The 52,752-nt window shown below is 48.2% G+C and overlaps 1 protein-coding gene, 2 non-coding genes and 1 pseudogene across 4 annotated transcripts; 3 read left to right on the forward strand and 1 right to left on the reverse strand.

Annotated features, from left to right (window-relative positions):
* The first annotated feature begins 19,350 nt into the window (after window positions 1-19,350).
* On the forward strand, window positions 19,351-28,390 carry LOC4344759 (7-deoxyloganetin glucosyltransferase). Of its 2 annotated transcripts, none has more exons than XM_015793579.3 (2): window positions 19,351-19,950; window positions 27,205-28,390. In XM_015793579.3, the coding sequence occupies exons 1-2, from the start codon at window positions 19,434-19,436 to the stop codon at window positions 28,140-28,142; spliced, it is 1,455 nt and encodes a 484-aa protein (XP_015649065.1). In that variant the 5' UTR covers window positions 19,351-19,433; the 3' UTR covers window positions 28,143-28,390. The 2 variants fall into 2 exon arrangements, with proteins under 2 accessions (XP_015649065.1, XP_015649066.1); XM_015793580.3 differs by lacking the exon at window positions 19,351-19,950 and adding an exon at window positions 22,108-22,673.
* A 1,153-nt stretch (window positions 28,391-29,543) lies between these two features.
* Window positions 29,544-29,617, forward strand: TRNAE-UUC (transfer RNA glutamic acid (anticodon UUC)). Its single transcript has one exon. It is a non-coding gene; the product is annotated as a tRNA-Glu (tRNA).
* A 14,837-nt stretch (window positions 29,618-44,454) lies between these two features.
* LOC112936287 (small nucleolar RNA Z242) lies at window positions 44,455-44,652 on the reverse strand. Its single transcript, XR_003238414.1, has one exon. It is a non-coding gene; the product is annotated as a small nucleolar RNA Z242 (small nucleolar RNA).
* A 2,117-nt stretch (window positions 44,653-46,769) lies between these two features.
* On the forward strand, window positions 46,770-47,399 carry LOC107281851 (uncharacterized; annotated as a pseudogene).
* The last annotated feature ends 5,353 nt before the right edge of the window (window positions 47,400-52,752 follow it).

Raw genomic sequence — 52,752 nt, forward strand, 5'->3', positions numbered from 1 at the left:
CCTCCTCGTCCAGAGTGTCACCTCGACACGGACGTGAAGATCAGCCCTCCGTGCCCCCGGCCGGTGGTGTTGGCTGTAGAGCCTTTGTGGCGAGTCTTCGGAATGTCCGTTGGCCCCCAAGGTTCCGGCCCACCATCACCGAGAAGTACGATGGGAGCGTCAACCCCACCGAGTTTCTCCAGGTCTATACGACCGGGATCGAGGCCGCTGGGGGTGACGACAGGGTCATGGCGAACTTCTTTCCCATGGCCCTAAAAGGACAGGCGCGGGGTTGGCTAATGAACCTGCCACCCGCGTCGGTCCACTCCTGGGAAGATTTGTGCCAACAGTTCACCATGAACTTCCAAGGCACATATCCGCGCCCAGGCGAAGAAGCGGACTTGCATGCAGTACAGCGAGGCGATGATGAGTCGCTTCGCTCGTACATTCAGCGGTTTTGCCAAGTCCGCAATACTATACCATGCATCCCTGCACACGCGGTGATCTACGCGTTCAGGGGGGGTGTGCGGCACAACCGCATGCTCGAAAAGATTGCCTCCAAAGAGCCCCAGACTACCGCAGAGCTTTTTCAGCTCGCGGACCGAGTGGCTCGTAAGGAGGAGGCCTGGACCTGGAACTCCTCCGGTTCCGGAGTGGCAGCTTCGGCCGCCCCCGGATCCGCCGCTCAGACAGGGCGGCGTGACAGGAGGAGGAAGAAGAGGCCGGACCGTTCCGGCGACGAGGGTCATGTCCTCGCAGTCGAGGGCGCTCCGCGGGCCACTCGAAAGGGGAGGCCTGCGAGCGACAAAAAGAACGAGGCTGGTACACCCAGCAAGGAGCGCCTCGCCGGCAGGTGGTGCTCTGTCCACAACACCTCCCTCCACGATCTCGCGGACTGTCGTGCGGTCAAAAACCTGGCCGAGCGAACGAGGAAATGGGAGGAGGACAGGAGGCAGGAACGCCGTGAGGGCAAGTCCCCGGCGGTTCCTTCTGGCAAACGGCGAAGTGAGGCCAAGCAGAAGGCCCCCGCTGTTGACATTGATGATGGTGATGATGACCTAGGTTTCCAAGAACCTGGGGCCACCATTGCCACCGTCGATGGAGGAGCATGTGCTCACGTCTCTCGCCGGAGCTTCAAGGCTATGAAGCGAGAGCTTCTGGCCATGGCCCCTACCCATGAGGCGATGCGTCGGGCGCGGTGGTCGGAGGTTGCTCTCACTTTCGACCAGACCGACCACCCACCGTGCATTGCCCGGGGAGGGCAGGTTGCGATGGTGGTTTCCCCCACCATCTGCAACGTGAAGTTGGGTCGTGTCCTCATAGATGGAGGAGCGGCTCTCAACATCCTTTCCCCCGCGGCCTTTGATGCTATCAAGGCCTCGGGGATGGTGCTCCAGCCGTCTCAACCGATCATCGGTGTGACGCCGGGGCACACGTGGCCATTAGGTCACATCGACCTACCGGTCACCTTCGGTGGACCCGCCAACTTCCGCACGGAGCGGGTGAGCTTCGATGTGGCGGACCTCAGTCTGCCCTACAACGCGGTCCTAGGGAGACCCGCGTTGGTGAAGTTCATGGCGGCGGTCCACTACGCCTACCTCCAGATGAAGATGCCGGGCCCCGGTGGCCCCATCTCTGTCCGTGGCGACCTTAAAGTCGCGCTTGCTTGCATGGAGCAGCGCGCGGACCGCCTCGCTGCTGCGTCCAAGCCCGAGGGTGGTGACGAGAGGCTTGGCCCCTCTGCCCCCACCGCCCCGAGGCAGCGGATGGCCACATGCGACGAGGTCCCGGTCAAGGAGGTTGCCTTGGGCGACGGCCCATCCAAGACCACACGGATCGGTGGTCTTCTGGATGGCAAATAGGAAGACGCGCTCGTCTCCTTCCTGCGGGCAAACGCTGACGTCTTCGCATGGAGACCAGCGGACATGCCCGGGGTCCCCAGGGAGGTGATTGAGCACCGTCTCGCCGTGCGGCCGGGCGCAAGGCCGGTCCGGCAGAAAGTGCGGCGGCAAGCCCCGGAACGTCAAGCCTTCATCCGCGAGGAGGTGGCTAGACTTTTGGAGGCCGGGTTCATCCGTGAGGTCATCCATCCGGAGTGGTTGGCGAAACCGGTGGTCGTTCCCAAGGCGAACGGCAAGCTTCGGATGTGCATCGACTACACCGACCTTAACAAGGCATGTCCTAAGGATCCTTACCCCCTGCCTCGCATAGATCAGATCGTCGACTCCACTGCGGGGTGCGACCTTTTGTGTTTTCTAGATGCATACTCTGGTTACCATCAGATTCGCATGGCTAGGGAGGATGAGGAAAAAACTGCGTTCATTACCCCCGTAGGAACCTATTGTTATACATCAATGCCCTTCGGGTTAAAGAATGCAGGTCCTACTTTTCAGCGTACTACTCGAATTTCTTTGGGTAGCCAAATAGGACGTAATGTTGAGGCGTATGTCGATGACTTGGTTGTAAAAACGCGCAACCAAGAGACCTTACTCTCAGATCTAGCGGAAACTTTTGAGAACCTCCGCTCCGCCCGCATAAAACTGAACCCCGATAAGTGCGTGTTTGGTGTACCTGCGGGCAAGCTTCTCGGGTTTTTGGTCTCTGCCCGAGGCATTGAGGCCAACCCCGAGAAGATACGAGCTATAGAGCGGATCCGCCCCCCCAGCAAACTTAGGGATGTGCAGTGCGTCACTGGTTGCATGGCCGCCCTAAGTCGTTTCATATCAAGGCTGGGAGAGAAGGCGCTTCCCTTGTTTAAGCTCCTCAAGCGCTCGGGGCCGTTCGTTTGGACGGAGGAAGCTGAACATGCCCTTACTCAGTTAAAGGCATATCTCAGCTCTCCCCCGGTTCTAGTCGCCCTGGAGCCAAATGAGCCCCTGCTACTTTACTTAGCGGCGACCCCCCAAGTAGTTAGTGCAGCGTTGGCTGTGGAGCGCGATGAAGACAATCCTCATTCCGCGCACCCCCACCCTGTGCTGACTTGGCCCGGGAGCAAGCAGGGAGGAGAGGCCCCCGAGCCGAACGGTGGCCTAAGGCCCCTGACGACCGGAGTCGACCCTCTCCCCGCTCGTCAGACGGTGCTGGGCGCCCCCGACCCTCAGGAAGGCCCCGAGGCCACTGCGGGGAGGCCGCACCTATCGCCCTCTGACCCCGAGGCTAACCCTGTACCGATTCGACCCGGGAGAGAGCAGGGAGAAGAGGCCCCCGAGCCGAACGGTGGCCTAAGGCCCCTGACGACCGGAGTTGGCCCTTTGCCCGCTTGTCCGATGACGCCAGGAGCCCCCGACCCCCAGGACGGCCCCGAGGCCACTGTGGGAAAGCCGCTCCTGTCGTCCTCCGACCCCGAGGTCATCGGCACAGAAGACGAGTGCGCCCCGAGGGGCCACTCGGACGAAGAACGCCCCGGGGGTACGGACCCTAGCGAAGAGGATCGGCCCCGCCGAAAGGTGCAGCGGCCTGTCTACTTTGTTAGTGAGGCCCTCCGGGACGCCAAGACCCGATACCCACAGGCCCAGAAGATGCTTTACGCTATTCTGATGGCCTCGAGGAAACTGCGCCATTATTTCCAGGCGCATCGGGTCACTGTGGTTACGTCTTACCCCCTCGGTCAAATCTTGCATAATCGAGAGGGTACAGGACGAGTGGTAAAATGGGCAATCGAGCTTTCTGAGTTCGATCTGCACTTTGAACCACGCCACGCTATCAAGAGCCAGGCCCTTGCCGATTTTGTGGCAGAGTGGACCCCGGCTCCAGAGACTGTCTCAATACCCGAGGCCAGCACGAACCCCTCTCAGCTGCCACACACCGCCCACTGGGTGATGCAGTTCGACGGTTCTTTGTCTCTCCAGGGCGCCGGTGCAGGGGTCACGCTGACCTCTCCGAACGGAGACGTCCTCAGATACATGGTCCGTCTCGACTTTCGAGCGACCAATAATATGGCAGAGTACGAGGGACTCCTTGCCGGACTCAGAGTGGCGGCCGGGCTGGGGATCCGCCGCCTCCTGGTGTTAGGTGACTCTCAGCTGGTTGTTAACCAAGTCTGTAAGGAATACCGGTGCTCTGATCCGCAGATGGACGCCTACGTGCGCCAAGTACGGCGTATGGAGCGCCATTTTGACGGGATAGAGCTTCGGCATGTGCCCAGACGGGATAATATGATTGCCGATGAACTCTCAAGGCTCGCGTCCTCGCGAGCCCAGACCCCACCGGGCGCCTTTGAAGAAAGGCTTACTCAGCCGTCGGCGCGACCCGACCCCTTAGGGGAGACGGATGCGCCTGACCGGCCCCCGAGGCCCGTCGGAGTCCAGGCCTCGGGACCCGAAGGGAGCGCTCCAAGCTCCTTTAGATTGATTGCTTGGATCTCTGAGATCCAAACATACCTCGCAGATAAGACTCTACCTGAGGACCGCGAAGGGAGTGAACGCGTACAACGCATTTCCAAACGCTACGTGTTGGTAGAAGGGACCCTCTATCGGCGCGCGGCTAACGGAATCCTCCTGAAGTGCATTCCTCAGGAACAAGGCGTTGAGCTTCTTGCTGATATCCATGAGGGCGAGTGCGGAGCCCATTCCGCCTCGCGTACCCTGGTTGGCAAGGCCTTTCGTCAAGGATTTTATTGGCCGACAGCTCTCAATGACGCAGTCGATCTGGTCCGGCGATGCAGAGCGTGTTAGTTTCACGCCAAGCAAATCCATCAGCCGGCCCAGGCCCTGCAGATCATACCACTGTCATGGCCATTTGCTGTCTGGGGGCTTGATATCCTGGGACCGTTCAAACGGGCCCCGGGCGGGTTTGAGTATCTGTATGTTGCGATCGACAAGTTCACTAAGTGGCCCGAGGCTTATCCGGTTGTCAAGATCGATAAGCACTCTGCTCTTAAATTCATTAAGGGCATCACGGCCCGTTTTGGAGTGCCTAACCGTATTATTACGGATAATGGCACCCAATTCACTAGTGAACTCTTCGGCGACTACTGCGAAGACATGGGCATCAAGCTCTGCTTCGCCTCACCTGCCCACCCCAGAAGCAATGGCCAAGTGGAGCGCGCCAATGCAGAAATCCTTAAAGGCCTCAAAACCAAGACCTTCAACATTCTCAAGAAGCACGGCGATTCATGGATCGAGGAGTTGCCAGCGGTGCTCTGGGCGAACCGAACCACACCAAGCCGAGCGACCGGGGAAACGCCTTTCTTCCTCGTCTACGGCGCAGAAGCGGTTCTCCCATCTGAGCTCACCCTGAGGTCTCCTCGGGCCACCATGTACTGCGAGGCTGATCAAGATCAGCTTCGTAGAGATGACCTCGACTACTTGGAAGAACGAAGGCGGCGCGCGGCCCTCCGAGCTGCGCGCTACCAGCAGAGCCTGCGGCGCTACCATCAGCACCACGTCCGGGCCCGATCACTCTGCGTCGACGACCTCGTCCTACGCCGCGTCCAAACGCGTGCTGGATTGAGCAAGCTCTCACCAATGTGGGAGGGTCCGTATCGGGTGATCGGTGTCCCCCGGCCGGGCTCGGTACGGCTGGCCACGGGCGACGGCACGGAGCTGCCAAACCCGTGGAACATCGAACACCTTCGTCGCTTCTACCCCTGAAAGGGGGGGGGGGTCGGGTGTCAGGTTTTGGCTCGGGCCAACCCCGCACCCCCCTCGGGTGTGCAGGATTGGCCGGGGGCTACCACACATGCACATATATCCCTTTTTCCTTTATTTCAGCATTTCAATAAAAGCAGTTTCAATTTTCTAAAGGTTGTGTCTGTGCCGTTTTTTCCTTTTGAAGAATCTTGACTTGAAATAATGTCACTCGTGCTCAACCTTGCCCTCGGGGGTTCGGTTCGGTCAGCTAAAATCGCCAAACGGGGCCCAGAACCGAGCCGTGCCCCGGGGCGTGGTGAACTCCGGGGGGGAATCGGCAAAAACCCACAATCGGGTCACCCATAACCCTCGGTCACCACGTTCCCGGTCTGGCCAGTCTCGACATGCGGATCTCCCCAGGCATTAGCCTCGACCCGCGCTTTTCGAGGACTGGGACTTGGGCACGGGCCCTTATTTCAAGCTAAGACGCAAAAAGACCACGGCACAGATCATCCTCATCTCATATATAGCAAAATAAAGCTAACACAAAAATTTTTTCATCATTTCTCATTGCAGATTAAGTTAAATTGTACAAAAAAGAGGCATGAAGGCCTTAGAAGAAAGAACAAGAAAAAAGTTAAGATTGGCGGGGGCCTGGGGGCTCATTCAAATGCGCCCGGGTCGCCGGCCTCGTCGCCACCGTCGTCCTCGCCGCTGGCGTCGCCCTCCTCGTCGGAGCTGGGGGCGAACGCGAGCCGAGGGGCCGAGCCCTCGAAGCCGTTGACGATGTGGTCAGCAGCATCCCCGACGCGCGCGCGCGCGTCGTCCTCGGTCCCGGGAGGGAACTCCTCCAGCGCCATCCAGGGAGAGAAATTGGGGTCCCGGGCCTGGTAACTCGCTAGCACGAGTTCAACCGCCCCCCGGGCGAGGTCCCTCGAGGATGACTTGATGGTCTTCTCGAGCTCCTCGGGGAGTCGTTCGAGGACCCAGGCCATCCTGTTGAGGTGCGGAGCGAGGCCTTCCAGATTGGTGGGGGGCACCGTCGTCTGGCCTCTCCAGAGGCCTGCTTGCCGACCGGCGCGCTTCATGCGGGAGACCGCATCCCAAAGCATGTCGGGCCCAATCTCGCCCGCCAAGCGAAGGGCCTCGGCCTCCCCGGTGGAGGAGTCCAGCGCTCGCTGCATTTCCGCGACGGTGTGTTCGGCAGCTGCGAGGCGGGCGGCTAAGTCGTTTTCGCCCGCGGCCGCCCCGCCGATAGGCGCCCTAGCGTCCAGCTCCTTTTCCCGCGCCTCGAGGTCAGCAGCCCGCTGCTCCAGTGCGGCTCTCTCGGCGCGGACGCATTCGAGATTGCGGCGCGCCTGCTCCTCCTGTGCCGCCTCGCGAAGGGACAGGCTGTCCGCCAGCCGTTTGGTCGTGGCCTCAGCCTCCTCGAGAGCTCGCTCCCGCTCAGCGAGTGCGTCCTCGCGGAGGCGGAGCGCGCACTCCTCCTCGGCGCAGGCGGCCTCATGTGCCGCCAGCGTCGCCTCTCGGAGACCAGCGGCGGCCTCGCGGTCCGTCAAGCCCCTCTCCACGGCGCCGGCGTGTTCTTCCAGCGCCATGGCACGGGCCTCAAGGGCCTCCTCGCGCCGCCGAAACGCCGCTTCAGTCTCCGTTACCCGCCGCTCTCGGGCAGCGGCGGAGTCAAGGACCCCTTGGGCGGCGTCGAGCTTTTTCTTCAGCTCCGCCTCCCAGCTTGCGTGCTGAAGGCGGAGAGTGTCTTGCGCCTCGATCATCGCGGTGGTAGAGATGAGGGCGGCCGCCCGCTCCTCCTCCACCTCACGGGCGATCTCCGCCAGCGCCGCTTTCCGGGCTTCAAGCTCCGAGACATGACGGCGGTGAGCCTTACGGCCCACCTCCACCATGGCGTCCACCGAGCGCCGCCCCTCCTCAACACGCGCCCATGCGGCCTCGAGCTCCGCTCGTTCTGCACGCAGGGCCTCCACTTGGGTGTTGAACCCATCCAGCACTGCGGTGTTTGCAGCGGCCAGGGCCTGCAGAAGGGGCTCGGCGCTCAGCGGGGCGACACAAGATGAGGAGAAGAGCCGCCTTGGAGAAAAGGCGACGCGGCTTGGCCCCCCGGAGGATGCGCTGGGCTCGGGGATGTCCCCCGGGCCCGTTTGGTCCTGGGCGTCGCCCGGTGAGGTAGGCCCAGGCGATGCGCCCGCGGCCTCGTCGCGAGCCGCCTCGGAGGATGTCGCCTGAGGGCCGCCCGAGGGAGTAGGCCCAAGTGACGCGCCAGCAGCAGCTGTCGCCTCAGCCTGGCGAGCCCGGGCGGCCTCCTCCCGGGCAGCTTCTTCGGCTTGGCGAGCCCGGGCGGCCTCCTCCCGAGCAGCTTCCTCCGCTTGGCGAACCCGGGCGGCCTCCCGGGCGGCCTCTTCAGCTTCCCGAAGGCGGGCTGCGGCTTCACGCCGGTCAGACTCTCGCCTCCGCTCCTCTGCGGCCGCTGGATCTTCGGCCTCGGACTGGCCGGATTTGGGGTGGCGGGAGGAATGCGACGGGACATCGCTGAAGCAGAAGAAAAAACCAAAAGACGAACAAAATGAGTAAGAAAAAACTTCTCTTTGGGAGAAAGGTGGTTGCAATGAGAGTGAGACGAACCTGCGAGGGGGTCGGTTGAATGACCACCTTGGAGGAGAAATCAGGTTCCCCCGGCATGGTTCCGTCTCCCCCGTCTTGCGGAGCCGTTTCTTCTTGCGCTCCCCCTCGGGCTGCGACGTCAGCGCAGCCCCCTCCGGGCGCCGACTGCTGGCACGCGCCGCCCCGCCCCCTCGGGGAGGAGATGGGGGAGGTGTTCCTCCCAGCTTCCTCTTCCCCTGGGCGTCGGCAGGGCGGCTGCTCCCCGAGCCCCCGGCGCGGGGCCCAGAAGCACGACCCCCTCCTGGGGCAGATTGTTCCCCTCGGCGGCGCTCGCCCGCGCCGTCGTGGCCCTTAGGGGCTCTCTCCTCTGAAGCCCCGACCCCCATCATAATGGTTAGAATGGAGGCGCGGTCGGGATCGCTGCAGAGGGGGAGGATCTCCTGAGGAATGCGAGACGCCTCCGCGGAGCTAAGATTCAGCACCCTTTGGACCACGATCTTGAAGTCCTCGGGAGCCCAATCCCATCTGGCTCCCTGGTGGGTCCGCATGTAGTCTTTAGGCCCAGTGTACTCCCAGGCGCTCCGGGCGCGCCGTTGGAGCGGCGCAATCCGGCGACGGAGGTAATCGCCGTACACCATGGCCCCGGTGAGCCCCTGGGATCGCAGGCCCGCCAGGCGGTCGAGGACGGCGTCGTAGTCCTCCCCCAGATCTACCGGTGCCCGCCAGCTGGAGACCTGCGCCGGGGGCTGGCTTGGAAGTCGGAGGCGCGCTTCGTTGGCGAGGGGGGTGTAGAACCAGTCGCTCTTCCAGTCGTCCCACTTCTTGCGAAGGACGCAGGGGATGTAGCGGTTCAACACCGGCCCCCGCGGCTGGAAGTAGCAGCCGCCAACCACCGACGGCGGTGACACCGACTGCACGGTGAAGAACCACCGGAACAGCTGAAGAGAGGGGCGCACCCCGATGAACATCTCGCACAGATGCGCGAAGATGGCCAATGTCATCACCGCATTGGGGGTGAGGTGCGCCATCTGGAGGTCATAGAACTCCAGGACATCCATGAAGAAATGAGAAAATGGCGGGACCAGCCCAGCCATCGCGAAGGGGAGGAAGAAGATGGACCGCCCCGGGTAGTCTGGTGCCGGGCGCCCCTCGCCCAGCATCACTATCTCCCGACCGGTGGCGGACTCCGGCATGAAGCGGCGCGGCAGTCCGGCGTGCCTCTCATTCACGATGCGGGAAGGCGGTAGTACACTGCCGTCGAGCAGAGCAGAGCCCCGTGCCATGGCGGCGGAGGAAGAGATGATTGAGAACGAGCGCGTGTGGCGAAAGTAGGGCGTAGCAGAGAAAGAGTTAGAGCTCAGGTGGCGAAGGCAAGAGAAACAATGGCGAAAGGAAGGAAGCAAATCCTTTTCTCGATGCTTTTATACCCTTGCCATCGCTGGGCCTGACTCCTCGTTTCTCGCGCCCACTACCTCGCTCCCTCGTATCTCGCTATCTCGCTCCCTCGTTTCCCGTGCCCACGCTTCCACTAATCCCATTCGCCCGCTTACGGCGCATTGAGTGGATATGCGGTTGTGGCAATCGAAATGGATTGTATCGTGCGCGCGTTAATTACGCTCGCCGACCGAAGCGGCGTTACCATATCTCCGGGCGAGACAAATCTGCTCACCCAGATTCGCGCGCTGCTCAAGTGGTGTGGCAGTCTTGAATAGACCGCCCATTATGGACAACCAAAGTTACCAATACCAATGTGCATGGATTGAGACCGTTGGGTATTTTGCCCAACTACGGAGACCGGTCCCACCTGTCACAGGGTGGCGTCACACCTGACCGCTTCCCTTGGGAAGGGAAATTGCTCTGGCATAACGCCGGGGGCTACTGTCGGTGATATGGGACCGGGAGTATCATGACTAGAGGCTTGAGGCAGACACAATCGCCCACGTGGCCTGGCACCTTCGGGGACGTCGGGCCCGAGGGTGAGGTGTCCGCCCTCCTCCTGATTACCCCCGAGGGGGGGTCGGGTTGCGCTTGCCCCGGCCCCGAGGGCCGAGGCACCCCGACCCCCTTAAGGAAGTCTGCGCCACATATATGGGATAAGTGAGCACAGCTGTGCTCACCTAACAGCATTTATTGCAGTCTGGTCAAGCGTGTCACGCTGCATACAGCGCAGTACGGCGCGTTCCTTTATCCGGTCTGTGACCAGTCACAGACCGGTCAGATCACGGGTTAGGTGGCGACTGGAGGTCTGACGCACGCCTTACCCCATCCCGTCAAGGTGTGAGCTTCTAAACACTCGTCCCCAGCTGGAGCTAGCGTGTTACATCCCAGAGATGGCACGTTAACCCCGATCGATATATACCAGGCTTCATCCTAACCATTACAGGCAAGGTGTTACACAAGGAAGGGCAAACATGCATGTTGTTAAACTGACGCGTGGTGAACAAGAATGACCGGTCTGGCACTGGTCGCGTCAGCAACGGGCAGCCACGATCCCACGTTGCGCCTGTCTCCGCCGGGAGTGGAGGTAGGTGTGGGCTGTCCCATCGGAGTGTCATTCGGACAGCAACCATACCAATCTCCGTCCATAAAGAGAAGAAAAGTCCAGTTTGGAAAGGGGAGGGTGCATGTGGTATCCCCTTGAAGTATAAAAGGAGGACCTTGCCCATAGAGAGGGGGTTCTTCTTTTTTCTTTTGGATTCTTTTCCAGATTTAGAGCTGAGAACGGGGGAGAAGTTGGCTGACACTTGGTAGCTCACTCATACACAAATCCACAAAAACACAGGAGTAGGGTATTACGCTTGGCAGCGGCCCGAACCTGTATACATCGCCGTGTCTCGTGTGTTTTGCGGGCAGACGATCTTTCCAGATACAGAGGGAGAGCGAGAGCTTGAGATTTCACCCTAAGCCCCCGGCCGAACCGGCAAAGGGGGGCCTGCGCGGTCTCCCGGTGAAGAGCCACGAGCTCCGTCAGCTACCATTAAATATAATCATGAATAATAATGTAGTATATATGATTCATCCCATTAATGAGCTAATGTTTCTAAGCATGGCTAAGCAACTGTAAATAACATTTAGCTGAACCAAACCAATATATAAGATTCAAGCTAATCAATTTATTACCCAAGGTATCAAGGAATAGGGCATTCAATGCAAATTGGCCATAACAAAGGAATAGGTTCACACCACCCGGTGACATTTGAAAATAAATGCACAGTTGAAATAAATAGAGAATTTAAATATAGGATCAACATGCTCAAAGGATTGTGTTTAGGATCAGTGTGACTTGCCTTGCAATAATCGGTCTTCAATTAATCTTCGTGAATACTTCCGACGCACTCACGAACCTTCGCAACGACGGAAACGACAAGCTAACACGCAAAACGAAGAAAAAGACTAATAAAAACCAAATAAACAGTACATATAAAGTAAACAAACATGTAGATCATGATTTTAGATGAATTTAGAGACTTGAACGGCCTCATTCCGACTTCATATGAATTAGTTATGAATTTTACAAGATTAAACTGATTTTAAGATTTATTTTTAGAAGGGAAAAGGGCTTTATGACATCACGATGACGTCATCACCGGCGGGACATCACGGACATTACGGTCACCGGCGATCTAGGTCACGGCGGCGAGAACAGAGGGCACCAACGCGACGAGCACGACGCGGGGAACTCACTGAGGGGCGGCACGACGACGAACGACGACGGGAGACGGCCGGCGACGAGCTCCGAACGGCGGCGAAGTCGGGACGACGACGGCGGTGGCTTTCCGGCGACGAGCAGCGGCAACGGAGGGGTGGACGGGCTTCTTCTCGGTGCTGCTATGCCGAGGGAGGTGGCGGCACAGGTCGGGGACGACCGAGGCGACGGCACGGCGCGGATGGAAACTCGACGACGACGGCGGCGCTAGGGTGGAAGCGGCTAGGGCGCTACGGGCGACGGCGAGCTCGGGCGAGGGTGGAAAACGAAAGAGGAGAGGGAGGGGACTCTATTTATAGGCATGGGAGAGAGAGATCGGGCTTGGAACGCAAGGAATCGCGCCGGGAAAACCTAGGGTTTGGTTTAGAGAGATAAACACGAATCGAGCTCGATTCCGCGTTGATTTCTTCGGGATAAAGTCCGATTCTTGGGGGAAAAGATAGAGGAGGATAAGAGGAATATTTCCCCTCATCTAATTTTGAAATAACACGAGAGAGGAGACCGGATTTGGAGGGGAAATCGAGGGCAATGGCGGCATCGGGCTCTGTCTCCAGCCGGCTGGAGGTTGAAGATGCCACTGTAGCGACAGGGACGAGAAGTAGACTTCTGGCTGGGCTTCTACTTCTTGGCCCGATTGAAAGAGGGACACAAAGCAGACTTCAGAAAAGAGAGGGAGAGGGCTGCAGACTGAGAGGAGACTGGGCCGAGAGTGAGAGGACTTTTCCAAATTCGGCCCGAAAAGGAAAAGGTGAATTTAATTACTTTTCCAATTAAATTAATCACTGAAATGATCTTTGAATTGTTAAAAATACTTCCAATGCTCAAATAATTTCAAGAAAAATCCTGAAAATACTTGAAAACTATAAATATTTAAAACAATTATAATCAGACCATTTAATGATTAATTTAATATGTGAATAATTACTGAAATGTTGTTTGTATTATTAAAATTAAAAATTGAGCTCCGAAAAATCCAAGAAAATTCCAGAGAGTATAATTAACCATGGATAATTTAATAAAAATTAAATCCATCCATGCTTTATATTTAGGAAATTTTATTTCCAACATTTAACTTCACTTGTAAATTAATGAACATTTAATATAAATTCTAATAATAATTTATTAAATAATTTATAAATCCTGAAACGAAAATCAGGATGTGACAGTTTGATCATCTATAATGGCTCTAATCCCAATATAGATCTGTTATATATGTCAAGAAATCTATAACGGATCTAAATAATTGACCTACTACAAATGACTTGATAACATCTATATACAATTTAGACCTTTTAATGATGTCCTCATCTTTCCGCCTACCCATTTAAGTCTCTTGAAGTCTCGATTCATCTATCTAATAAACATAATAAAGTCCGTGAATCCCTCATCTTCTTCGCATCCTCCTCTGCTTCCATCACATTATTGTCGGACACCATTGCCTACCCTACATGTAAATGACACCTCTCCCACAACTCTAACTAGTAGTGGCTAAGCCACTCATCGACACGTATCCAAGCGGTTGAGATGGTGGCAGGTTGCGATTTGTAGGGCAACGATGACGATGACAGTGAGGCAGCCATATTGACAAAGCTATGGCCTCACCATGTTCACCTGGCTAATCCTCTCCTCCACCTCCCAAGCTCCGCTCCTATTGCTTCTTCCGCTTTCCATGGCCACCGTGACCTTGGTGCACTTGATCCGGGCACCAGATCCGACCGCCCTGATGTTGGGGGGCACCAGATCCAGTTTCCCCCAACATTGGGCTGGATTGATTTGGTGATATCCAGTAACTGTTCTAAGGTTGGGGCCAGGCAGGCTGGGTCCTGGGGCAGGGCCAGCAGGGCGACCGCCCTGAGCCCCCAAGAGTTAAGGGGCCCCATCGTCAGTCCATATACATATATGTAGTATAAACTGCATGCTTATTTCTTAGTGAATTTAGCTCAGGAACTCAGCTGGTAGTTATCGTCAATGAGCTAGGAGAAGCCCACGAGTCACTAAATTGTTGTCGTTTCCACAACTGGTGTTGATGCCGCCTCGGTATACCTCACATTCCAAAATAAACACGGGTGCAAATACTGTTGCTTCACTTTCGCACAACAGATTCCAATTTCAAGAATTTTAACCCAATTAACTAACCTTCAAATTTGCAAGATAAACACCAAATATTTCATCCTTGCATGGTTGAATAAAACATCATGGTTCAATTGATACCAAATATTAGATCAGTGCTTTCTTGCTTATTTTATTTTCCGGAGTTGACTAATCTTCCTTGTAGCTTTACACTAATTTTCTAAAAAAGGTAATCTGCCCTTTTTCTTTGTTTTTTTTTATTTTCAGTACTTCTCATAGTACAAGCAAAGTCTTCTATATATTCTCCTCTGTTCTAGAGTTTCTATACAATCATCAAATCTAGTTGTTGTTCCTTTCTTAGTCCTAAAAATCCTATATTATTATTGGCAAATTATTTAAGTTTTTTTCCTGATAATGTGTTGTATTTTTCTTGTACATCCAGATAATATTGATAAGCAATTGGATTGTCATGATTAATATGTAATTGGTGTTTCATGGTGATTAAACATTACTTTTGGAAGTGCAATAAAGAAACTCATTTAGGTATATAGGCCATCCGATTTTATCTCACCCTAGGCCCGCGAAAGTTCAGGACCGGCCCTGGGGCGAGGTTCACTGGTTCAATTAACATCTGAGACCCATACAGCAGGCTATGGCAGAGCTGTGTTCAACCAAGACACCATTTTTTTTCTAGTTATTGTTGGAAGATAGATTGAACAGTAGAAATTTTTGTTAAGAAGAAGACATAATTTTGAGTGACCTGACTAAGCTGTGTTCTCATGTACTGCAAGCTATGAAACTCTTCAGCATGATCATTTTTGCTTGTCCTTTTGCTCAAGACTTGTGGATCTATATATAGGGACAATTGCTTATTTGACCCTATTTTGAAGCCTAACTACCAATATGACCCTACTTTTTCTAGTTTGTTTATTTGACCCTACTTTTTTAACACGAACGCTCCGTTTGGCTCTGTTTTTTTTAGCACTGTTAAGTTTTCATTCAAAAAAGAAAAAAATATAATTACTTTTCATAATGACTAAAATACCCTCGACCAAACCCTATCCATATATATTCCCTTCTCTCCCTCGTATCCCGTCTCTCTCTCTCGCCGAGTGCTTGCGGCGGCGGCAGCGACGGGTGGAGGGAGGGAGCGGCCGTGAGCGGCGGCCGCGAGGCGGGGAGGGAGGGATCCGCGCGGTGCTGGCTCGCTGAGGGAGGGAGCAGCGACGCCGGCTTGTGGAGGGAGGGAGCGACGGCGGCGGCCTAAGAGGAACTTCCTCCCGCCGCCCTCCTTGTGCAACAGCTGCCGCGCGGTGGTGGCTAGATGAAGAGGACGGTCGGCGGCGGCTCGACGAGGCGGAGGAGTGGCTGCGGCGGCGGTGGCATGGGAGGGATGGTGGCGGCTCGACGAAGAGGAGGAGCGGTGGTGGCTTGACAAGGAGGAGGGTCGGCGGCGGCTCGACGAGGCGGAGGAGTGGCGGTGGCGGCTCGACGATGAGGAGGGGCGACGCCGACAGGGTGGATCCGGCGGAGGTTCGGCGATGAGGTGACGGATCCGGTCGCGCCGAGGCACGTGCACGGTGGATCTAGCGGCACCGAGACGCGCGCTTCGGTGGGTCAGCGAAGGCGGCGCGGCGGTAGTGGACTTCGGTGGGGAGGCGGCGGTTCTGCAGGGAGAGAGGGAGCACCGGCGGTGGCGGCTGCTCCACACGAATGGGCTTGGGAGTTCGTCGTCAGTGGTGAGGTGTCGACATGTTCTTTTTTTTTTTGTTTTTGGTAGACATAAATCTGTGTCACAAGGGTATAAATGGAATTTTTGTTTTGAGTTAACACCGTCACGTTGACTTCACGAAATAGGGCCAAGTCTCATCTTCGTTTGTAAAAAAGAGGGCCAAATGATCAAACTCAAAAAAGCAAGGCTAAATTAGCAGTTAGTCCTCAAAATAGGGTCCAAAACGCAATTGCCCCATATATATATGCCCAAGTAGGAGATTTGATCTGTCGGTGATGGAAGTGATGGAGGGTCTCCAAACAGTTGTAATTTTTAACTTATACATATATATTCACTATAGGAACTTCTCCTACAGTATTTTTTTTTCTTTAAAAGAAGGCATTGTTACGCTACATTCTACTACTAACGAGTAGGGTAGTAAAATTTAAATCTAACAATAGATTTTCTTCAGTATAAAAAATATTTTATTCAAAACTCCGCTAAGATATCTAAATTTTCCCTTTACCAAATCATCTATTGTAACATGCTATATGGCATGCAAAGTTATCATGGCGTTATATATTTTAACGGTATTGCTAACTTTCTGCCGACAGAAATTGCATCCCCAAATATTGCAAATTTTGGGCCACCGGATGAGCTTCGCGATTCGTGCTCCAGGCCTTCTCCAACTCTATAGCGACCTCCTCTTCTTCTCCGACGCCAGCAACACCCTAGACTCCGGCAGAGGGCTCTACGGGTTAGGGTCCCGGGTTGGGGTGGGGGCGGGAGGGGTGGGAGGGGTTGGGGAAGACAAGCGAGTTCGCCGGCTTTAGAGGGATGTCCGGGGGAGGTGGCAGTCCGGTGGACGGCAGCGGATCGGGTGGGCACTGAGGTGCCGGCGGCAGAGCCGGAGCCGCGAGGCTAGAGGAGGACGATGGGCCGGCATTGGTGGCAGGGGCATCTCGCCGCCGACGGCTCGAGGAGGAAGGACAGAGGGGGGAGGGGGAGGAGGCTGGCGGGGGGGGGGGGGGATCTTGCCCACGCCGTTGACACCCTACGGCCAGCCGGCGAGGCGGACGGCGGCGCGTTGGGGCAGTGGCGGCGGAATGTGCGATGGGAGGGCAACGGAAGGAGGGGAGTTAGGGTTAATGCCTCTGCACGAATATTAAAGCATATCCGATGGTCCAAAATTTAAAAGATGGAAGGTGGGACTTTCTGTCAACAGATATATATACAGTGCCATATTTTAATTTCAATTTTAGCTCTACCAAATTTCAATTTTAGCGTATAAAAAACCTTTTGAGGGGTTAAAAAAGGGTTAATTAGATACATGCTATTATAAATTCTGTGGTTTAGAAAAATAACATTACTATTCAATAAATCGTAAAGATGCCACTGGTACTTTGGTGAAACTCTCTCATCGCCACTCTGTACGCACGAATCGGCGTTGGCGCCGTTTGTAGTGTACGGTATTTACGTATGGACTGAAATGCCCCAGGTTGGACCAGGCCGACTCCAGGCCCGGCCCTGGGGGGGGGGGGGTCGAGCTGTGCAGTGGCATAGGGCCCACGAAGTGAAGGGACCCAACCCCATCAGTTTTGCTATATATTTGTCGACAAATTTTCTCCTAAAAATTTAACAGATGTAATTACAGTACAATTGTAGTGTAATTACACTAACTTGCATGTAATTACACTGTAACTATAGTATAACTTGTATGTAACTTTTAAAAATCTCTCCGTAATATGTTATTTCGGTAAAATAGAGGTCGTGGGAACAAATCCTTACACATATGTGTATGCTGTGTTTTTTTTCTTCCTCACCAAAATAAATCTTGTAATAGATCTAACGATTCAAAATTACATGAAACTTACATACAAGTTACACTGTAGTTACATACAAATTACAGTGTAATTACATACAAATTACAGTGTAATTACATTACGATTGTACTATAATTACATATATCAAATTTTTAGAAGAAAATTTGTCGACAAATATATAGGTGGTCCCAACCCCATATATGCTGTACATAATAGCCTATAGAGGAATTAGAAAGCCCACCCGCCCAAGAGAGGAAGAGACACATCCGTCGTCCGTCGATTTGGCTTCCTTCCGCGATCGCTTGTTCTGTTCGCCTCATCACCTCGCCTGTTCGCTGTTCTGCTGCCGCGGTGCACCGCTTCCGCTTCCAGTCGCGTCGTCTTGTTCCGAGGGTTTAGGGCGCGTCGACGGGGTCGTGCCGGCGGCTGCGTCGTCTTGTGTTTAGGGCGCGACGGCGTCGTGCTCGGCAGCAGCCGGCAACTGGTTGCAATCTCTCCGTTCAGTTCCGGGAGGTACCCACTGCTCTCCCATTTGATGTATGCTAAGTTTATATGTTTAAATTTTGGGATTTAAATTTTACTCCCCAATTGCTCCTCTTCTAATTTCTGAAATTCTGATTTTGGGGTTTAGGGATCCTTACGTTGCAGCTGTGCAAGTGTGCGTCTAGGGCAGTGAATACCAGCAGTCATTTTAATTATAATGTTGAATTGAATTTAGTATGAAATAATTTCCATAATTACTTACTAATTTCTAAATTTACAGTGAATGTTAGAAGAAATTTTTAAGGTAAGATATATAACTTAAATGTTTTTTTATGCATTACATTTATCAGAAACATCGTTATATTATTATAGTTGTATTAAAGGGCCCATTTTTCTAGCTTTGCTTCAGGCCACTAAATTGAAAGGACCGGGCCTGGCCGACTCGAGCAACCCGTACACAATCATTTCCCATCCCACGCCGCGGGCGGCAGCAGCGGCTGCGACGGCGACGGCGGCGGCGGGCGGTGGCGGCAGCAGCGACGACGGCCACGAAGATGGAGGGATCCGGAAGCTCGAGTGGATCTAGCCTTCATCAGTCCCAGCAAGCTTCCTCCATCCCGAGGTTGAGATGTGCTTGCCAAAAACGTGCGGTGAATAGGGTTTGCAAAATGTCAGCACAATATAGCCCACACAGGCAGAATGTAAACACATTTAATATTTTTTTTTTTGCAAATTGTAAGCACAATGTAGCCTCACAGTCATGATGCAATCACATTTGGGCACAACATATGAAAAGATTTGCATTTAACAAACATAATGGTTCTGGATAGCCATACAGCCAGCTTGTTCTGATAGCAAGCATATTTATGAAGTCATAGCTTCATTACAGCCAGCTTGTTCTGATAACAAGAGCCTCAAAATGATATAACTAGGCACAATGCAGTCTTCATCAACTTCATCAACTTAAGATAGCAGCAAAATGAGCATTCATGTGCCATTACAGCCACTACTTGTACTGTCACTTCCATCTAGCTACACAAAATAGACATCCTGAAACACGTAGTCGCCGTGGCCGTGGCCGTGGCCCTCGTCGTCGCCGCCGCCGCCGTCGCCGTGGCTGTGGCCGTCGCCGTTGCTGCCGCCGCCACAGCTAGGGTTAGGGTTTCAACGAGGAAGAGAGAAATGGACTGCTGCATCAGCTCACGGTTGGTATACCGTATATCCACTCACACAAGGGCATTTAGGTCAATATGAGAAACGGTTGCATTTCTCGTCACCATATTCAAATTAAGCCCGCCGATATTGTAGCGCGTGGTCTGCATGCACATTAAAGAAATAATCAAGTTGTTTAATGTAATTTGTTACACAGCCAATGCAAGTAAGTTCAAAATACAGAGATCAAGGCCAGCATATTGTTGCAGAGACACCAACATTTTCACGTAGTTGCAGTGCTCGGCTAGTCGTCGTCGTCGTCGATGGCGAGGCCGCACGCCGTGGTGGTGCCCTACCCTGGCTCCGGCAACATCAACCCGGCGCTGCAGCTCGCCAAGCTGCTCCACGGCCATGGCATCTACATCACCTTCGTCAACACCGAGCACAACCACCGCCGCGCGCTCGCCGCCGAGGGCGCCGCCGCCGTGCGCGGCCGCGACGGGTTCCAGTTCGAGACGATCCCGGACGGCCTGCTCGACGCGGACCGCGACGCCGCCGACTACGACCTCGGCCTGTCCGTGGCCACCAGCCACCGGTGCGCCGCGCCGCTGCGGGACCTCGTGGCGCGGCTGAACGGCGCCGCCGCCGGATCAGCGGACGGCGGCGGCGGCGCTCCGCCGGTGACGTGCATGGTGCTCACGGCGCTGATGAGCTTCGCGCTGGACGTGGCGCGGGGGCTGGGCTTGCCGACGATGGTGCTGTGGGGCGGCAGCGCGGCGTCGCTGATGGCGCACATGAGGATCCGGGAGCTCCGGGAGAGAGGCTACATCCCCCTCAAAGGTGAGTATTAACCAAGCATTTGATCGATAATTAAGCTAATTAATCGAGGATATCTAATACACCCCGTTTCATCAGCGTTGACAATTTCGAAATTGGATTTTATGCCGGGGACCAAAATTACAGAAATTTCGGAAATTTCTGGCCGAAATTATTTAAAATTTTGAATGAATTTGAATAAAATTGGATCAAATTCACAAAAATTTGCAAAAAAAAACCCCGGAAATTTCATGTGAGATTTGAGCATGCCGATGGGGGAGAAATTACCGAAATTTCAAACCCTGCGTTTTATATAGCCTCCACACGTGTGCCTCAAATAAGTACATCGCTGACCATGAGAGAGGTAGATTAATATTGCTATAGTAAAATGAACTCTTGGTGCCTCTAAAATTTGTTTTTCCACTGGCTTTGGAAATGGACCACTAGTTATTAAGCTAGAAATGCACTCCTCGTAATAAAACTTTTAAATGCTAGTGTGCTTATTCTGGGGCATACGAAGAGAGTAGTTGTTGTTTCATGTTTATTTTTCCCCATTATATTTATATGTCTAGATCTACCACTCTAAACCCACGGGTGATATGGGTTTGTGCTAAATTAAACAGTTCATTTTGTTTTGTACCATTTTTAGTTAACTATATTTCACTATGTGCTTAATACTTTCTTTTTGATCGATATTTGCAAAAATGTGAGGTTAATCATGAATCAATTTCCTCCCATATCTAAATACCTCAAACTAGCTGAAAATCACCCCCTCCCCAGCAATTTTGTGCTGGTGTGGACCTTGGCGGGAGGCAACACGTCACCCACGCTGCATTCCGGTGGGATTTTGTGAGCTCGTGTTTGTTCGCATCAACGCAATTACGAGACGAGAGAGTACATTAATTAATATGCAGTGCACATCTGGAACAGAAAAAAAAAATGTAACGCAATAACCCATGCACTGCACATGATGATTATCATATCGCGGTTGCCTACATAAACTAAGATTTGCATCTCTTCCTCGCAGCTTCGCTTCTTGAGATTGGAGACAATGCCAGTTGTTTTTTATTTACAGGACTTACATTTGGTGCTCTACAGTGGTCTCTAATATACAATTCCTAAGGCAATAACTAAAACAACGGCCTCCAGTATATATAAACTACGTTGCAAATATTGCAATGGTAACTAAAATTAATTCTGGATCGACATAAAAGAAAACATTGATAGCACATCCAACAAAATTATTATTAACTAGTTTTGTCAAAACATTGATAGCTAGTGGAAGTGATCAATTCTTCAGGCTTCTGCTGAAGCCTGAAGAAACCATGTCAGTTGAGAAATCAGTACAGTACAATCAAGCTAGTGATCAATTTATTTTCATGAATAATAATGGCTTAAAAAACGACAAATAACGGCTAGTAGCTGGGCTATGAGCCAGGAAAAAAACTCATCAGCTGGACTTGGTTGAGGCAGGGTTTGCAATTTCGTTTTCAACAAAAATTTTTGTAGAACCGAATTTTCAGAATTTTTGGTATTTTTGGACCGAATTTTTCTGAAGTTTTGACAAAATTTAACTGAATTTGACATAATTTTGACCAAATTCACAAAAAATTGAGAAAAACCAAAAATTTTGGCCCAGATATTTTGAGGTGGAAATAATGGACAAATTAAATGGGCTGCAAATAAAAAAAAAAGAAGTAAATTAGAAGGAAAAAAAATCAAGAATCCCAATTTTGAGTGGGAAATTGTAGCTTCAATAACACGATTTTTATTAATTTGATCATTGCTCTCAGACTAGCTATAATCCGGGATCAAACATGATTTTTTTTTCCTTTTTAGTACAAGCCACGTAAATGCCTTAGGGGCCTTGTTGCCGAATGCCGACAACTTGCCCATTAGATCACATCACTACCTGAGCTTCTTTCGTCAAGATCAAGTCCTAAACTACTCCTAATCTCCGAGCTCTGTGTAGCGTGTATCTTCCTCACCAAATCACTTCCCCAACGCACGCAACACGCGAGGTATTTTCTATCTATTATCATAATGTAGCGGATGATGAAAATTAATGGAGTATTTCTTATCTCAATACTTATGTTATTATTATCAATTAACCCCATATCATTGGGATTGGGAGGCATATGCGCCATGGATACCATCACCAATCTATCTATAAAACCAAGGTGGTCGTCGTCTCCAAATGCAGACGACGCCATTGCAGAATTGCACACACACGAACATCACGTAGTTGTTGATGGCGAGACCGCACGCCGTGGTGGTGCCCTACCCTGGCTCCGGCAACATCAACCCGGCGCTGCAGCTCGCCAAGCTGCTCCACGGCCATGGCGTCTACATCACCTTCGTCAACACCGAGCACAACCACCGCCGGATCGTGGCCGCCGAGGGCGCCGGCGCCGTGCGCGGCCGCGACGGGTTCCGGTTCGAGGCGATCCCGGACGGCATGGCTGACGCCGACCACGACATCGGGAACTACGACCTCGCGCTGTCCGCGGCGACGAGCAACCGGTGCGCAGCGCCGCTGCGGGAGCTCTTGGCGCGGCTCGACGACGGTGGCGCCGGCGCGCCACCGGTGACGTGCGTGGTGGTCACGGCGCTGATGAGCTTCGCGCTGTACGTGGCGCGGGAGCTCGGCTTGCCAACCATGGTGCTCTGGGGCTCTAGCGCGGCCGCACTAGTGACACAGATGAGAACCCGAGAGCTACGGGAGAGAGGCTACATCCCACTCAAAGGTAACGAAATTAAAGATGATAGGGACCGGACTGTCTAGGTATCATTTTAAAAAGAAAAAAAATAGTTTACTCTCCAAACTATTTCGCTATGATATTACTCCCTCCGTCCCATAATATAAGGGATTTTAAGTTTTTACTTATACTGTTTGACCACTCGTCTTATTCAAAAAAATTTGTGCAAATATAAAAAACGAAAAATTGTGCTTAAAGTACTTTGGATAATAAAGTAAGTCACAAAATAATATAATAATTCCAAAATTTTTTGAATAAGACGAGTGGTCAAACAGTGCAAACAAAAACTCAAAATCCCTTATATCATGAGACGGAGGGAGTACTTACATAACACTAAACTAGCTTGGTCCGCACATTTTACACGGCTAGCTGCCAATGTTCCTTATTTTCTATTCCAAATTTTCTTTTTTTCTAAATTGTATTTTTATTGAAACTCTTATTTCAATATTTCTTATTTTTTAATTTTATAAAATTCAGTTATAAACGGTATTTCTATATACACTCAAACGTCTACTTCTATTTTCTTTTTTTTAATTTCGAATTTTAGGTAGTTCTAAATTATATACTGATATGGATTCTATTTTTTTTCAATATTCTATTTTTTAATTTCGAATTTTAGCTATTTAAAATTGTATTTCTATATGGAGTTTATTATTTCTTTTTCTCTAATTCCATATTTTAGTTAGTTATAAATTGTATACCAGTATGAACGCCTTCTCTTCCAATATTTATTATTTCTAATTGCAAATTCAACTATTTTAATTTTTTTCTATATGGACTTCGATTAATATGAGAATTCGTAGCTCATGAGAGCGAACGTGACTTCGATTAATATGAGAATTTGTAGCACATGAGAACGAATGAGAACGAACGTGGAGTCTAATTTTCCTATTACTTAAATAAGTTAATGGATTAGTTCTTAATCCAATTACACTTGCTCTGCATTGGTTAAATTAGAAATAAACTTTGTGCATGTGGTTTGTTTGGTCGTTTCCATCTCAAACTTTTTTACTTCGATTCCTATACCTTACTTTAAGCTTCCGTAAAAAATAATTCTATTAGTTATATAACTATTATATTAAATCTAAACTATTATAATCTGGATCTACTATGACGCAATGCTTATTTTTTTCTCTTTTTCTTGATTAACATTGGAATTTCTATTTTTCTTGTATGTTTTCACTTTTTTTCTATCTTTCTTATCTGTTTCCGTTTTTTTTTGTCTGTTTCCAATTTTTTTTGTCCGTTTCCATTTTTTATCCCGTTTACACTACACCTAATCTAATACCATTCTCTTTTTTTTTGTCCATTTACACAAAACCTAATCCTAGTACCCTTCTATTTTTATTTTTTTTCTTATTTTCTTTCGATTAACGTGGGATTTTCTAGACCGTGAGAGTCAACGTGGAGGCTTTTTTTATTACTTTATTAAGTTAATAGATTGGTGTCGGTTGGAAACTCGACATAAACACTGGATTTCCCACTTAGCACCCCAATGACAATGGTGAGGAAAATCAAATGTTCCAGAAATAATAATAAAAAAACCAGCTTGATGCATAGGTTGATCGAGCCGATGCTTGGAGCCAAGAATTAGGTACAGAAATTGAATCACAAAATCATCACAATTCCAACTATACAATCACCTTGAAAAACTACACACATGACATTCATAAAAAAAACTAAATCACAAAACAATGCATGGCTCCATTACCTCATCTCATCGGAGACCAAGGCGGCCATCGCCACCGTTGCTACTCAACAAAGGCTAAGGACTCCGCTGTCGTTCACCGCTACTGCTCAAATCCAAAAGACCACGATCAAATCTAGGGATGGTAGGAGAGATCTGGAAGGATGGGGAATGAGGAGGAGAGGTACCTTTTAGTCATGCAGACCGCGCGCGGCACTGTTGCTCGTGCGCGTGGAATCTGGCCCCCCTAAGCTCGTGGTGGCCAGATCTGGTAGCCCTACCCCCAAGCTCGTGGGGAGGTAGGGCCGAGGGGAGGGTGTCACCGCAATAGGGAGGAATCCGCCGCTGTGCCACCATTGGGAGGGCTTGCCGCCATGCCGATGAAGAGGGAGCTGTTGCCGAGGGGAGGGCATCATGGCCGATGGACCACCTGCCGAGGGGATGGTGTGCTACCGACCGCTGCTTGACTCAAGAGGAGACATAGAAGTAGAGGAACAAGGAGAAGAGAGAAAGGTTAGGACAGATTGGCACACTAGGAAATGGATGAGTGAGGAAAAACAAGGAGATGGGCTGGAGAAAAAGGATAAGTACGGGTGGAGGACCGAGGCGGCTTGGATCAGCTGGTCTGATGTATTATTTGTGTCGTTTTTTTTTAAAAAAAACTGGCACTAGTAATATTACTACATGCGTCGATTTTTAATGAAAACAAGCACAAATTACGTGGCGACTTTTTATGTGCCTATTTCATTAAGAACCGACACTTATATATGCTGCTTTTTATTTTTAGCCTTTCCTAAGATTTCGATTTCGAGTTTCCCTTATTAGGGGTTCTATACGCGTGCTAGATATCTTAATCTCGTAAAGTATTTTTTTTACTCATTTCACCCTCTAAGTGCTTCACTCTATCTCTTAATAACATTTTACCTTTTGGTTCCTCTTTATATAAGTTGTATTCTAAGCTAAGACATTTTGGAACCATAAATGACACCATTATTAGAGTTGACAAATATTTTCAAAAAAATTTCATGAAAGTTTGCTTGAACTTTCAATCCTCGATATTTTCCAACCATGCGAGGTGTGATTAAAAAAAATCAAAAAATATATTGGTATGTAAAGTCGTATCACATATATCATCATACCAAAATTAAAGTGTAAAATATAACTAATATAAATAATAGAAAACATAAATATTGTTAGAAAGTAGAGTGAACCGTTTTCAATAATTCACAGTATAAAATGAGCAGAAAAGAAGTGTGTGGGGGGAGTAAAATGGGTTTATATGGGCCAAAATCCAGCCGGTCCACGTGTGCCGGTTTTTTACTGGAATAAGTCCACTTTGACTTTCTTAAAAGTGATCCAAGTCTAATCCGTAACCCTCAACCGCATAGCCGGATAAGACAACTCCCCAAACTATTGAAACCAGTGCAATTTGACTCTCTCAGCAGTTTTGGAGGGTGGTTTTGCTGATGTGGCGCTGACATGGTGATGTTGACCTAGTTTTCGTCCCACGTGGCGCTTACGTGACATGAGAATTAAAAAAAAAATATGTGGGACCCATAAGTAATTCACACTAAAAAATATTGTGGTCCCCACTGACATGTGGGGCCCACATGTCATCCTCCCTCTCTCTTCTTCTACTTCCTCCCTCCCTCTCTCTCCCTTCTCTCTTTCTCTCACGTGGCGCAATCGGCAGGCAGGGGCAGCGACGGCGACAGCGGGCGAGAGCCGGAGCGGCATCGGGCAAGCAGAGACGTCAGCGAGCGGCGGAGACATGGTCATGGCGCGGAAGCCCGCGAGCGGCGGAGATGCAGGAGTGGCACGACGTTGTGGACGATGATGGCGGTGCTCAGCCTCTCGCTGGTGACAGGGCACGTGTGGCACCCCGCCTCGATCTCCGCCGTCACGGCCACCGCTCCGGCTCGCCACCGAATCGCGCCACCGCTGCCTCCGTCGCCCCTTGCGCGCCCACCTCGTCCCCTTAGCGCTCGCCCACTACCCAGCCCTCTCCCGCCTCGGTCTCTCCCTCTGCCCACGCCGTCCATCTCCGCCGTCTACCTCTCCCGCTCTCGGGGATTCACTGCCGCTGCACCCGTCGCCGCATGCCTGAACTCAATGGCCTCGACCTCGGGGATGCGGCGGTGGCGGAGGTGGCCAAGGCACGCCGCCTGCAGAGGCTCTCGCGGTTGCCGCACGCCGCCGGAGCCGCCGCTTGACCCGCCTCCGCACTCCTCCACCTCACCCCTTCCCACCCACGCCACCGGGGTCGCCGCACGCCACTGGAGCTGCCGCTCAACCCGCTCGAGTTCCTCTCTTGCTCATGGAGCGCCTCCGCCGTCGACGTCCCTCACCTGCCGCTGCCATCGCGGGGTTCCATGATGCCCCCGCCCTCGGCCTCGGCGACGCTCGCTGCCAACCGGCTCCAAATCAACATGGGAAGAGAAAGGGGGTGAGAGAAGGGGGAGAGGGGGAGCAAGAAGAGAGAAAGAGAGAGAATGACATGTGGGTCCCACATGTTAGTGGGGCCACAACATTTTTTTATGTGAATGACAAATGGGTCCCACCGATATTTATTTTAATTGTAATGCCACGTAAGCGCCACGGTGGGACGGATACAGGTCAACACCGTCACATCAGCGCCACGTCAGCAAAACCGCCCTCCAAAACCGTTGAGGAAGTCAAATTGCACTGGTTTTAATAGTTTAGGGAGTCTTTCTATCTGGTTTTGCGGTTGAGGGTCTTTTAAGGGAGTCAAAGTGGACTTATTCCTTTTTTACCAGTGAATGGGCCGACACCAAGGCCCAACTGAATCACGCATTTTTTTCCATTTCGCAGATGAGAGCTTGCTGACAAATGGCCACCTCGACACGACCATCATCGACTGGATCCCCGGCATGCCGCCGATCAGCCTCGGCGACATCTCCAGCTTCGTCCGCACCACCGACGCCGACGACTTCGGCCTCCGCTTCAACGAGGACGAGGCCAACAACTGCACCATGGCCGGCGCCCTTGTCCTCAACACCTTCGACGGCCTCGAGGCCGACGTCCTCGCCGCCCTCCGCGCCGAGTACCCGCGCATCTTCACCGTCGGGCCCCTCGGAAATCTCCTCCTCAACGCCGCCGCCGACGATGTCGCCGGGCTGAGCCTGTGGAAGCAGGACACCGAGTGCCTCGCGTGGCTGGACGCGCAGGAGATGGGCGCCGTCGTGTACGTCAACTTCGGCAGCCTCACCGTGCTGACGCCGCAGCAGCTCGCCGAGTTCGCGTGGGGCCTCGCCGCGACGGGCCGCCCATTCCTGTGGGTCATCAGGGAGAACCTCGTCGTCCCCGGCGACGGCGGCGGCGACGCGCTGCTGCCGACGGGGTTCGCGGCGGCGACGGAGGGGCGGCGGTGCGTGGCGACGTGGTGCCCGCAGGATCGCGTGCTGCGCCACCGCGCCGTGGGGTGCTTCGTGACGCACAGCGGGTGGAACTCGACGTGCGAGGGCGTCGCCGCCGGCGTGCCGATGGTGTGCTGGCCGGTGTTCGCCGACCAGTACACCAACTGCAAGTACGCCTGCGAGGCGTGGGGCGTCGGCGTGCGGCTCGACGCCGAGGTGAGGCGGGAGCAGGTCGCCGGCCACGTCGAGCTGGCGATGGAGTCGGAGGAGATGCGGCGCGCCGCGGCGAGGTGGAAGGCCCAGGCGGAGGCGGCGGCGCGCCGCGGCGGGTCGTCGTACGAGAACCTGCAGAGCATGGTGGAAGTGATCAATTCTTTCAGCTCTAAAGCCTGAAGCCTGAAGCCTGAAGAAACCATGTCAGTTGAGAAATCAGTAGTACATCAAGCAAGTGATCAATTTATTTTCATGAATAATAATGGCTAGAAGCCGCTGGGTTATTAGCCAGGAAAAAGACTCATCAGCTGGACTTGGTTGAGGTGGAAATAATGGACAAATTAAATGGGCTGCAAACAAGAAAGAATTAAATTAGAAAGGAAAAAAAATCAAGAATCCCAATTTTGAGTGGGAAATTGAAGATTCAATCTGTTAACATGATTTTTATTTGATCATTGCTCTGAGACTATAATCTGAGATCAAACACGATTTTTTTAGTACGTCAACCACAAGTACACCTACGAGTCGTGGGACATCGGCCACTCGGCCTCCAGCTTGGTGAGGAGGTGAGAAGAGAGCAGGTCACCACACAAGTTGCAGGTGATGGAGCTCCAACTATAGATGGCCAAATAGACCGTCTGGCATGGCTCTGCTAGGGCACAACCAAGGCACGGCCCGACCAACTCGTTGTGCCCTGCCGTGTCTGTCCACAGGCTGTACCTATGGCCTAGGCTCGGACTGTGCCGTGCCGGCTTGAAGGCATGACTAGTCCACCGTGCTTGTCCTTCAATAAGTCTAATTTGTCTCCCTCATCTCTTTGGGCTGTACATTATATGGTGGTAATAAGTCTATTTTACCTCCCTCATCTCTATGGCTAGGTAGATTTAGATGCAGAATCTCTTTGGCTAGGTAGATTTAGATGCAGAAACTAGGGATTGCAATGTATCTTTCTTATCTTTAAAAAAAAAGAAGCAGGTAATGGAGTCGGAGGAGATGCGGTGGGACGCGGTGAGGTGGAAGGCTAATTAAGGCGGAGGAGGCGGCACGCGTACACCCCGGCGGATCATCTTACAAGAACCTTCAGACCATGGTGGAACACTGGAAGTCATCCGTTCTTTTCGCCTCCGATTCCAATAAGCCTGAAGCATGAAGAGTATTGTTCAGAAACAAATGTATTCAAGCAAGTGATCGCGCAACTTCTGTGTCATGAATATAATGGCATCAAATCCTCACGAAAAAAAAATCATGTTGCTGAAGAAGTTGTTCGTAATGTACTTACTATTAATGAATAAGAGACGGGAAACCGTTTTAGACCCCCTCATTTATCTAAAAACGATTCAAATAGTTATAAAAAAAGTAAAGAAAAAAAATAATTGGACTGATTTTCTCCCCTTTCATGCGAGTACTACTGTTCTGGTTCTTTTGAGTGCAACTAGCTAGCATTACTTATTTGCAACGTTTTTGCCATGGATGATGGCCAGTTAAAGATTGTACAGTTCTCATTACGTGAGCAAATTTCTTGTGCTGTTTGCAAAACGTTTGTTATTTATATAAATGTGATTTGAAGAAAAATCATCAGAATCCATTGTCGTCTAGTCCGGTTAGGATACCTGGCTTTCACCCAGGCGACCCGGGTTCAAATCCCGGCAATGGAACATTTTCTTTTTCTGTTACACCGAACTCTTACCTTCTTTTTCTGCACCAAATCTGCGTGATGTGTTTGTTACAGATTTGCAGATTTCCTTGTTCTGTTCTTTGGCGTTTGTTACAGACTTGCAGATTTCCTTTTTCTGTTCTTTTACACCGAACTCTTACTTCTGAACCAAATCTGCTTTGATGTAGACTTCACGGAACAATGGCGTTTGTTGCAGACTTGCAGTCAAATCGTTGTAGCCTTCATCTCGAAAGAGGGTGCACGTGACTGTGTTCCCGGTGACCATCGTCACCGGCGCGCCGCTGCCGATGGAATATTGGAATGGCCACACTGAAATCTGTGTCCAATTCTCCGAGAGCTGTGGGGTTCAGAGAGGAATTCTCCGACATGCCACAACCTGCCTCAGACTGCATTCGAGAGCAGCAGACAGAGAGAGAGAGAGAGAGAAGAGTCGTTTTTGGCGCGTATCTTTTCTTTTTTTTTTCTTTTTTTTTAGAATTACACAGTATAACGCAGACACTCACAACGCACGCGCACTCACCCCTATAAACACACGCACGTAAACCCTACCTCTATGAGCATCTTCAAAGACTGGGCCGGCAAATCTTGGAGAGATTAACGAAATCACCACAGGTGCCTCGCTGTCGACGAGTACGTCGCCTACCACTGAAAGCACAACGTCGTTAAATCCTGGAAAAATTCTGAATTACTAAAATGTGTGTTTTTAAAAGATTCATATGAAAAGTTAATTGAAAAAATATAGTGATATATTTTTTTAAGTGTAAAATAATTAATACTTAATTAATTATACACTAATACCTCACATTGTTTTATGTATGTTCTCAATTCTCTTCTCTATTGGATATCGAGGTCAAGTCGGTAGATTTCGAGGTCTATCCATGTCAGGTTCCCTCCGTTGCAAGATGCAACGATGATCGAAATCACACGGCTAAAATTTGTTTTTTTGTTTAAATTCGAGTTAAAATGGGTGCCGACAATTAACTCATTTACTTCATCCTTAATGGTTATCATAAGTTTGTAAGTTAGCTAGCGCTCAACAGATTTATCCTCTTATATATTTTTTTTAACATGACAAGAGAGACAATGCAGATCTAGTTAGCCAAAAAGCTCATACAAACAAAGGCACCAAGAAATTCGAGCAAAGCAGATAGTAAATTATAGTTTGGGTCACCTTTTATCAGCAATGTTTAACTTTGACCATCCTTTCGTTTGGATTGTATAACCTTACCATTTTTTTTTTGGTTAGAACTACTCAACTCTCTTTATTATTCATGTACTTCAATTTCGTGAAAATCTGTCCTGCATATAGATGGAAAAGTTCACATGCGTACCAAAACCGATTTGATTGAGATTATTAATGAGTGCTGAAGAAGTTGATTGGGTGGTCCAAGCCAAAAAAAAATTTATAAAGTTACCTGATCCAAAATAAAAAGATTATTTTAAAGGAGATCCAAAGTGAAACTTGGATAATAAAATATGACCTAAAATGAAATTCATACACACACTACACTGCCTTGAAATCGTTTCAGAGTTTCAGGATTTTCATGGTCAGGTCTTCTCCAGCGTCGTCACGGCGTGGCTGCCGAAGCCCAGGGCATACGACGGCAATAGTGTGGAGATTATGGATACCCCATATCTACATGACAGTTATAATTTAGTCAGATATACGGTACCAAATATAAATAGAATATCTTTATGAGGACTCGGGTTAGTTTTGAACTTGTATGTCAAGGAAATACCCGAGATCTTAGTCGGTTACGATTGTATTTTATCTGTAATTACATATTCCGTTAGGGATATGGACTGTACTTTGTAAAGCGGACCCTTTCCCCTATATAAGGAGGGTCCGTGTGCCTCTCGGGGCACGATTCTTTTTTCCAGTTTATACGATCAATAACACACTCGGCGGAATAATCCCCGGACAGGAGTAGGGTATTACTTCTTGAATAAGAAGGCCTGAACCTGTATAAAATTCTTCGTCTCCAAACCCATCCACTTTCCTAGCTTGATAGCCACCCCCTTTTATTATTGCCGAAATCTTGTTTCGACAGTTGGCGCGCCAGGTAGGGGTAGCGTCAAGTTTTTGCCGACTAAGTGCGATGGGTTCTGTCTCCGGCATCGACGACTTCGCCTTCCCTCCCGGGCAGGCGTTCCGGTTCGGCAGCCTCAACTTCATCACCAACGACTTCGGCAAGATCTCTCTCCTTAACTTGGATTCGAACCAGTCAGGAAGAGATCAGGTCCCCGTGCCGTTCGGCATTCCGAACTCGGCCGAGGCCTACTCCAAGATCATCTCTCCTGAGTCGGCTTCAAACCACTCGGACGAGATCCAATCTACTCCTCCGCGACCAGATCAAGACGACGGGTCCTATCCCTCAATCCTGATGAAACTTCCTGATGATTTGGCCGCTATCTTCACAGCCAAGACATCTCCCACTCGAAGATCTTGGCGAGCTCCGGCTTCGGCCCCGATCCAATCTAGATCCAGGGAGGTTGGCGTTATACTCCAACCTCTTGGGACAGTCTTGACGGAAGAGTTGGATGGCTACCTCAGCTCCCCCGGCGTCAGTTCTCGACCAACCGAGATCCTCGACTACGACGACTTCGGCTACCACTATGACCACGGCGACCACGACAACTTCGACGACAGCTATGAGGATAACTACACGCCCCTCTTCTTCGGCGTATTCATGGCTGACAACGAAACGGAGGAACAGCGCCGAGCCCAAGAAGCGGACCAAGATCGCGCACGGCAAGAAGCTGAACGTCGCCGACTGGAGGAAGAGCGATAGCGACAGGAGCAAGAACGACTACAGCGTGAGCAACAAGATCGCGAACGGATTGCAAAGGAGGCTGAAGATCGATGGCAACACGCCTTGGAATCTGGGCGGTGAGCGAGAGAGCTCATTGGGCAACAAGACGTCAATGGAACAGTGGTCTTTCGCACCCCCTAGCAGAACGCGGTTGCAGCAATCACTCTCCTCGACACCCTCCTCAAGGAAGACGCACTCAACCAAGCTGATCATGTTGTCAACATCTTGAACCAGACGAAGACCATGATCGCTGCCTCGGTTCCAGCCAACTCCGCAAGCACCCGCACCCCGACTGGTAGCCGAGTCCCTCATCTTCGATCTCAAGACTATCACCAGCCAAGCCTCAGCATTGCCGGTGCCGGATCTAGTCGCAGGAGCAGGGGACATGATGAACGGTCTGTTCGTTCGCCTCCCGAACGATATAGGGAGCGTCGAGTTGAACGACCACACTCCCCACATCGAAGGCGCCCCATCGATCTTCGCGACACCATCAACCAGCGCCGCGCAGCAAGAGGCTATCATTCACCGGATCGCTACGACGACGATGTGGACGGAGTTGCTGCCTTCACAAGCGATCTGCGTCGAGTGGATTGCCCAGCCGGCTTTAAGCCGACTGGAATCGAGAAATATGACGGCACCACCAACCCTGAGTCTTGGCTCACCGTCTATGGTCTCGCAATCCGCGCAGCAGGAGGAGACAGCAAAGCCATGGCGAATTATCTACCTGTGGCCCTAGCGGATTCTGCCCGGTCATGACTCCACGGGCTACCCCGCAGCACGATCGGATCATGGGCAGAGCTACGCGACCACTTCATCGCCAACTTCCAAGGCACTTTTGAACGGCCTGGTACACACTTCGATCTCTACAACATCATTCAGAAGTCTGGAGAGTCTCTTCGAGATTACATTCGACGCTTCTCTGAGCAACGCAACAAGATCTCCGACATAACCAACGACGTCATCATTGCCGCCTTTACTAAAGGCATTCGCCACGAGGACCTAGTCGGTAAGTTCGGACGCAAACCTCCCAAGACGGTCAAGCAGATGTTTGAAAAAGCCAATGAGTATGCCAAAGCCGAAGATGCTATCACGGCGTCCAAGCAGTCAGGCACCACTTGGAAGTCAAAGAAGGATGCGCCGACAGCATACCATGCTATACTAGGACGACCGGCTCTAGCCAAATTCATGGCCGTCCCACACTACACCTACATGATGATGAAGATGCCTGGTCCTCGAGGGGTCATATCACTACGGAGCGACATCAAGCAAGCCGTCACATGTGACAAAGAAAGTTGCGAGATGGCCCAAACCCACGAGATCACTCTCGCTCGTGAAGAGATCCGACTGGCTGCCACCACGGCAAGCGAAGGAGAGGTGCCTGCGACCAAGCTGTCAAAGATCGAAAAAGGCGACGACAAAACTAAGAAGATTTCACTAGATCCCTCTGATCCTACCAAAACTGCTGTAATAGGCACCGAGTTAGATTGTAAATAGGAAAGCACGCTCATCACCTTTCTTCAAAATAATAAAGATATCTTTGCATGGAAACCATTCGATATGCCAGGTATTCCTAGAGAGGTGATTGAGCACTCTTTACATGTCAAGGAAGACGCCAAACCCATCAAGCAACGACTCCGCCGTTTTGCACAGGACAGGAAGGATGCGATCAAGGAGGAATTAACCAAGCTATTAGCAGCGGGCTTCATCAAGGAGGTCCTTCATCCCGACTGGATGGCTAACCCAGTCCTGGTTCGGAAAAAGACGGGGCAATGGCACATGTGTGTCGATTACACCGACCTCAACAAGTCTTGCCCTAAAGACCCTTTTGGGTTACCTCGCATTGACCAGGTGGTTGACTCAACTGCCGGCTGCGAGTTACTCAGTTTCTTGGACTGTTACTCGGGATATCATCAGATCTGACTAAGAGAATCCGACTGCTTGAAGACCTCGTTTATTACGCCCTTTGGGGCCTACTGCTACATCACCATGCTCTTTGGATTGAAGAACGCAGGAGCAACCTATCAACGCATGATTCAAAGATGTTTTTCAACTCAGATCGGTTGCAATGTTGAAGCTTATGTTGATGATGTAGTCGTCAAGACCAAGTAGAAGGATGACCTGATCGCGGATTTAGAAGAAACTTTTGCAAGCATTCATGCTTTCAGGATGAAACTAAACCCTGAAAAGTGCATCTTCGGAGTACCGTCAGGGAAGTTGCTCGGATTTATGGTATCTCAAAGAGGCATACAGGCCAACCCGGAGAAAATCAACGCCATCCTCAACATGAAACCGCCAAGCTCCTAAAAAGACGTCCAAAAGCTGACTGGTTGCATGGCGGCGCTCAGCCGGTTCGTCTCACGACTTGGCGAGCTGGGGATGCCCTTTTTCAAGCTGCTGAAGAAGACTGACAATTTCTAGTGGGGACCCAAAGCATAAAAAGCCTTTGAAGACTTCAAGAAACTTATCACCACTCCACCAGTTTTGGCCTCACCACATCCGCAAGAGCCGCTACTGTTATATGTGTCGGCGACCTCGCAGGTTGTGAGCACGGTTCTAGTTGTCAAGCGTGAAGAGGAAGGCCATGTTCAAAAAGTCCAACAACCAATTTATTTCGTTAGCGAGGTTTTAGCCGACTCCAAGACAAGATAGATATCCTCAGGTTCAAAAGTTATTATATGGTGTCTTAATTACCGTCAGGAAATTATCTCACTACTTTCAAAGTCACTCGGTCACGGTGGTCACATCGTTTCCACTCGGGGATATACTTCATAACCGCGAAGCAAACGGACGGATTGCGAAGTGGGCCTTAGAATTGATGTCTTTGGACATATCGTTCAAGCCACGAACTTCGATCAAGTCACAAGCTTTAGCTGATTTCCTTGCCGAGTGGACCGAGTGCCAAGAAGACATGCCAGAGGAAAAGATGGAATATTGGACTATGCATTTTGATGGGTCAAAGAGGCTTATAGGCACTGGAGCTGGGGTTGTTTTAATTTCCCCGACTGGAGAAAGATTGAGCTACGTATTGTGGATACATTTTTCTGCGTCCCATAACGTGGCAGAATACGAGGCGCTACTCCATGGATTAAGGATTGCTATCTCTCTAGGCATTCGCCGATTAATCGTCCGTGGAGACTCTCAGTTGGTTGTTAATCAAGTCATGAAAGAGTGGTCCTGTTTAGATGATAATATGACCGCTTATCGACAAGAGGTACGCAAGTTGGAAGATAAATTCGATGGACTTGAGCTCACCCATGTCCTCTGACATAACAATGAGGCAGCCGACAGACTGGCCAATTTTGGTTCAAAACGAGAAGCAGCCCCTTCTGATGTGTTCGTCGAACATCTTTACGAACCAACCGTACCCAGAAAAGAAACAATTGAAGCCATGGATACTCAAGGCGTAAGCATGATCGAAACCGACTGGAGAGAACCTCTCATAAAATTTTTGACCAAACAAGAACTCCCTCAAGACAAAAACGAAGCCGAGCGGATTTCTAGGTACAGCAGACTTTACATTATTCATAAGACTGAGCTGTACAAGAAAAGTCCATCAGGAATACTGCAGCGCTGCGTGTCTTTGGAAGAAGGGAGACAATTGTTGAAGGATATACATTCTGGTATTTGTGGTAATCATGCTGCTGCACGGACCATTGTCGGCAAAGCTTACCGGCAAGGTTTTTTCTAGCCTACAGCCGTGTCTGATGCTGACAAGATTGTGCGGACATGCGAAGGTTGTCAATTTTTTGCCAGACAAATTCATCTGCCAGCCCAAGAGTTGCAAACCATCCCATTGTCCTGGCCATTTGCGGTCTGGGGGCTTGACATGGTCGGCCCGTTTAAAAAGGCAGTCGGCGGTTACACGCATATCTTTGTGGCTATCGACAAATTCTCCAAGTGGATTGAGGCTAAACCGGTCATCACGATCACAGCAGATAAAGCTAGAGATTTTTTCATCAACATTGTGCATCGGTTTGGAGTACCTAATCGGATCATCACTGATAATGGCACTCAATTCACTGGCGGAGTATTTAAAGACTTTTGTGAAGACTTCGGCATTAAAATTTGCTATGCCTCCGTGGCACACCCCATGAGTAATGGACAAGTTGAGCGCGCCAATGGCATGGTACTTAAAGGGATAAAAGCACAAGTTTTCGACCGACTACGTCCCTATGTTGGCAAGTGGGTAGATCAGCTGCCGTCCATACTTTGGTCGTTACGCACTACTCCCAGTCGGGCTACCGGCCAGTCGCCGTTCTTTTTGGTCTATGGTGCAGAAGCAATGTTGCCAAGTGAAGTGGAATTCGAATGACTACGATTTCGGAACTTCAACGAGGAGCGTTATGAAGAGGGCCAAGTAGATGACATCAAACGACTAGAAGAAGCCTGTGAAGCAGCTTTAATTCAGTCGACTCGGTATTTGCAAGGGTTGCGCCGTTATCATAATCGGAATGTTCGATCACGAGCCTTTTTAGTCGGCGACCTGGTTCTGAGGAAAATTCAAACCACACAGGATCGGCATAAATTATCTCCCTTATGGGAAGGACCGTTCATAATTGCTTAAGTTACTCGACCAGGTTCTTATCGACTCAAGCGCGAAGATGGTACTCTTATCAACAATTCTTGGAATATTGAACACCTTCGTCGATTTTATGCTTAGGCATTTCGTTTGTATCTTTCCTCTTTGACTGCTAACTTCAAGTTTTTCCTTGAAGTTTTCAGTCGGGGGGCTACTATGATAATAATGGAGTGTGATGTTTATCAATTCAATTTGCTTACTTGATTTATCATTGCCCTGTTTGGTCTTTCGACTTAGTCAATGAGGACTGAAGGTTTTTAATAGCTTTTGCGGGTTTTAGGCTCAATAAGGCTTGACAAAGGCTTTTAAGAAATCAGAAGCTAAGTACGGAACACCAAGCATAGCATAAATTCATCAGTATTGTACAAATTGAGCCTCCATCATCATTAATCATCAAAATCATTGTTATATCAATCAGTATCAGTTTTTTCATCATCAGAATTATTAGACCCAGTCGGCCGAAGGTCGACATCTTGGAATCTCTCAACCACGTCAGCTGCAATCTTGTCAGCGGCTTTTTGCGCATCATTTATGAGGTCAAGAGCAGCTTCTTCGCTCGTCCCGTTAACAAAGCCATCAATGGCATCAATGTTAACTCTTGGATAAAGGGATTTGGTCATCGCCAACGCCAGACTTGCTCCCATACTTCCAGCTTCTTTGATGTTCTTGAAGTAAGTATCCGGAGCGACTCTCAGCTTGTTGAAGATTTCGGCAGCATCAAGTGTACTCGGACCGGCGTTATTGAAGAACATGGCTTGGATGAGTGGAGTAGCGGCATTAGCGACTTTCTCCCTGGCCCCTTCAAGCCTATTGATCTTGTCAACTAAGACATCAAACTGTGCCTGGGACTTGATCTTGCGGTCTGCATCAACAGATTCACATTAACGAATCAGCATATAGAAGATAATGGCTTTTGAGGTATTGATTATTGGTACCTTCAACCTCCTTTAAAGCTGAGTCCCTCTGTCTTGCCAGTTCTGCCTTATCATTTTCCAGAGTTTGAATCTGCTTCTCCAGTTGAGATATCTTGGCAGCTTGCACTACATTGACTCTGGTTAATCAAGATTACAAAGATAACAACATAAGTTAGTTGGGCAGAGTTTGTGTGTACCTTTTGATGAGCCGCTTAATTCAAAATTGGATTCCTGGAGCTCAGCAATCCGATCCCTCAGATCATGTTCATTCTTCCTGGCAAGCTCTTTTGTCTCGTGCAGCTAATTCCTGGTGGCTTCGAGGGTCCCAAGATGAGGGACTAACCTCTCTAAGGTTGCCGTTTTAGCTTCGTTTCTAAGATGAATCCTCTACAAGACAGTTTAATTAGCGCCTGGACTAAATGGCAAACGAGATGGTTGAGATCAGGCGCCAAAGAGCTTACATTTACAATGCAGGTGGCTTGGCTGAGCGCCTTTTTTAGCAAGCATACTTCTTCATCTTCTTTTTGCTTATTTATTACGATTCCTTGAGGCGGCATGTTGTCATCCCACCACTTGACCAGAATGGGAGGGTGCGAATCCTCAGCTGCTTGTATCCGAAGGATCTCTTCTTCATCACCAATCATTGGCCCTAGTGTATCCATGAATAAAGATGAGGCGATCAAATAAAGTCTGTTGGATCGAAATGATTTCAGATAGTGTGTTTACCTGTGATGATTCCCGGTCGGGGACGAGAGGACTCTTGTGTCTTCACAGGAGATCTGGTTTCTGAGTCATTGCCAGCATCCTTTCCGGGAGGACTGTTTATTTGAGCTTCAACCTCGGGAATTTTTTGGCTTGGCCCTGCATCCGACTGGTTTCCAGTCGGGGACTCCTAGTTAACTCCGACTCCAGCTTCGGCCAACTGGTTTGCGGTCGTGGGTTCGTTGCTGGGTTTTACATTGTCGCTGGCCTGCGGATTATCACTCGGGTGATCTTTTGCAGTCGGCCCGGTTTCTTTTGAGGAATCCGCTTCCATATTAGTCGGGTCAGAGTCTTTCTCAGAAGGATCTATGTCGGATGGTTTCCTACAAGTTTTGTCATCAGTGTTATCTTCATGATGGGAGAATATTAATACAAGGAAGGTTGTTATATGATTTGTACCTGGAAGACTTTCTGATTTTTGGTATAGGACGACTGGAGGTTTTCTTCTTTGGAGGTTTTCTTAATCGGATTAGTTGGCTTCGGAGGTCTTCCGGTCGCTCCTTTATCTCTGAGCTCTCCGGTATCATCGCCTTCGTCGTCACTTAGAACCAGCTTCCTCTTGCGAGAATCTGACTGGCCGACTGGATCAGAAGCACTTGGTTGGGTTTTAGACCGAATTCTTGGTTCTCCGCTTCTCTGACCAGTTTGGCGGCGAGGTGATTGGTGTTGAGCGATTGGGGGATCCGACTTCATCAAAGCAACTTCCTAGGCGTGATATCCTTTATTGTTAACTGATTCAACAAAATGATAAGACCGTATTTTGCGAAAAGTTGAAGTGTTTGATTACATACCGGTGGAGGAGGACTAAAGACATTGAATAGCACGACTAGCAGCAGGTGCGAATAGCTGACGACGATAGCATTTGAGAATATCTTGTACATCCTTTCCTTCATGACCTTAAAGTCAAGAGAGTCCGGATCTTCACGATTTGGATCGTGTTTGCCGTCAAATTCAAAAGCTGTGCGGGATCTTTCTTTGATTGGAGCTAACCGGCTTTTTATGAAGTGCCGAGTGATTTGTTCTCCTTGCAAGCCTTGCTCTTTCAGCTTTATCATGCGTTCCATCAATTCTACTGCTTGGGCAGCCTCATCCCCTGTAGGCAATGAATTCCATGTGTCTTGGTACACCGGAGGAAGACAAGAGTACTCGGGAAGGGCTGGTTCAGGATTTTGAACATAGAACCAGTTGGCGTGCCAGCCTTTGTTCGAGGTCTTCAAGGGCATGGAGAAATATTTTTGGCTTAGTGTTCCCCTGAGTTGAAAACCAGCGCCCCCAACAACGCACGGTTTGCTCTTGTTTGGCTGGGGCTTGAGGAAGAAGATGCGGCGAAACAAGGCAAAATGAGGCCTAATGCCCAGAAAAGCTTCGCAGGCATGAATAAAATTGGCAATATGCACTATGGAGTTTGGGTTCAGATGATGCAGGCTGATTCCATAGAAATTCAGAATTCATCGAAAAAATCTTGAGGTTGGAAGGGAGAAACCGCCATAGAAGAAATGAGCAAATACCACGATTTCATGCGTATCGGGGGTTGGGAATGCTTCGCCAAATGCCGGTCGCCACCCGATGATCTCCTTCGCTGGAAGAACGCCGTGCGCCACCATCTCCTTCAGATTATCTTCCGTCACATCGGAGGGCGCCCACTGACTCTCGAAGCTTTCTCTTTCTTCCGCCATAAATGTGAACTGGATGGTTTGATTTGGTCCAAGATACGGCTGGAAAGGGATGGGGAATCGGAGCGGTGGACGCGGGAAGAAATTTCGTGAAGTTTTTGAGGATGGATTGGAGCGGATTGATGAACCCTAGTTTGGCCGGCGCAGTTTTGTACTGTAGCAGGGAATGAGGAAAATGGCGAGAGTCTCGGCGGGGAAGACGAAGAGACGTTTTATTTCACTTCGGTGCTTTTAGGGTATCGGGAGTGCTAACAGGCCTGGGCCTGCACAGTACTTCAGCCCAATTTTATTTCCAGCGTGGCCCGTTGTGATCCTTAGGGACTTAGGCACTTTTTGCTTTGGCAATTTGTGCTCACAATGATGTGGCCCAATGCTGTTAAAATCCTTTTTAATGCGGTTTGATAATTCTTTGGAATTAACACGATGCAAACAAAAGGTGCCCGACAGGAAGGTGTTATACTATTTTTGTAAGCCTTATTAGGCTGCAAAAGCTGTTTGGGTTGATTTGAGATGACTAATTTATTAAGGGTCATTCTCTTAGCATGTTATATGCTTAATTTGGTTATGGTGAGAGTCATAGCTTAGGCTATTAGACTCGTGAATTACCATGATTTTTTATCATGTTTGGTGGATCATTTTAAGAGTTTCTTACTCGGATTCCTATCAAATATGTCTATTTTTGGACCTTTTTTAGTATTATTACTCGGCCCTTTTTGTATTTTTTATCCTTGATATGTTCAAGTTGAGAAGCAGTCGGCTGGATATTTTACTGAGTACCATGCATGCTTCGCTATAAAACCACTCGGTTCTTGACTGCATGTTTAGTTTTTCAACTAATCATATAGTCGGGGGCTACACCTAATTAGGTGCATCTACTCGATGCACTATGTTTTATTTTCGCCCTTCACAATTTTTGATTTTAGCACTCGGCAAGCTGGAGCAAGTTGAATTGAAGCACTCAGATTACTGTTTTTTGTTTCGAGAAGGCTATTATTGTCAACTGCGAAGGTCTCGGGGGCTACTGTGGAGATTATGGATACCCCATATCTACATGACAGTTATAATTTAGTCGGATATACAATACCAAATATAGATAGAATATCTTTATGAGGACTCGGGTTAGTTTTTAACTTGTATGTCAAGGAAATACCCGAGATCTTAGTCGGTTACGATTGTATTTTATCTGTAATTACATATTCCGTTAGGGATATGGGCTGTACTTTGTAAAGCGGACCCTTTCCCCTATATAAGGAGGGTCCGTGTGCCTCTCGGGGCACGATTCTTTTTTCCAGTTTATACAATCAATAACACACTCGGCGGAATAATCCCCGGACAGGAGTAGGGTATTACTTCTTGAATAAGAAGGCCTAAACCTGTATAAAATTCTTCGTCTCCAAACCCATCCACTTTCCTAGCTTGATAGCCACCCCCTTTTATTATTGCTGAAATCTTGTTTCGACAAATAGCCTCTTGCCTTTCCAACCACATGAGGCCGCTTGGTGTCCTGCTTCTCAGCCACAGGCCGCTACAGCTGCCGGTGGCACGGTCGCCAGTGACGTTGATGCGGCGGCGCAGGAGGGTGGCGAGCACGTCATTGCGGACGTCAGTTTCGCTAGCCACAGTGCCGGTTTGTTGCTGGCCGCTCAAGGGCAAGGCACCACCACCGCGTGAGGCATCAACACAAGCGACTCCCCAACGACGATCGATGGTTGGAGAAGATTACAACTTCTTGTCCATGGAAACTGCTGCTGCTTAATTCCCACTCCTTACAAAAAAGAACAAGTGAAACCAGTGTTAAATAAAGAACAAGTGAAATGACATATATAGATGCCCTTGAATCTGAAATTCTATTCCACCGTATGTTGGATTCTTCTAAGAAAAGATATGGGACCATTAAGGCAGTAATTAAGTAAACAAAATGCAAGGAACGTGATCTCTGGTCATTTGTGTAAAACGAGACAAATAATTAGTGGATGATAATAGATTGGTAAAATATTAGTAGTATACTACTTCCTCCATTTCACAATGTAAGTCATTCTAACATTTCCCACATTCATATTGATGTTAATGAATCTAGATAGATATATATGTCTAGATTCATTAACACCAATATGAATGTGGGAAATGTTATCTATCTAGATTCATTAACATCAATATGAATGTGGGAAATGTTAGAATGACTTACATTGTGAAACGGAGGGAGTATGTATTTACCAAATAAAAGTTTTAGATTCACCATATGACATGCCTCGGCTTTCTCTATCCATTGCGAGAGCCTCCTCGTCACCGGTAGCTTCACACGGAGACGCATACACCGCTGCCACCACTAATAGGATGAAATAGCCCGTGAGTTTACACGCATGATGTGCGTGCATACTGGTGTGTCTGGTGTGTACATGTCCTTTGCTTGCTTAGTACTGTGTACACGTGTATACACGAGTAGGTATCTTCTATATAATCGGGAAAAAGTGGTTTCTTCTTAAATTTCAGTTGCACCGCTTATTCCTTTTGATCCATGTAATCCATGGCCACTTGGTTGTGTAGAGAGCACAACATCTCGCAAATAGAATGCTGCTTTCTCCCTCGCATTTGTAGAATAGTTGATGGAAGAATTTGAGCAAATCCTGTGTAAGACTTGTTACACATGCCAAATTAATTTATAGCTCTGATATTGCTTTCTATTGCACTACTCAAGCTGGCCTAATGTGTGGCAAATATAGTCAGTCCAGAAGTTTAGTTGATTGATATTAGCCACACAAGTTTTACAAAATGTGTCTAAAGTGTCTCTAAAGTAAAAGTATTCTTGGCAATTTTTGATGTATCTCTACACTTCAGAACTCTTAATAATCACCTTAAAAAGTGCCTCTCTTTAATCCCCTCAACTTGAAAAAGTTCATCTCCTTAATCCCCTCTCCTTATATGCCTTTTTGATGTAACGCAAAGGTAAAGTGGCTTTGGTTCCTTGTTTTACGCACATGGCACAATTACTCTTTTATCTTTTCAACCTGCAGCCATGTAGTTGCGTACAGAGCACATCTTCTTGCATACAGAGCGATGGATAGCTATATCCAAAGGACGTGGTAGCATGATGCCTACTTTACTCTACCCTTTCTATAGTATTTTGATCGATCACATAAATATGTAGGGCCCACTATTAGAATATGGCTGTGTGTGGGTGTGTATGTGTTCAAATGATGTGTGTACATTTATATGTATGTTTCCTGTAATGGAATAAGTTATCTTCGTTCCATGTTTCAAGGAACAGCCTAATATTTTTTATGAAAAGGTTAATTGAAAGATCTATTAATCCATTTTTAAGATTAAAATAATTAATACTAAATTAATTATACACTAATGCCTCACTTTGCTTTACGTATGTTCTCAATCCTCCTCTCTATTGGATCGAGATCGAGTCGGTAGATTTTAAGGTCTGTCCATGTCAGGTTCCATCTGTTTCAAGATTTAACCGATGGATCGAAATCACACGGCTAAATTTGATTTTGTTTATTCAGTTTAAATTCGAGTTAAAACTGGTGCCGGCAATTAAGTCATTTACTCCATCCTCAGTGACTATCATCAGTTTGTAAGTTAGGTAGAGCTCTATAGATTTGTCCTCTCATATTCTTTTTGAACATGACAAGAGTGACAATGCAGATCTAGTCAGCCAAAAACCTCATAAAAACAAAGGTACCAAACAGTTCGAGCAAAGCGTGTAGTAAATTACAGTTTGGACCACCTTTTTTCACCAAAGTTTCACTTTGATCATCCTTTCATTTTGGACTGTGTAACCTTACAATTTTATTGGTTTGGACCACTAAACTCGCTTTACTATTCATGTACTTTATTCTGGTGAAGATATATGTCCTACATATAGACGGAAAAGTTCACGTGTACACAAACCAATTTGATTGAGATTGTTGATGAGTGTTGAAGAAGTTGTTTGGGGTGGTCCAAGCCGAAAAATTTATAAAGTTACCCAGTCCAAAATAAAAAGATTATTTTAAAGGAGGTTCAAAGGGAAACTTGGATAATAAAATATGACCTAAATCGCAATTCATACGCATGCTACACTACCTTGAAATTAGTTCAGAGTTTTAGGATTTTCATGTTCAGGTCTACACAGAAGATCGACCTGTTGCTGTGATGAGATTATCATTGTGTACCGGTCACCATGCTCCGCAGTTTCTGCCGGCACGACAGGCCACCGCGTCCGGTCACCGCGTGCCTCCGGCTCCATGACCAGCTGGATTTGGCCAGCCATCATCCTGGTCCCTCCTCACCCCCACCTCTAGCAGCATGCCTTGGCCAAACAGACATGAGCACCGTCCTCCCCACGTCCAGTAGCGAGGCCCCACACAAAATCCGCCGTCTTCTCTGGTATCGTCATGGAATGACTGTCGAAGCCGATGCACACGTCGGCAATGGACTTTTGCCTTTCAAGTCACGCGAGGTGTTTGGCGTCCTGCTTCTCAGCCACAGACCGCTGCGGCTGCCGGTGGCATGGTAGCCGGTGACGTTGCTGCGGCAGCATAGGAGGGCAGCGAGCACGTCCTTGCGGATGAGTGTTTCATGTAACGGACTCAAATTTCAGGGAAAATTTTTTTGCGAAATATTTTAAGTCATGTTCTTCTTGATTTTTCCGTTGGAGTGATCTTGCCTTCTCTTAATTTCTTTTAACTTGGATTTAAAGTTTATTTGCAAAGTTAATCGCTCTCTTTTAAATTCTACAAAACCTCTCTATCTCTAACTTTGGCTCTAGATTATATTCCCTTTGACTCCTTTACTGAACATCTCCAACATCCACAAATATCCTTTCATCTCTAGAGCATATGAAATATAAATCTCTATCTAGAGTTAACACCTTTTCATTTAGAGCTTACCACACTACCACCAAATCCAGTTTTATCTTCCACAAAATACTTCCCCTTTGATCTCTACCCAAATACATGAAATACCAATTCTTATTTTCCCCAGAACCAATACCTCTCCTTTGGATCTCCACCTAAATATTCCCATAGTCCATAAAATATCCTTTTCAATCTCCCTGAGTCAATATACCAATCCTTTAGAAGTATATCAATCTACCACAAATTTCGTTCCTATAGAAATTCCTATCCACATATATTTCTGAATCCAGTGCTATACTCCCACAAATATTTCCCCTTTGAAATCTCGTTCATCTAAATTATCCATTCAAGATTTCACAGTCCACTATTTAGCTTGGGCCAATAATTCCCTGATTGACCTGACTCTTTGTTATATTCCCTTAACCATTTTATCCTTGGGGCTAAAGTCCTATTTGCTTCCCTTCCATCTATTTTGCCACCATCCTAAATTTATCCAAAGTTAGAAGTTAAATTATTGCCTTTCCTTCCCGTTTGATTTTTAAATCTTTCGTGACAAGTTTTACATTTGGTTCTTATTTGAACTCTATTAAAATTGGAGCATTTCGATTCTTCATAAAGTTTATACTTCAAAGCAGATATCTTTGATTTTATTTTAAAAATATTTCAAACTTCTTTTTCTTTAAAAACTTTATATTTAAATTCTTTCTATAAAGTTCAAAAGACCCCCAAACTTTCCTCATTTAAATTTTATCTCATTTAAAATCCAACATTCAAAATTATTTGAATTCTATTTAAATTCTTTGACCAAGATTCAAAAAGTCCACATCCCCTCATCCCTTAGATTTCATCTCCTTTAAATTCTACTCAAAACCCTCTACACAAAATTCCTAAGAGTTCCCATTCGAATTCTTTAACCAGAATCCAAAGGTTCACAAATGACCTCCTTTGAATTATCATCATCTTTGAATCCTATTTTTTTAAACTCTCTTTGATTCTATTTCCTTGAAATCTATTCAATTTCATCCATACAAAATAATCAAAAGATCCTGTTCTTTTGGGCCAAAAACCCCTTTCTTTTGGCCCATTCCTTTTTCCTTCCACTTTTTCCTTCTTGGACTGCCGGCCCAGCCGAGCCGAAGCCCAGCCGAGCCGGCCAACCGAGCCGCTCCTCTTTCTTCCTCCTGTGGGCGCACTTGGCGCACGCACATGGCGCCGCCGCCGCCCAGCCAGTCCGACGCCGCCACCTTGCCGTGCCGCCCACGCCGTCGCCTTGCCGTCACTGCCAAGAAACCACCATCGACGTCATCCGCCACCTCACGCCGCCGACGTCAGCCGCCGAACCGAACCGACATCACCAGCCAATCAGCGGACAGAGCTGGCGCCGTGCTCCACTTCTCCACGCCGCCGTCGCCGAGTTTTCCTTGTTTTCCTCCTCCGCAACCGTCTTACGCCACCGCCTCTCGTCGCCTATAAATAGACGACGATGCCCTCTATTTTTCCCACACATCCGAGCTCTTCTTCTCTCTCTCCTCCCATGACCGACCGATGCCCGCCACCGGCCGATCTCCTCCTCTGTTGCTTCCCTGCCTATTCCCTTTCACCATAGGCTTTGCCTCACTCCGTTGATTCCATTTTTCCTATTTTACCCTCTCCTTTAGCCACTTCCACCAGCCACCACCGGCACCACCATAGCCGGCCGGAGCTGAGCTCTTGTTGTTGCCGTTCCGGCCATCCTCTTTTCTCCCTATGTCTTCCACCGACCTTCCCGGATGCGCAGCGAGCGGGAACACGCTTGGCCGCCGCCGTCGAGGCCGTTCAACCACCGAAGCACCGGCGCCCTGCTCCTCTTCCTCTCTGTTGTTGCTCGGGAGAAGAAACAGAAGGAAGGAGAGAAGAACGGGAGGAAGAAGAAGAGACATATGACAAGTGGCCTCTGCACAGTAACTTTTCTCTTTTATTTGATTTTAATTCAATTTCAATCTTTAGACACCCATATCTTTCCAACCACAAATCTAATCCCCGTGAACCTTTGATCGAAATTCATTTAATTTCAAACTCTCCTTTTTGATACCAAATTTCCTATTTTAAAATTTTATTTTAATATCTTTTTGATTTATCCTAAATCCCTTTAATTTTAAATTTCTTATTTTATTTAAAAACCTTTTTAAAATTAAATTATCTTTAAATATCTTTTCTTTATTTATTTAATTACCTTTTCTTTATTTCTTTTAATACCATTTTTAAATTCTATCTATTTAAAAACCCTTTTTGAATTCAAATTCCTTTGATTTATTTAAATACTTCTTTTTATTTTTAAACCATCCTTTAGCCACCAAAAAGCTGTCGTGGGAACTTTACGCCTTCCATGGATGTAGGATCAAGGAGGCCGACTAGAGGGGGGGTGAATAGGCGGTTTTAAAACTTAATGGCACTTAAACAAAACTAATCTAAGTTGCTAGGCAAGGTGAGGTGCAAGGTTAACTAAGCAACTAAGTTAAGTTTTGCAAACCTAGGTGATATGGGCTCAAATATGTCTCTATGAATGTAAATTGCACAAATGTAAATGCAACAAATAAATGAGACAAGAGACAAGGAATTTTTCACCGAGGTTCAGAAACTCGCCGGTTTCCTAATCCCCGTTGAGGCGAGCCCAACTCCACCGCTCAACCACGAAGCCACCGCACGCCCCCTTCGTCAAGGGGTGGGCAAGGTGGGAGCCGGCCCACGGAGAGGACTACCCAAGCCTTGATCACTAGGGTAGTTCTTTCTTCACTCCGAAGGTGGTGAACTCCAAACCACTCACAAACGGCGCCGGGCCTTCTCCACAATCTCCTTGGAGAGGTCACCGGGCAACACCTCCACAAGCCGTCTAGGAGGCGGCAACCTCCAAGAGTAACAAGTCTAGGATGCTTGCCGAGGATGATCAAGTGCCACACTAGCTATAACAATGAAGCAATGCACTTGGATTGGCTTAACTCACTCTCTAACACCTCACTAGATAAACTAAGTGCACAAGGGTGTGAGAGCTTTTGCAAGGGTTCAAGATAATGCAATGGAGTGCCAAAACCTTACCCTTGCTGCTGGGGAGTGGGTATATATACCCCCAACAACCAAAACTAGCCGTTGGAGTCGAAATACCCAACTCTGTGCTCCGCCGGTCAGACCGCCATAGAGTGGCCGGTCAGACCGGACTACTATGTAACGGCTAGAAAACTAGCCATTACAGGGCAATCATTGAGCCCACTCAACCTGGCCGGTCTGACCGCAGTGTAGCGGCCGGTTAGACCGTCCACGGCTCGGTCAGACCGTCATCGGCTCGGTCTGACCGGTTGCGGCTCTAGCGGCTCTGTATCGCCACCAAAAAACAGACCAGTGCAACAGACCAGTGGAGCCGGTCAGACCGGCCTTACCAGGTCGGTCAGACCGGCTAACAGCCCCAGTCAGACCGACCTAAGGCCCACTGTCAGACCGCAGGTCACTTTTCAGCACAACCAACCGTTAGTAAAACGGCGATATCTCTTGACTCGGGTCTCGGAATTTGACGTTCTTGGACTCTATGGAAAGCTTATTCAAAGGGCTATCGAACCCATGAAAAATCCATCCAAGAAACATAACTTAAGTCAAGGATAAATGGCTCACACTCCAAAGGATATCCACCGGACATACCCACAAGATGTCACTCACTCCTATTGGACATGCCCACTTCTCTCTTGGTTTAGGACTTGAGAAAACTCATCACACTTGGTTAGATAAGCCCACAAAATGCACCTACATGCATATGAACTAATATGGCACATGATCATCCACAAGCTCGCTTCATAGACCCCTCTTGATAGTACGACGTCTATCTAGCAAATCCGGTCTACACCAAACACCAAGACCGGGAAAAGACTAAGAAAATATTCTTAGCTACATTATACCTTTGCCTTGCGCCATCCATCTTGGGGTCAAGCTTGAGCCGAGATCAACACTTGTGACCATCCGGTTGAACCATGTTTATGCCGAGGTCTTGTCCATACTTTGTCAAGACTTTATTCTCATCACAAGCTTGACTTCATTCTTGCCAACATGACGATGTCTTTGGCTTGGCGACCACTAACCCATGGTGTCATTCATTAGCCTTATCGTAATGGGACCTATTCCTTTTCACACCTCAAAGGAGAACATTAGTCTCAACAAATCGGTTGTCATCCTTCACTTGATGACCAACCAGTTGCATATGAAAGATATGGATATGTTTGTTGAGTATTCGTTAACATCACAAGTGTCATATACTCGTATGCAAGCTCAAGTGCAAAGATCCGATATAAATAATAGGTGAACAACATGGATCTAGAACATGCACAATAAATGTATAGGATTTGCTCCCCCTAAATATATGCATACAAATAAATATACAAGAGATGCAAGTGTATGCATAATTAGAGAATGACCAATGGGGGTTTATCCTATACATATAGAGAAGGCATATGTAGTAATGATGTAGACCAACATAAAACATATACCTTCATGATCTCCATGTTCTCAATGTAAATGAGACTAAATAAGATAAGACTCGAGTAAACATTAGTCTCACACTTATATATCAATAATATAGAAATCATATATATGAACCTATCAAAAAGTAGGAGATAAGAAGTGGTACATATCGTTTTATCTCCATGTATTTCATCCTTGTCATGATTAAGGTCCATCACAAAAGAATGCATGTCTTCCACATCTCATTATCGGGAAATAACCTAGTAGACAACTTATGCAAAAGAGAGGTTAATCCCATAAACATCGGTTTATCATCTATCACCAAAGTAACAATTACACAAATTGTTTAATCCAAGATCTTTCAATCTTTTCTCTCTTTGGTGATGGATAATAATCCGATATAAACAATATAGAGAGATGAGATGAAAAATGATTTCAAATCAAGATAGAAATCTTATAATAAACAAAATATAGAATAAGCTCCCCCTCAAGATGTGCATACATATGGATATGAAGGAACGCATATGCACATAATCAATAAAGATCAAATAGGAAGCTCACACTATATTTTGGATCCACAAGAGAGACCAAGTTAGAATATGTGAAGTTTAATGCATACCTCTCATCATTTTTACTTTCATATCCAAATAAGACTAGTCAAAGAAAGGCTCATAAAAACGTTAGTCTCATATAATTAGATTTGTCATTAATCACCGAAACCAAATTAAGGCATTTAAACTTACAATGGAGACGTTCGCGTGACCTTAAACCCCGACGTCAAACCGTTGGTTGTAAAACTCGGCACAGCTTAATCCTAAGGTCGAAGTTTTGCTCTTCGCACCCCACGCCTCGACGCGTATAGTGGTCAGAGCCTCATTATTCCCTCGACCTCCACAACACGTCGCACACTAGCTTTGGGCTTTGTGCGATCCTAACCACTCTGCTGCCACTCACAGCAATGGAGTAACACTCCCCATCTTGCAAACCAACACAAATTTTCTTAACTCCCTAGTCGTTGTGCTGCTTAACTATAGCATCGACTAGACGAGCCCATATTTAGCCGTTATGCTACCAACCTTAGCATCGGCTATCCACTCCAAATATCTAGCCGTCGTGCTACCCTACTCTAGCACCGACTAGAAACCAATCCACCAAATAAACCCCACCTATCCAAAATTATCCTTTCTTTGATTTTATTCAATTTCCAACCTATAGAAAGCATCACATCTCTTTTCTTCTTCAAATTAAAAGTTTATTTTAAACCCCTTTCCTTTTTCCTCTCGCCTCGCTCCAATTTTATTTATTTCTTGGCTTTATCGTTTCTTTGTAGCAATTTGCTTATAGGCTTTATTTGCTATCTTTTTGTATCCGTAAGTTAGACCATACAACAAGTTCTATCAGCATCCAAGGAGCTGACGTGGACCCAGATGGCTATGCTGAAGCCGCGGGAAATCTCGAGGCGCAAGGCAAGACATAACTAAAATTTTGATCATATAGAAACCTTGATATAATCTCCATATTTAAATTTGATGCATGATATTTGCTCTTTTAACATCTCGTGGGTAGATGTTAAATGCTTTTAAGCATGATTACATGATATTATTGAAAGATGCATTGGACATCATTTTATGTGGTTTATTATTCAAACATCTTTACAAACTTAGGAATCCGGTTAAAATGGGTATTTTTTGAATGATTATATATGATGAAGTTTGTTGGTGTAGGGAGTTTGGAAAGTTTCGGGTGGTTTAACCGGATTATAATTACCCCCTTATACCATGGAAATGACATAGATGCATCTATCCACACGATCAAGTAATTGGACTTAGCCTAGTACATTGTCCCACTATATGAATGACTGTTGGTTGGCTCACTAGGAGCAGGATTAGGGTGAACGCATGTGTAAGGAGGTTGGGGGCATGGTTCACAACGGTGGAACCCGTGAAAGCAGCGACCAAGTAGCCTTGCTTAGGCCCAGCAAGTGCCCGACTGCTAGGACGGATCAATATCCCACTCGTGCAGTAACTAGTAGTAAGTGGGACCTTCGAACGGCTCTGGTGTCCTCAGCTTTGCAAATTGTTGACATCGTGTGGGTAAAGCTGGACAGTCTCTGCAGAGGTGAATTAAACCATTCGAATGTGCCGTACTCCCGATTCTAGAGTTGTGTCATCAGGGTGATTCCTACTCCTGAAGTATAAGTAGTTTTAAAAATTAAATTGTTGAGGACAAAGATGATTTATGGTTTTTATTATTCCTTTACTTTATTATTGTTTATTTATTCATATCTATTCACCTTTAATTATTTATAATATGTCTTGCTGAGTACATAAGTCTCACCCTTGCATAATTTTACATATAGAGGAAACGTCCTAACAAGGAGATCAGAAGGAAGCAAGATTTATGGCAACGACAAGTTTGTCTAGGCTAGTCTACACTCGAGCTTTTGCCTGTGGAGTTCTTTGAATTCTTTGAAGTTTATTAGCTGTAGCTTTAGTAGTTGAAGAGTTTAGGAGTTTAATAGTTTAGCACTTTGAATTTTCTTGTATTTCAAATAAGGATGTATTAGTTTGGATCTTTTCACCCTTTAACAGTTGTATAATTAGCCTGTATAAATAAATTTGTGCAAATATCGAAAGATGTTATGTATATCAATCTGTGCGTGACCGAAATCCTGGACGATCACGAGTGGATTTTCGGGGCACCAAGCCTAATTTGGGTGTCCCCACATTTCACTAGCCAAAGCACCGGCTTGTTGCTACCCGCTCAAGGGCAGGGCACCACCACCGCATGAGGCATCAACGCAAGCGACACCCCGCTGACGATCGATGGTCGGAGAAGATTACAACTTCTTGTTGATGGAAACTGCTGCTGCTTAATTCCCTCTCCATACAAAGAGGAGGTTTTTAGAGCACCTGTAAATCAGACACCAGTGTAAAAAAAAAGAACAAGTGAAACGACATATATAGATACCCTTGAATCTAACATTCTGTTCTACCATATGATGGATTCTACAAACAAAATATATGGGACCATTAATAAGGCATAAAT

Source organism: Oryza sativa, chromosome 8 (assembly GCF_034140825.1).
Source record: "Oryza sativa Japonica Group chromosome 8, ASM3414082v1".
NCBI classification, from domain to species: Eukaryota; Viridiplantae; Streptophyta; class Magnoliopsida; order Poales; family Poaceae; genus Oryza; species Oryza sativa.

Excerpts from the sequence above, each read along its gene's own strand:
- LOC4344759 (XM_015793579.3), top strand. The coding sequence starts at position 19,434 with ATGGCGAGGCCGCACGCCGTGGTGGTGCCCTACCCTGGCTCCGGCAAC. Across the intron at positions 19,951-27,204 it reads AGGCTACATCCCCCTCAAAG|ATGAGAGCTTGCTGACAAAT; the intron begins GTGAGTATTAAC and ends TCCATTTCGCAG.